This window comes from Telopea speciosissima, chromosome 3 (genome assembly GCF_018873765.1).
Source record: "Telopea speciosissima isolate NSW1024214 ecotype Mountain lineage chromosome 3, Tspe_v1, whole genome shotgun sequence".
NCBI classification, from domain to species: Eukaryota; Viridiplantae; Streptophyta; class Magnoliopsida; order Proteales; family Proteaceae; genus Telopea; species Telopea speciosissima.
The window spans coordinates 68,415,706-68,470,470 of NC_057918.1; the positions used below are offsets into that span (position 1 = coordinate 68,415,706).

General features: G+C 38.3%; 1 protein-coding gene across 2 annotated transcripts; it reads left to right on the top strand.

The window, feature by feature from the left end:
- Positions 1-8,052: 8,052 nt before the first annotated feature.
- Positions 8,053-39,710, top strand: LOC122656844. Of its 2 annotated transcripts, none has more exons than XM_043851509.1 (16): positions 8,053-8,198; positions 8,370-8,469; positions 14,607-14,675; positions 14,771-14,941; positions 15,071-15,144; positions 23,886-23,988; positions 24,525-24,567; positions 30,606-30,671; positions 36,170-36,399; positions 37,233-37,353; positions 37,436-37,539; positions 37,983-38,096; positions 38,183-38,353; positions 38,464-38,610; positions 38,697-38,842; positions 39,394-39,710. In XM_043851509.1, the coding sequence occupies exons 1-16, from the start codon at positions 8,135-8,137 to the stop codon at positions 39,543-39,545; spliced, it is 1,875 nt and encodes a 624-aa protein (XP_043707444.1). In that variant the 5' UTR covers positions 8,053-8,134; the 3' UTR covers positions 39,546-39,710. The 2 variants fall into 2 exon arrangements, with proteins under 2 accessions (XP_043707444.1, XP_043707445.1); XM_043851510.1 differs by having other exon boundaries at positions 30,609-30,671.
- The last annotated feature ends 15,055 nt before the right edge of the window (positions 39,711-54,765 follow it).

Genomic DNA, 54,765 nt, shown 5'->3' on the forward strand with positions numbered 1-54,765 from the left:
ACATTGGATGGCTAACGGTCAATTAGTTTAGCAGGGTTTTGAAACTAGAGGGGTGTACTGAACTCATTCACTCTTTGAAACCTTGGGTCAATTTGTATTTAACGTAAAGTATAAGGGGTGTACGCATTATTTACCCTAAATTAAGAGAAGGGGCAAGAGATCGTTGTCTAGTCCTGGTCCTGGTCCTGTAGCATCCGCACAACTGCACTAACGTGGGGGCCAATAAGAATGCACATGGAAGCATCAACATATATGCCATTTTTTATTTCATGGGGGGTAGGGTGGTACTTTTGCACACTCCTATGATTGATCGCAGGAGCTATGCGACCAAGTATCATTCTTTTTCCCTAAAGGGAATTTGTTCTTACAACTTAACTATCAATTTGATCAATATTTTCAATTGATGCAATCAAATAATTTCAATTTCATAACAACAAGCTATTTATTAACTTACGGGGAAAAAAAAAACATAACCACACACCTTACAAAATAAAAAATCCACCTAATCGATTTCCTGCACCTCCCCTCATTTTCTACCATGCGACCAGGCAGCAGCGTTCTTCTTCCCTTAACTTATTTTAAGAAATTAAAATGGATATCTAGAGAGAGAGAGAGAGAGAGAGAGACAGAGAGAGGGTCGAACCATGGAGAGCAGAAAAGGGTTAGGATTGGGGTTAGGGTTGGGTTAGAAAGGGCCTTCAACGCAAGGTGTGAGACTGCAGTAATAACGTGGATAAAATAGTAAAACACACGATTAACCAGGAGAAGAATAGTTTCCCTGCTGCCATGAGAAGGTAATATGGGAAGCAGTTTTTTGTACGGGAGTGTGCCCTACGCCAACACTCCCATGTGTCTATCTCTCTCCTCAATAAAACAAGGGGGCAGAGGTGTCTTTTCATATGGGGAGGAGACTAGGAGAGAGATAGACTCATGGGAGTGCTGGCATAGGCCACACTCCCGGACCCTATCTTTTTTATTATTTCAAAAGCATTTTTATTTAAGTTGTGATATATGTTTAGTTGTGTGGTGTTTATGAGTTGTTGAGTTGCATTTTATCTATTTGTTTTAAATTGTAAGAGAAAATTTCACAGACACCCCCTATAAGTTTGTCGTATATCATGGACATCCCAAAAACTATCAAAATATCAACCTTAACCTTAAGCACAGTTAGCAGTTAGCACTCAAAGTTGAAATGTCCATTTTAACCCTGGCAGTGAAAGGAAATGCCATGTAGAAAACAAGGAAACAGTCTCTGTTTTTACGGGTAGCAAGAAAGCTGCTATTTTCACTAGCATGAGATACTAGTGAGAGCATCTGTGACCCCCCTAATTGTTCTCCGACGGTTTGTTGGCCTTTTGGTTGGTCACCGAATGCAGTTTCATTTAAAAAAAAAAAAAACCGAGCGATGACATGGATGTTTGAAGAAGAAGATTTAGTTGGGAAATTGGCAGGTCCAGCTGGGAATTTTGAGGTCGACTGCGTCACGGATTAGCCGTCATTAACGGTGCTGTAAACTTTGAAACCCGTAGGGTAATAAGACAGTTACAGAGGAGTTAAGATAGTGGCATTAAACGTAATTATCTCACCCTTCAAGGGTTATGTTGTATAGCTTTATTCATTTATAAATACATCACTCGTGGAGTGCTCTCTCAGTTGAGAGAATTCATTTTCAGTTTTCTTGTTCTTCTCTGTTTCCTCTTATGGTATCAGAGTTGTGAAGAGCGGACCTCTCACAATCAACAATGGTGAACGTGAATTCTTCTTCTTCTTCTGCGTTTCCATGTCCAAGCAATCTCAATGTTGCAAACTTTGTGACGATCAGGCTTTCTTCAACAAACTACCTTCTCTGGGAGACACAGATCCTTTCGCTTTTTGAAAGTCAAGATCTGTTAGGGTTTGTTAATGGAGAATGTCCTACTCCTGCTCGCGAGATGGTGGACTCTGAAGGCAAATTGGTTGTGAATCCAGACTTTCAGTCATGGATTCGAACAGATCGACTTGTCAAGGCATGGATCACAGGGACTCTCTTCAAAGAAGTTCTAGGTCTGGCCGTTGCAATCAAGTCCTCTTCAGACCTGCGGAGCACTCTTGCTGCAGCATTTTCACAAGCATCTGAAGCTCGTGAATTCAAGTTGCTTTCAAAGCTACACTTTCTGAAGAAAACGGAGTCCACATCTCTGTCCTCGATCTTGATCGATTTCAAGAATGTGTGCGATCAGCTGAGCTCAATAGGGAAGCCTGTTCCAGATCAAAGAGCGGTGTTCCTGCTCCTTATAAACCTTGGATCAGCTTATGAAACTTTTGCAACTACAATGCTTAAGCCGCCTATGCTGAGCTATCAAGATCTGATTCCATTGTTACAGAGTCATGAACTGAGAAACCGTGGCAATCTCACTGATACTAACAGTCCACACCTTGCATTTCTTGGAGCTAAGACCTCCAAATCTGATGGTCAATCTCATTGAGGACAAGGGAGACGTGGCCAATTCACCTCTCGTGGTAGAGGTTTTATTCAAGGTTCTCAATCCTCTGTTGACAAGGAGAACAAAGATGTCTCTGCTTCTTCTCAGAGTTCTAAAGGTTCTACTCAGCCTTATCGTTCAGTCATCAATTGTCAGATTTGTCATAAACATGGACATGGTGCACTGAACTGTTATAGCAGATTTGATAACAGTTACCAGGCTGATGACCTACCTCAGGCACTTACTAGTTTACATCTGAAGAATTCTTAAGATTCGAAGTGGTTCCCTGATACAGGGGCCACTGCTCATGTCACGGATTCAGCAGGTAAGCTTCGTTCCCTTACTCCTTATAAAGGTTCAAGCACTGTTATGGTTGGTGATGGTAGCCATCTCCCTATTACACACACTGGTGATTGTTCTATTTCTGCTGGTAATGCATCCCTACCTTTAAAGAATGTCTTACTGGTGCCATCGATTAAGAAAAATCTCTTGTCAGTTTCTCAACTAACCAATGATTATCCTTGCACTTTTGAGTTTGATAAATCCGGTTTTGTGATTAAGGATCTTCACACTAAGAGGATACTGGCATCGGGGAGTAACACTGGTGGTCTCTATTCGCTAGATGGTCTTACTGGAGTTGATTCTTGTACTGCTCAGGATCCTCAGGTCCTCTTTTCTTCTAGGTTTCAGTCTACCACTGAAGACGTATGGCACCAGAGGCTTGGGCATCCTCAAAGCCGTATTCTGAAATATCTTGCTAATAAGAGATTAATCTCTGTTACACAGCCTACTAGGCACCTATGCACCAACTGTGAACTTAGTAAAAGTAGAAGACTTCCTTTTATTAGTTCTTTCACTCGTTGCAGTGCTCCTTTAGACCGTACTCATTGTGATTTGTGGGGCAAGGCTCCTATTGATAGTGTTCAGCACTTTAGATATTATGTCATCTTCATTGATGATTTTTTGAGATATTCTTGGTTGTATCCTCTCAAGAGAAAATCTGACTTTTTCTCTACATTTCTGAAATTTCAATCTTTGGTTGAATGTCAATATGCTACTAAAATAAAAAAATTTCAATGTGATGGTGGTGGTGAATTTTCTGATAAAGCTTTTCTGTCTCATATGGAACATTGTGGTATTGTAAATCACATTTCTTGTCTGAGGACACCAGCGCAAAATAGTGTGGCCCAAAGAAAACATAGACATGTTGTTGAGCTGGGCCTTGCTATGATGTATGCGGCCTCAGTTCCTTACAGGTTTTGGGTGGAAGCATTTGCCTCGGCTATTTTCTTGATCAATCAATTACCTTCATCAGTTCTTGCGATGGATACTCCTTTGCATGTGCTCTTTCAAAAGCATATTTTTGGTTCATTGTGTTACCCATATCTGAGGGACTATGCTTCTCATAAGTTTACCCCACGGTCTCTACTGTGTGTTTTTCTAGGCTAGGCTACAGCGACAAATATAAAGGTTATCGGTGCCTTCATCATCCCACTGGTAGGGTCTATATCTCAAGACACGTCGTCTTTGATGAATCTGTTCTACCCTTCCAGCATCTTGATTCTTCGGTACCACATTCTCTAGCTTCTGATGCTAGTAGTTTTGCACGATGGATTACACCTAGGGACACTCCTATGCCATTTACAGATGTAATGGGGCCTACTGGTCCTTGGTTTTCTGGGCCTTCTGACTCGGCTTCTCATTCTGTGGCTTCACAATCTAGTTTACAGCCCATTACTGTTGCTATACAGCCTAGTCCACACCCCGTTTCTGTTAAGCCCATTGCTGTCCAACCTATGACACCTCAGCCTACTATGCAGCCTAGTCCGCAGGCCACGATTGATCAGCCTGGGGTCCAGCCCGTGGCATTTCAACTTGTTGTACAGCCCAATACTCAGCCAACTGCTCCATCTTTTCCAACTGCTGGTTCTGAGCCCACTCATACAATGGTCACCCGGGGCAAAGCTGGTGTTCGAAAGCCGAATCCGAAATATGCACTTGCTATGTCTTCTGTTATTCCAACTAAGCCCACATATGTCAAGGCAGCTCTTAGCCATCCGGGTTGGAAGGCCGCTATGCTTGAAGTAATGGCAGCTTTGGCCTCTAACCGTACCTAGACCTTGGTTCCTAAAGACTCTTCTATGAATACAGTGGGTTGTAAATGGGTTTTCAAAACCAAACTCAAGGCTGATGGGTCTGCTCTCTACCCCGGTCTTCATGTCTCAACCGGCTGGTTTTGTTGACAAGTCACAACCCGGGTCTGTTTGTCGCTTGGACCGTGCCTTATATGGACTTCGTCAGGCCCCTCGCGCCTGGTTTGATTGGTTCAGTGCCTTTCTCCTTGAGTTTGGTTTTGTGTGTTGCACCTCGGACTCATCCATGTTTGTGTATCGCTCTACTGGTCGTGTCTTGGTTCTACTCCTTTATGTGGATGATATTGTTCTTACCGGAAATGATTCGAGGTTTTTGGACTCTTTTATCACCATGTTGGGCAACTGATTCTCTATGAAGGACTTGGGTCCTCTACACTATTTTCTTGGTATTGTAGTGACCTCTACTACACAGGGGCTGTTTCTTTCTCAAAAGAAATATGCCACGGATATCTTACACAGGGCCCACATGGTTGATATCAAGCCCACTGCTACGAATATGGTTCTACGGCCCGATTTATCATCTGACGTGCCATTTCATGATCCTTCTCTTTACCGTAGTCTTGTTGGGGCCTTGCAGTATCTCACCATGACTCGCCCTGATTGGTCTTTTGCTGTTAACTCAGTGTGTCAATATATGCATGCCCCTACAGAGGCTCATTTTGACATGGTGAAGCGCATACTACGTTATGTCTGTGGTACACTTGACCGTGGTCTTCGCATTGTCCGGCATAGCTCTCTTGATCTTTATGCCTATTCGGATGCCAATTGGGCTGGATGTCCTGTCACTCGTCGCTCTACCACAGGCTTTTGTACCTTTCTTGGCTCCAACTGCATTTCTTGGAGTGCCAAGAAACAACCTACTATTTCTCGGTCCAGTACTGAGGCTGAATATCGTGCTATGGCTTCTACCTCTGCCGAGCTTACATGGTTAGCTTTCCTTCTGCGTGATATTGGTATTCCCCAGCCACGGCCTGCCTTATTGTTTTGTGATAACTTGAGTACACTACACTTGACTGTCAATCCGGTCTTCCATGCTCGTACGAAACACATCGAAGTGGATTATCATTATGTTCGTGAGAGGGTGGCTCTCGGTTCATTTGTCACACGCTATGTCCCTTCTCATCGACAGCTTGCGGATGTGTTCATCAAGCCTCTTGCACGGCGTGAGCTGGGCCTTTGCTCTCGGCTCAGTTTGCGGGGGGATAATAAGACAGTTACAGAGGAGTTAGGATAGTGGCATTACATGTAATTATCTCACTGTTCAAGGGTTATGTTGTACAGCTTTATTCATTTATAAATACAACACTCGTGGGGTGCTCTCTCAGTTGAGAGAATTCACTTTCAGTTTTCTTGTTCTTCTTTGTTTCCTTTTATACGGGTTTTCAAACACTTACCGGAATTTTTTTTTTGTCAGAGGTCCGCCATGGATTTAGCTTGAAGTCCACAGCTATGATCATACTGCGTAGTGCACACAACATGTTTGAGACTCTGAGTGAATAGTGTACCAGAAAGAGTTGACAATGGTTCTATTATTTATCTGGGTAATGACACTCTTTGTGGGGAAAAAGTTGTGATTTTTAGGGAAACTGGTCGAGTGAGAAAAAATAGAGACGACGATGCAGAAAAAACTTGGTGTTAGGTAAAAGTGAATCATGGTACAGTTAACTAACACACACTCAAATATCGCCAAGAAAAAGGAAGGAGAGATTGAAGATTGGATGATAATAACTATTTAAGGAAAGCCCAACAAAGTTTTTCTTTTCTCTAATGAACAAAAGACCATGTTTTTCATTGACAAAGTCTTTTAGTCTTCCAAGGTTTTTTCAAAACCGTTGGTTTTACTTTACTCGTTTAAACTTCAAATAAAGTATGTCCTTCCCTTCTGTTCATCTTCACTTTTCCCAGTTCTTGAACATAACTACGTTTCTCCTCCGCCAACTTTGCCAAGTCAAAAGATCCAAACGCACATCAATCCTATCCCATGTCCCATCTCTTAGTCTCACCTCTCCAAATTAGCTATATATATATATATTAAGGTAGTTTAGCATTTCAATAACAATAGTTCTTCGTTGATAAGACATTAATTTTCTTTAATTCCATGAACTAAACAGGTTACTATTGACATTAATCTTCTTTAATTCCATGAACTAAACAGGTTACTGTTTTGTCGTTTTGGGGAAGAAGAGGGAATATTTCTTTCTATTTTCCTTAATTCTTCAAAGCATGGAAATCAAAGCAAATATGGCGCCAACAAATCAGTCCCCTTCCCTGTTGTTGCTTCTTCCAGCACCCTGTCCAGGCTGCACGTGCAGCGCCGGACACAGTGAGGCTTGAAAAGACCGCCTCACCTCTGCCCAAGTGCCTTGCCCGAGCAGGAGTGAGGCGGTCTTTTCACACCTCACCAAGTTCGGCGTGGGCAGGGTGCTGGACAGAATCCTTTTGGCCAACGAAGATGATGACGAGAATGGTTTGTATTTGAGGTTTTTACTATTATGGGTATTATGGGAAGTTCACCCTGTGGTTGGGGGTAATTTCATCATTATAAAAGACTTAATAGCGAGTTAACTGAACAAATCTAACAGAGTGGACTAAATCGAAATAAAGTCATAAAGTATAGGGTGTCAGTGATATTTTGATAGTTTTTGAGATATCTGTGATATATGATATACTTATAGGGGGTGTCTGAAATTTTCCCTAAGTTGTAAATAGGACTTAGTGACGAGATAGACATTCACCATTCTCTCTCTGTCTCTCCCGTCTCCTTTCTCTTCTTCTTCTTTCTTCCTCCTTGTGAGGACTGGTTATCGTTTTCTCTGACGCTAGAGGATACACCTGTGCACATGTCATATCATCCCCAACACAGGCGGATAAAGTGAGGGATCCAAGTTTAACAGCATGAGAAACAAGAACCATCCCTTCCACCCGTTGTTTACATATCGTAAGTGTTATCCTTTCTATGAGAAAAGGGGTTTAAACAGAATGTTTCAGGAGATGCCTGATTAAGAGACACAACATGTGAAGCAAAATGTTTACTTTTAAACTATTTGATAGAGTATGTTCTATAGATTTTCCAACTCAAAGGGGTTTCACCCCATCATATCATCTTCCCAGAAACAAATTCTAACCTGGGCTCCATTTGATATTTGACCCACTTGTTAACATTGGGTCTAGGGCTTTTCATGGACACCCAAAAAATCACTCTATCTGCTAGAGACCTCAATCCTAACCTGTAACCAATACTTGTATTTAGTAACTGCATATCATAAGAATTGTTGCTCTAACTGAAAATCTCCATCCCCTTTGGCAAGAAGATAAAAGGATATTTCCTATGCCTTAGAGGTGAAGAGATGTAAAAATTCAGTCGTTTTTATCCAGTATTTGGACAATTGGTTTGTCTACTGACATCAATATCTGAATGTTTGATTTTGTTAAATTTAGCATGATCTTACAGGTTGTTCTCTCTTTCTCTCTCTCTCACAGTCTGCGATTGTGGCTTTTGAGGTTCCTACATTTCTTAGAATGGGAGAAGTTCCGGATTTGTTCTCATTGTGTATGGAAGCAGCTACAAAAGAAATAATTCATGGTAAACTTTGACCATTTTTCTGGACTCAAAACCCATCCCCATTCCCTTATTTGCTACTCTGGATGCCTACACATGGAAAAAACTTTCATTTTTTCTTGTATAGATTATTAAATTTAAGATATGGTAAATATTTTAAATGTTAATGAACTCTCTCTGCATGATCTTATTCAGGAGATCATCTTCTGCAGAACATATCGGAACTTCCACAAGACTTGTTTGACTGCTTACTGATGCGCTTACCACCATTGGCATTGCATAAGTTGCAAGAGATGTCAGTAAATTTGCAGTCCTATTCAATTTTTTTTTATAGGTCCTACTCTATTCTATTCTAAGGGGGAGGGAAGGTGTGAACCAGGAGGCTTGAACCCAAGACCTCCTGGTTGCAATGGGTTTTTTACGCACCACAAGTTACCAAGTGCGGTAGGCACTTGTTCACATCCTATTCAAATTGACATTCCTCAAAAACCCATATTTTATTTGTTTACTTACATCTACTTCATACTTGCGCCATAATGTAGAGAAAATTTTTCCTGCTTATATGCTCTGCTTCCATGTTGCAAATTTGTGTGATATAAATATACTACACTGCTGTGAAGCTACAGAATGTAATTCTCTTTAAACGTATATACTTTTGGCAGATTGAATGCTTTCCCTTTCACATGAATATTATGGTTCATTATACTTGAATGGCAATTGAAGCTCTGGGAAAAAATTAAAAACAAATAATTCAAACAATTGCTGTTGTAAATTTAAAGTAGAAAAAAAAAAAAAAGAAAAGCAAAGAAATTATTTTCTTACTGAATGGACTTGTTACTCAAATACATGGTGCATTCTCTATGTTTCTGGTTCTGCCCCTTTTGATCTTAGCTGAGTCCTCCCCACCCCAATTTCAAGTTTGCACTTTATTTTCTGTCACAAATCTTGAGAAGAAAAGGAAAAACCAGAGAAGAAACGATAGAAGAAGAAGAGATGGGGAAGAAAAGAAGAGAACACGATGCACTGAGTTCCTCTCCCACAGTTTTTATAATAATAACCAATTACATCAAAATAGGAAACTCATTCCTTGTCAACCAAGAAACTAACCCTAACAAGGAAAAGAACATAAAATGGTGGAAAAACAAACTAAGAAACCAAGATAGGGACAATCCCCCTATTCATGATAAATTACCCAAACTACCCTTGTACCACCATGGCACAGGGGCCCATTCGCAACATTTTCTATCTTTGCTAGTTTTCTTTATTATATTTCACACCTCTTTTCTTCTCATGTTATCCAAGTTTTCTCAGTTCCAAATTTTCTCAGTCACCTGATTTCTTTGCTATTATGTTTTAAAAAATGCCCGAAGTTACTCTTTGAAGCTTGTGTTGAGGTCAAGCTCGAGGAGAAGGCATCAGGAACAGCATTAGGAGCTTAAATTTGTTGAGCCGTTACCTCATACCAGAATGCTTGCCTTATGTCTGGGGCCTGGGGTTCCTAGAAATATTAAGAAAGGTTAGATTCTTGCAAATTGATGAAATGTAGTTCTCAACCACAATCTGGCACAAGCTGGGCCCAAATGTTTTCTTTTGGGTACGTCCTTGGACATGTATACAGATTGATTCATTAGGTATTGTGTAGCAAACACATGTACATTCTGCAAGGAGATGGAAGAGATTGTGCATCACTTTCTTATTCATTGCAATTTCGTGGGCTTTCTTCTGCAGATTCATTAACCTTTTTAGACATTTGGGTTCTGCTGTTTCCTTGTAGACTTATAGTAAGAGGTTTGGAGTGCAAACTTAGAGCTAGAGATTGATCTAATAACTTATCCTCCCCCTTCAAATATGTTGGGACTGTAGGCTATGGAAAGGAAAGGAATGATGAGAGGTGTTTTGAGGGTAGATACAGCTCTTTGGACTTGGTGGAAAGATGGCAAAGAGCATTAGCAGCTCACTCAGTTTCTGTGCTTAAAGAATTTTAATGTAGTCCTAGATTGGTTAGGGGACCAACTAGGAGCCAGTAAATGAGGATCTGTTATGAACAGGTAAATTGGCTAGTTCAAAAATAGTTTTTTTTTTTTTGGTGAAATTCGGGGCTAGGGTTTGGATCGATTATTCCTAGTGTAGGGAATGAAATTCGATTCAGGTATGGTGTGTTTCTGATGGTTGGAATGGTCTGTGAAGAATTTGGGTAATGGGTTGATCTCTAGAAATAGGTGGGATGTTGTGGTTTGAATGGGGTAATGGGAAAACAGCTTGGTTCGATTATTCCAATTGGGTAGGAGAATACTCGATCCAATTATGTGAAGGTGTTGTGAGCTGAATAATTTGTTAAGAATTTTGGGAGATGGGATGGTTTCAAGAGATGGGTCGGAAAATTAGGGTTTTGGGGTGGTTTGGAGGATTTGGAGAAGAATGGGTATTGATGGGATGATTCTAACTTACCCTTGTTGCAAGGGCAGCTCAGTTGGTTAGAGGGTCTTGAATAATTCTTGAGTCTTGATTTTGAAAATTAAAGGAGATCTTCAAAGAACTTGAAGGAGAGCTTCAAAAGAACCACCCAGGCTTCACACCACAAGGTGTCAATCGGATCAAACACCGATCCCACCATCCTTGATCGAACAGAAGACAAAAATCTTCAATGTAGAAGAAGAGCAGCAAAAACTTTCATTAATATCAAAATTCGTGTTCAATGCTTGCCCACCTTAAAACCTTATATAAAAGACTCAAAAATAGATTCCTACTCTAAAAAGGGAAGCCCTAACCCAATCCTTAACCTATTAGGTAACTTAAACTGATTAGGAAACTGAAATAGACTCAAAATAGAGTCCTAATCCAGTCCCACTAAACACTTAAAAGAAAACTATCAAAATCACTTAAATTGAACCATTGGTTGAACCGGTTCAATTTATAAAGAAAAACACCAAAATAAAACTAAGTATGGAACTAAAACAACTAATCCCGTATGCAATTTAATTACCCATATTTTAGCCCCATAAAAGTGGCCTATTACATAGAAAACCCATGGGATTAAAGGGCCAACATGTATAGAACCCAACCCTAGACTTATTCCTGAGGAAAGGAGTCCAGTTTGGTGATTCTCTTGGTAGGCATTGGACTCTAGATTTTCTTTACTACAGTTTTTCTTCAGACTATAATTACTTATCCCTTGGGTCCCCATCCCCAAGAGAAGACATTGAAAGTGGTAAATCTTATGTGAGGAAATAAATTTATTATATTACTTAAATTTGTGCATCTAATCAGTCTGTCTGATTTACTAATTTCTCTAGAGTTTTCATTTACCTTTTCTTTTCTTTCCTGAAATAAATGGAACATGAGGCATAACCCACAAGAATCTGTAATTCCACAGGCTTTAATTCATTCTATCACCTTTTAGATTATCAACCACTGATGGAAGAGGATGTTCACATATTGCTCTTTTTTAGCAGCTGTGGGTTTTCTCCCTTCCCCTTTGGAGCTTCTGCTGAGGTAAAGTTTTGCAGCTCTTGTGCTTAAATGTAGATTTCCTTGGAAGTCTGTCGCCATTACTCAGGCTTAATGGAGAGAGAGGAATCGTGGGATTGTGACGATCTTTGAAGGGTCTAGATCTCATTCGGATGCTTTTATCAGGAATATTCTTTATCTGTTGATGATGTGGCCTTTGCTTTTCCAAGAATTCAAAGGTGTTATAGTGTCTCATCAAAGCCTCCAGTGTCGAGTTGTCACAAGTAGGTTTATTAGTCATACCTAGACAGCCAAGACAATATTTATTTCCTCGGGCAGATTGTATCTTTGGTCGGAAAAGGGATTGGATATGGCTCATCGTACTATGACTTTACCAGAAGATCAAGTCGAAATTCAAATGCTCACCGTAACTGGTCATAGGCTGCCTGCCAAGTGAGGGGTCAATATATGGATCTGGTTCCGGATGGTATGTATCTGGGTAGGTCCAAGGATTGTAGGTGCAGTGGGTAGAAGTAGGTGGGCAACTACTTTCGTTGCCTCTTTCGTGAATATCTATTCTTTCCATTTATGAACTGACAGGGGCTGGTGCTTTTTACCTGAATAACTTGAACCCCCTCTAAATGTGTACTCATATAAACCCCTGAGATCTTTTATAAGGGTTTGATGCTCCTCAATGAAGATCCCCAGAATAATAGCTTTCTTGTGGAACCCAATACAACAACAACAACAAACTCACCCTTTTCCCAACTTAATAGGGTCGGCTACATGGATCCAATCAAACAAAAAAGGTAAAAACTGAAAAATGAAAGTGAGGAATGGGAAATGAGATGAGAAGTGAAAACGAAAACCAGCAAGTCAGGAGAATCTCAGCTAAATAGGGTCTGCTACATGGATCCTTGCCCTCCAATATGTCCTATCCGAGGTCATACATGGCACGAGACCCAGACTATGCATGTCTTTTCTCACAACTTCTCCTATGGTCATTTTAGGCCTGCCCCTCGCTCTTTTAGCTCCTTCAATCGGAATCATATCACTCCTTACTGGGGCGTCCCTAGGCCTCCGATGAACATGACCAAACCACCTTAAACGACTCTCTCGGAGCTTGTCATTGATCGGTGCAACTCCCAAGTCAGCTCTAATACGGTCATTCTTTACTGTATCCATCCTTGTTTTTCCACACATCCATCTTAACATCCGCATCTCTGCCACACAAAGCTTCTCGATATGACACTTCTTAACTACCCAACATTCTGCTCCATACATCATAGCCGGTCGAACAACAGTAAACAGTTCTATAAAACTTCCTTTAAGCTTTAAAGGAATATGTCGATCACACAACACTCCGGACGCACCTCTCCACTTCATCCATCCCACTTTAATTCTCTGTGAGACATCATCTTTTATGCCACCTTTATTTATGATTGAACCCAAATATCTAAAATAGTTACTTTTCGGTATCTATCTTTCCTCGTTTCGCACCGTGCCGGTATCCATCATAGTGTGACTAAAATTACATATCAAATACTCCGTCTTTGATCTACCCAATAAGCATGTAAAATATTGCTAGCACGACCTTGGATCCATGCCAACTTGATCATGGCATTCTCATATCTCTAATGTCTCAAGTTTCCCATGAATGAAACCATTATCACTGTTGTTGGTGAACTTGATTTGAGGAAGTTGCTACTTATAGTAAATTCCAGGAAAGGATAATCCATGAGTAGTTGATAGTTAAGCTGGTTTATTCCTATTTCTTGCCCTCCTCATTCTTTGTTTCTTGTAAAATCTTGTTTTTTATTAGTCATAATAATAATAAGAGAGAAGAGAAGGGTGTCATGTAAATATGTAGACATAATACAATCATAAATAGGGAGAAAATGAAGAACAATAATTAAGGCATATGAACTTTAAATATAGTAGAGAAGAGAAGGGTGTCATGTAAATATGTGGACATAATTCAAGATGTGTATGATGGTGTGCAGAAATTAACGCCAAGTTTGAGTTATGGAGATCAATCCTTGGAATCAAAAGTTCTTAAGATAAGTAGACAAAGACGGAGTATATGATGTGTAACTTTAGCCTCACTAGGACGGTTAAGGAGGTGGTGAATATTGATGAGGGGAAATTCCTCAAAGTGATTATTTTAGATAACTGGGCTCTATCATAAATAAAGAAAGCGATATGCGATATAGAGGATGATGTTGCCCAGAGAATTAAAATAGGATGGATGAAGTGGAAAGGTGTGTCTGAAGTGTTGTGTGATAAGGGTATTCCTTTAAAGCTTAAAGGAAAATTTTATAGGACTGCCATGACCGGCTATGATGTATGATGCAGAATGTTGGACAGTTAAGAAGTGTAATATGAATAAACTAAGTGTAGCAGAGATGAGGATGCTGAGATGGATACACTAGGAAGGATAAAGTAAGTAATGACAATATTAGAGCCAAGTTGGGAGTAGCTCCGATACATGATAAGCTACGAGAAAGTCGTTTGAGGTGGCATGGCCATGATCAACAGAGGCCTTGGGATGCTCCAGTTTGGAGGAATGATTTGATTTAGATTGAAGGAACTAAAAGAGCCAGGGGCAGGCCTAAAATAACCCTAAGTGAAGTGGTGAGGAAAGACATGCATAGCTTAGGTCTTGTATCTTGTATGACTTCGAATAGAGCTGATTAGAGAGTAAAGATCCATGTAGCCGACCCCATTTAGTTGAGATAAGGCTATGTTGTTGTTTTTGAACTTTGAAGTTGTCATTGTCTGACCACAATATAGAATTTACTGCTCTTGTTAAAGGCTAAAGCTGCTCTATGAACTTTTTTTTTAAAAAAAAAATTAATAAAATAAGTGCTGCTCTGTTAATTTAAAAAAAAAAAAAAATAAGTGCTGCTCTATGAACTACTATGTGTATTACTGTAACTTAATATATTTATTAATGGAACTTAGTATATTTTTTTCTGTGATTAGGCCATTTAAACACTCCAGTGGCTATAACAATATAAATGGTATCAGTAGTGATGGGAGAAAACGTGGAAGGTATGTATTAATTGGATGCTTTCAGTTATGTGAGATCAGTGTCGTTGGCCCTTTGCATTCGGACACTACTCTTACTATGGCTGTCATGATTATAGATATGGTGACTTTGACGCAGCATGGAAAATGTTATTCAAATCACGGTGGCCTGAGGGCGTGAGGCAGATCCAACCTGTTGACTTGTTGAGAAAAGAAGGCATAGGAAACTTTGAACCAATGAACAGTACTGGCGATTGGCGACAGACGTACTGGGAAGCACATCTTCAAAAGTATGCCTATTTATTAAGCTGAGCATGTTAGATTGTTGCCTTTGATATTATTGATTTAGATTTTCCTTTTAAATTAGATTTGAATAATTTATTTAGAACATATGACATATCATCTAATTTGAAGAACAGTTGCCTAGAAAATGCAGCAGAGATTGCATTCCTCCCATCTTTTGATGGACCTATTGGTGAAATTACCATTCCAGGTAAAACTATACTTGTGTATCAAGCGTTTTCTTGTGTTATAATGTTATATAATGATCTTGTCTTGTTGCTGATTTTGATTATTCATCTTTCTTTCCGTGTATCGATTATGTTATTTCCTTGTTATTATTTCTTTAAGCATGATCAAGTTGGAACATGGAAGCTTGGCATAATAGTTATATGAATGTTTAAAAAAAAAAAGAGGAAACAGGCTGGCCTCATTTTGTTTGTCATGACCTTTCATGATGCCCTTGTCAAGCTTAATGTGTGCAAAGGTATGATGGTTTTAATATTGGTTGAGTAGGTCTGTCATAATTTTCATAATTTCTTTTAACAAGCCAATCCTTGACTGTAGGATTATGTTCTGTATGCCAAGTTTTGCGAACGATTTCTAGATTCCAGAATTAATTTGGTGTAGAATCCTTCATAAAAAACTTCTCTCTGCTTTGGTTTATCATTCTTCTTGATACCAATAGTAAGAAGTTGCAAGAGGGAGAAAACAGCCCTCTGCTTTAGTTTATCGTTCTTCTTGATACCAATAGAAAGAAGTTGCAAGAGGGAGAAAACAGATGCGGCGAAGAAATAAAAAAAGAAAGAGTAAATTACTCCCCTCTCCCCTCGATTATGCCCGAATGACAAGCCCCACCTAATGTAGTCCTAGAATAGAAATTAATCCCACTAGGAACCAAGTAGAACCAAGCTTAGGGTAAGCCTGCTGTTTAGGGCTGATTAGGGGCTGTTTTAGGGCAAAATTAGGGTTTACGATGGGAATTTGGGAATGGGGTTTATAGGGTTTTAATCTGCAGGTTTAGAGGGTCATTATGGTATAAAAATATCTGGATTTGAACAAGTTTTAATTTCCTGCAGAAATTAGGGTTAGGTTTCGGGTTTCGTAAATAAGGTAAACAACTAAAATTATGGTCTAAAGTAGGATTTAGGGGCAGGGGTTAAGGTCGACTGTTAGAGGGGCTAGGGGAAGATTCGGTTGCAATATGGAAGGTTTCTGATGGCTGAATGTGTCCCAGCAGAAAATTAGGGTTTTTAGGGTTCAATGGAGAAGAGGGATCTTAGGGTTTGGCTGGACAGAATGGGCAGCAGCTAGGGTCAGTGGAGATGGTGATGAGGGAAAGTTATGGTCCAAATCTGATCAGATTCCAATGGAGGAGCAGATCTGAATCAGAGTTTAGAGTCTTCTAGGGTTTATGAAAATAGGACAGAAGAGAAAAGGAATTGATTGGGGAAGGGAAGAAAGGATAAACAGAAAATAATAAATTCAAACTCACTCTCGAATCCTCTAACAGCAGTTTGAATGGTTGAAGGATGAAGCCACCTTCGAAGAAAGATCCTCCCAGCCGTCACGGCGTAAGGAGTCAACCGGATTCCACTAGTCCCTTTCCACCTTGATAGAACCACAAGGATGCACACTCAACGAGCAAAACTCAACAGAGCAGGGTAGCAGCTATGGCAGCAAACAAAAAGCTTTTCATTAATCAAATTCGTGTTCAAGGCTTTGCCCCTTACAACCTTATATAAAAGACTCAAAAATAGACTTTTACTCTAAAAGGAAAGCCCTAACCCAATTCCTAACCTATTAGGTAACTTAAACTGACTAGGAAACTAAAATAGACTCAAAATAGAGTCCTAATGACTTAAAAACAACTTAAACTACTTAAAATAAAGAAGATTCCCTACTAGCCAATAGGATATAAGAACCTCTTAGCCAATAGGATCACTTCACTTAAATTAGACCAATTGAACCAATTGGATGCAACCAATTTAAACCGGTTCAATCTAAAAATAGGAAAATAAACTAAGTATTGGGCTAATCCCGTATGCAACCTATATGCCCCTAGTTTAGGCTCATTAAAGTGGCCTAATACATAAAAACCCTTGGGAACAAAGGCCCAACATGTATATAACCCAACCCTAGGCCTATTTCTAAAGAAATAAGCCCTATTTGGTGATCATTCTGCATCACCACCCCTGCATATTGAGTAATAGCTCTCCCCTCCCCTGAAATCAAAAGATTCTATCAACCGTACGCATTCAGTGAAAAATCGCTGTTAAGTGTTAGAAATAGACTATATTACCCTCTGAGAATAATACCCGCATCTCTAGCCTCATCTTGCCCAAATCGTTTCCCAAAACCTGCAGGTTTTTTCAAACCCAAAACAGCTTACGTCCAAAATTACAGAAAAAAGAAGTTAAAGAGGATTCGGAGGACATCATTTCAACCATAAGTTCCCAAAGATTTCTTCTGTAAGCTCAGAACAGAGGGAGAAAAATGACAAGAAAAAAAGCAATATTTAAGATTCAGCAGAGATGAAGGAACCAGAAGGAGAAATGACAAAAAAGATGCAATTTTTTGAGATTCAAGAGGAGAGAATCATGGTTTTTACCTCTATCAACAGAGGAATCTGAGCAGATTCATCAGAATCCCAAGTCAAAACATGCAAGAGGTTGACTGAATCCAAATTCCTCTTCACCGAATTGGGTTTGAAACCTGTTAAGAGATATGTAACACGATAGGGGGAGTCCCCCTATCGTGGTTTCCTTTATTAGTTTATGTCTTTAATTGTTAGTTTCCTAGTCTTAGTAAGTTTCTTGTTTTAGGCTTTAGGCTTAATTTGGTAAGAGTTATATTCCTTTTGTAATTCTGTTTTGGTTTAATATAAATATATGTTGGCTGGTACGGTAGAATACAGATTCTATCGCACAACCCTTTTCTCCCATTGTTCTCTCTTCTTCTCCATCTCATTCTCTCTTCTCTCTTCTCTTTTCTAGGCACTGGTTACAGGTTCTGGGATTCTTTACATGGTATCAGAGCAATAACCAGTTGCCGGTTTGAGAGTCGTTTTTAGATTCATTTGGTTTCAATGAAGATTCTTGTATGATGAAGCATGTGCCTATCGATTTGCTGCTGCTGTTGCTATTGAGAGTGATCAAGTATTTCTACTGTTCCTGAACAAGGGTTTCGTATATTGAGACGATTGAAAATATACTACTATCGTTTGTAGACTGAAGGTTGTTCTGCTGCTAGGTTCTGCTAAGTGTTTCTTCGATCTGATTCGATAGCAACACCACTAATCTTGTTGCTAAGTGTTTCAATATGTGCTATGGTTGAATTGATTTGCTAATTTTGAATCGATTTTGCTGCCATACTTTTGCTGCTTCGTGCTTGGATGGAGAATTTGTGGGTTACCGTCTAGGGGTTTTTGGAATCGAGCTTGCATCTGGAAAGGTATTGGTTCTCGATAGCGAGGCTGTCGGTTGTGGTTGAAGATAGTTATTTCCCTGCTTGCGTCTCTTGAAGGATAAAGATGTGGTTGCTTCTAAATCCCTTTTCGATTTGCTTCTGGTCTTGCTGGAATTGCGATTAAGATTGGTTGTTGTGTGCTTCAATTGGTTGTTGTTTGCTTGGATTCTTGGTTCGATTTGACCTACCAGAGCCTTTTGAAGTGATATTGGTATGATCAATTCCCAGGTTCCGCCTCTGGTTCAAGCTGAAGATGGGAGACCACTGCTATTCTTCGATTTTCAGGTTTTCTATTACGAATGGGTTTCTTTCTTTGAGTTTGTTTTCTTGCCATTTGTTTGCTTTGGTGGTTGCGTGACTGTCAAGGAGAAGAAGACAGTCACGTTACCTTCTTGTCTCCTGTCCATATCTTTTTTTTAAGTTAGTTTTCCTCTTTTGCCCCTCACTTCTTTACTTATCTCCTTATGTCCATATTTTACCATGCCTTCCAAGTATGTCCCCCATCTATAAATACTAATTCCTTCATTTGACGCTCCACTATTTGGTTAATTACAGCTATGAGATTCCTTTTTTTTTCAACTTTGAGTTATTGACCATTTTGCCATTCCCCTATTTATCTACTCAAGAGCCACTTGAAAATTCTGGTTAATTACCAGATTGCCACTACTTCCTTGTATTTGTGTTTTACCTATCTTGGGTGGATCAATAGTTGGATTTTAAGCTTGGGATTATATTGGGATTGATAGATTAATTACAAATTTGCCATTATCTTGCTTGGGTGGACCCCAGATTGCATTGGTTTGAGATTTTAGTTATTATCGTGAGGGGTGTTTCTTTTATTGGCGATTATATGTAGCTGCTCTTGATTGAAGATTAATTTATTGGGATCTTATTTGCTGGTGGTCTTGCTTATAAGATTTGTTGAGATGTTATTGATCGTTCTCTGTTCACGTGTAATGCTACACGTAAGGGGGAGATTGAAGATGTTTACTATCTGTGAAGGTGTCTACTGCAAGCAATTTTATCTGAGACTTTTTTTGTAGTTCGGGACTCAAGAGTGAGTCTGATTGTTGTTGGAGTGCCTTCCTCGAGATGGACTTTTGTGTAGCCTTGGAGCTGCATTTTTGTGGACTTTTGTGTAGCCACTGGAGCTGCACTTTTACAGGCTTTTGTGTAGTCATCAGAGCTGCACTTTTATGGGATTTTGTGTCACCATTGGAGTTGCACTTTTGTTTGTCTTTGTTGGAGCAGGTCACTACTTGCATTTTATTGCCTTCATTGGGAAGGACGTTTGGTGTAGCTGTTGAGTGCTGCATTTTGTTGACTTCCTTGGGAAGAGCTTTTGGTGTTGGCGTGTTGCTGTTGTTGATTGGATTTGTTTGGACTGCTATTGTTGATGGATTTATTGATTGGAGTGCTGCTTTGAGCTCGCTGGCATCTATGGCTACATGTGTTCAAGCCTGGTGCTGCCTTTCATTTTTTATCTTGTTGGTCCAAGCTGGAGCTTTCTTCTGATATGTGTATACTCCAGCTTGAGGGGGAGTGTTAAGAGATATGTAACATGATAGGGGGAGTCCCCCTATCGTGGTTTCCTTTATTAGTTTATGTCTTTAATTGTTAGTTTCCTAGTCTAAGTAAGTTTCTTGTTTTAGGCTTTAGGCTTAATTAGGTAAGAGTTATATTCCTTTTGTAATTCTGTTTTGGTTTAATATAAATATATGTTGGCTGGTACGGTAGAATACAGATTCTATCGCACAACCCTTTTCTCCCATTGTTCTCTCTTCTTCTCCATCTCGTTCTCTCTTCTCTCTTCTCTTTTCTAGGCACTGGTTACAGGTTCTGGGATTCTTTACAAAACCCTAAGAAGCGAAGAAATTACAAAAAATAGGAGGAGGAATGAGCAGTGATTGTGGTTCTGAGAAGGGTTCATTACCCCTTCATCTCTTCCTCCAACATAGATTGTAGTTCTGAGAAAGGTTCAATGAGGATATGGGAAAAATCCTGAATCGCCGATCCCAAAACCTCTGAGTTTCCCAATCTCTTATGCTCTCACTGTTTCGTTCTCTTTCTTCTTCAAACGAAGAAGAAACCTGCTGTCCGAAAACCTTTCTTGCTTTTGAAAACCAGAGAAACTGATCTCAAACCCCTTTGTATCAGTCTCTCTTTCTTTCTCTCCCTCCCTCTCTGTGTTTTTTGGAAGAAAACTGAACGAAGAAGATGGAAGAAGAATCGAGAAATGGGGAAGAAGATGGTGCTGTGACTGCTGTCCCCTGGCTCAGGTATAATATTGGAATATCACATACATAAGGGCATTTTGGGGTTTAATTGAATATATTAAGGGTGATGTCATCACTTAACAGCGTTTTTTCATGGAATGGGTACGGATGATATAATCTTTTGATTTCATGGGAGGGAAGAGCTATTACTCAATATGCAGGGGTGGGGCTTGTCATTTGGGCATAATCGTGGGGAGGGGGGAGTAATTTACTCAAAAAGAAAAGAAAGACCAAAGGGAAAACTTGGAAACCTAAAAGCCAAAATGTATTTCAATACTTCTCAATAATGGATATATTTTTGTGGAGACATCAAAACTCTAAACTAGTACAGTCAGTTTGACTGTGAACTGCTCAAAATCCAGAACAGGTGAGTGAACTCTCTCTTGCTGATAATTAGATATGAAGTAGAGATTGCTTTGCAAAGTTGTAAATAAGTAAAGACCTTTTACATTGCCAATAGAACATGGTGGTTATTATCAGGAGTCCTCCAGACAGTTTTCTTTTTCCCTCCATCAAAACTTCATTTACTTTAGGATCCCATCCCCAATCTCATGTCTCCAAGTCGAACAGTTTCACCAAGCTGAAAGTATCACAGATGTCAGTTTAATAGATATTTTTCTTTTTCTGTATCTAATGGAGAGGAGATTGAGAAGTTGGTTTGTCAGAAACTTGTTTCCTCTCTTTGATGTGAACGAAGCCAGGAAACAGAGGTTGCACTAGTATGGTTTGTTTGCACATTTTTCCATCGAGAGGAAACAAGATTGCTGCTGTAGGTTCCTCAATGAGCAGATGAGAAGTTTGTATAGTTTGTATCAAGAAATTGGGTTACCATAATCTTGTTTCCTCAATGAGCTTTTCTTTGTGTATTTTCCTGATCACATAGAGAATGTGGTATTTGTAAATTCACATGCCATTGGCTCTGGCAATTAATACTAGGTGGAGGTGCTTTCCCTCTTGATGACGTGTGCTTTGCTAGAGGGTGACTCTTGCAATGTGATGTGGAAACATCCTAGAGAAGAATTCCTCTGGTTTGATTGTTCATTATAAACCATTGGATCAGTTTTTGTGTTCAGAAGCAGTGTGTGACAGGTAATTGGTTATTTTCGTCATTTTTCTTAGGTTCTAATTTCGGATGGTCAAAACTTTTTTTATTTTGGGTGATGTTGGAGTCATTTGAAAGTTAATTGAGTTACACATCCACCAAGACCAAGATCATGCAATTTTGAGTTGTATCGGGAGAATAATGATCACTTCATTGATTGGGTGTCAATCTTTGGTGGGATTTCTGTTTTACAAAGTCTAATTGGATTAGGAGTTTTACTTAAAGAGTATATTCTCTTAAATAAGTCTTCTATTTGTTTAGGAAAGGGGTTAAGCATTCATTGGAGGTGCTAACTTGTAATTAGAGCCATATCAGGAATTTTAGTTGGAACCAAAAGTCAAATTCATGTAGGTGCATAGGGGTCTGTTGTTACGTATAAAGAGGCTTGTAAGTTGTAATCAGCATAGTTTGACTGGAATGTTTTAGTTTTTGTTTATGGTTCCAACTGTTTGATGGTCAAACCCTTGTTTTGTTCATGGTGAACAAGCTTCTTATCTCTTTCTCTTTCTTCTTCCATTGGCTATACTGTTCTGTTATAGTCCTGGACTCCTAGTGGGGCCAATTTCCCAGAGGTTTTGTAAATTTTCCTGCATCACAGTACCATATGTTGAAGAAAAAAATAACAAGAAGGTTCATTTGTAAAAATTGCCAAATTTGGGTTTAATGCTTTGATGAATGTGTCTCGTTTTCTTGGGCATCAAAGCAATTAACGTTTAGCAATGTAGTTAAGACATTAAATTCTAGTCAACCTCTTAGTCATTTCATACATCTTCTTATTAAGATATTAGTCTAGCATTCTTGATTGCTGGTGAACCTTTTGCTATGCTTTTGAGTTAGTAAACTAAGATCCTTTTCTGTTTATATGTTGTTGCCTTCATTATGTGGCATTTTGTCTGTCATTTTTTTTTTCTTTAATGCATTTGTGTACGGAGAGAGAAAATAAAAGACCTAAGAGGATTAAAGATAATGAATTTAGAAATGCTTTATTATATCATTTTATCATTTGTTATAATTTTCTATACCTTTGCTGAAATATTATTTGTGGAGAAGGGTTCTCTGAACATGAGGCGTAAGATAAGGCTACTAACATGGGATTTTTTTATTCATTTTTTGGAGGTGTGAGAAAATATAATAAAAATTTCAAATGTGTAGGCGTTTCCTACGCCTCATGTTCAAAGAGACTTTTCCCATTATTTGTATAGGGCGTACCCAGTGCACAAGGCTCCCGCCACTGCAGGGTCTGGGGAGGGACATAATGTATGCAGCCTTACCCCCGCTTCGCAGAGAGGCTGTTTTCCGACTCAAACCCGCAGCCACTAGGTCCCAATGGAGCAACTTTACCGTTGGACCGCCTGCCCTCATAATATTATTTGTATGTATGTCTTTATTTAAGGGTGCATCTTGTTTTAACTAAAGTGGTGAACTGAAAAGTTGTGACTTTGTTTCTTTGTTCCTTGTCTTATTCCCAAATGTTTTTTAATTTGGGTGTAAAAAAGGGTTTTCAAATTAATTTGAAAGTGACTTATCGTTATGTCATCCTCAAGAGCTGCCATTGTCTTGCATGTTTTTTGTGTACACATGTGAAATGGCAGAATTTTACCTTCATTGAGCAAAGAAGTGTGTTATACTAAAAAGGCAAAAAAGTAAGGTTACAGCTTCTTTTTCACCAACTTTGCTTACAACAAGATTTTTCCTTTATGTAATGATATTGCTATCTTTTGTTGCCTGGGAAATGCCTATCCGTGAACTGGTGACAACTGGCCTGGAAGAGGCAGATAACTTGCCTAGCAGCCTCAACAATACTGATGAGGGGATGGATAAATTAGCAAATCAAAATTTCAAATGGAACTTAAATGTATCCCAGTGACCTTTCCTTTATAATTATCTGCTTTGTTTTTTCCCTTTTGTGCATTAACCTTCTCTCTTGCCCCACTAGTTTTGTCCCCCTCTATATCATTCTTTTTGCTCTATGTAAATTCTCACTATTTATCCAAAAACAATGTTCTTTGTCTAACTCATACATCTTTAGTTCTATATTTTTCTTCATATGGTTTTTAGTTGTGCTAGGTTAACGGAAACTTTTTGGTAATCTTTTTGACTTTGGTGCAGAAACTGTTTTGAAGTGTATTGGTTATGAGGCTTGTAATGATTATACAGCTTCTGCCCAGTCAAAATTATCTTACCATTGCCAACAATTTGGGCATTTTGCCAGGTACCATATTATTAGAAGTTTTTGGTGATGAGTTTTGCTTGGTTATGCTTGCTTGAGCCTTTTGGTCATATATAGTTCTGTATTGGTGGGCGTCGCTTCTGTTTGTGTCCATGTCAATGAATCAAAATTCATAAAAAGAAATTAGTTTTCTATATAACGTTAATTTATAGCAACCTAGTGTTCCATTTGAAAATACGAAACGAATGAAATGCGATTTAGATGACGAAGCATGTTAATTAAATTGAACTGATTTACTTTTATGATTTTATTTGATACTTAATTTAGAGTAGTGTAACTCTGCTGGGCCTGGGTTGGGAAATTGATAAATTTTGAATCAAATCGAGTCTGAGCCTGGTCCTATTTGGTTCAAAGTCGAGCTGAAATTGCACCCCATAATTCCTGATGTGGAAGTGTGGGATTTAAAGTGTCGGTTTATTATATATACCATTTATCATGCTAGTACATTTTCAATTCTTGCCACATTATTGAATTGTTTTGAGCTGCAGTATTACAATATTCTTCTTTACTCTGTGCAGAAGCCTGAGACTTCAAAATGTGCTATGCATTGCAGAAACATGCGTAAGTATTAATTCTTTCATTAGGTCAATGAGTAGGTTCCTAAGGAAAATGGTTGGAAAGTATATTTCTTAGATAGACAACAAAGAAGTTATTATAGGGGGAGTAGGGTAACTTGGGGACCCTGATTATGTTGATGAAAGACAAGTTGAAGGAGAAGCTTCAAAGTAAAGAAATTCTGCCTTACTGCTTTGGTAGATTCAGTTGATAATAGTCAATTACATTCCAGACCAAGTGGACTTAATCTAGGGTTGTCAACCAGATGGATTCAAGCCGGATCACCCGATCTGATCCAATATTCCACTGGATTGCTCACTAACTGATCCAAATCCAAATCCAGTAAGGACTCAAATATCCAATCCTATCCAATTACATGATTTGTTACTGTTTTCTCTTTCTTTTTTAAAGGGTCTACAATATTATATATAATTTTGACAAAATTAAACGATGTCTCAAAACTAGATTAAGCCCTTTTCCCCTTAAAAAATTCATTTATAATCCTATTTAAAACCCTACATAATCTTTATATATGCAAAATCCTTATTGAATTTTATCATTATCGGATCTGATATGATCTATTTACTTATTGGATATTTTGATCACTTTGCAACAGTTCATATTGGATCAGATCAAGCCCTTTTCGGATTGGATTTGGATCCAAATGAAATCCTATCTGAATCCGATCCATGGACAGCATGGTTTTAGATATTGTTATCAGATTGTCTGTATCTGCAGATTCGTATCGGTATCGTCCGTGACCGATACCGATACGTATCATTGGGATCAGCCAAATATGTGTGTTTTTTTTATGGCCCATTTGGATCGATACCATCCGATATGTATTGGTCGTGACCGATACCATGAACTAAAACCATGATTGACAGCCCTACTTAATGCAGAATGTATTAAAGACTGGAGCTAAACTTATTAAACCCTAAGTCCCATTAAACCTGTTAAAGTATATCGAGCTGTGAGAATCCAACCTTAGTGACAATGGAGCTAAACTTATCAAACCATTTCGTGGGGATTGTTTCAACCCATAAATTGCCTTACGAAGCTTGCAAACTTTGGGTAGAATTCTCCCCCTGAGCAACATACCCTGGAGGTTGCTCCATGTAAACCTCCTCCTGAAGATCACCATAGAGAAAGGCATTTTTGATATCCATCTGATATAAGGGCCAGTCAAAATTAACCACCAGAGAAATAAGAATACGAATCGTATTCAGTTGGGCAACATGCGAGAAAGTCTCGAAGTAATCAACACCATATGTCTGAGTATAGCCGTTAGCAACCAATCGGGCCTTAAGCCGCTCAACAGAACCATCAGGATTATATTTGAGAGTATAAACCCATCGACACTTGACAAGATCCTTGCCAGGAGGTACTTAAACCAGAGTCCAAGTCTTTCGAGATAACAACACATCCATTGCTGTCCATTGCTGCCTTCTAGCTAGGGTGAGGTAACGCCTCACGATGGGTCTGAGGAACAAAGTTAGTAGATAAAGCAGAAGTAAGAGGGTGATAGCAGGATGGAAGATGAGAAATTGAGACATTTTTCAATGGGATAAACAATTAAAGACTGGTGGGATTTCTGAGTACATGTGTGGGTACCTTTACGAACAGCAACTCGTAAGTCGATGGAGACATCAACATCAAAATCAGATGGAGGGGCTGGAGGAATGACATCGGCAATAGTGGATGGCAGCTCTGGAGAACAGGAATCAGAAGGTGATGGATCAGGTCCAACGAGGGCCGGCTCAGCAGTAGTAGGGGATGGTAAGACAGGTGGTCTACGGCGGCGACGATGATAGACGTGAACAGGCGGAGATGATGGGATGGGTATGGGTATAGGTAAAGGTGGACCTAAAAAGTTGTCAGGGGTCACAGTAGATTGCATATGAGCAGAAAAATAAAGTCTATTTTCAAAGAATGTGATGTCAGCACTGACATATTGTTTATTTGAAACCGGATCAAAACATTTGTATCCTTTTTGGGTTCTAGAGTAACCTAGAAAAATACATTATACCGAGGAGATAATTTATCAACCACAGGGTGAAGAATGTGAACAAAACACACGTAGCCAAACACACGTGGTGAGGAAGGAAACAAAGAACTATCAGGATAAAGAAGAGACACAAGAATTTTATTGTTTAAAACAAATGATGGCATACGATTAATAAGGTAACAAGCAGTGAGGGCAGCATCACAACAAAACCGTTTGGGACATTCGTGTGCACCATAATGGACGGGCTACTTCCAGAAAGTGCCTATTTTTACATTCGGCCACTCCCTTTGGTTGTGGAGTGTACGAGCAACTAGTTTGGTGGATAATACCATGAGTAAGATAGAAATCAGAAATATCAGATTGGGTGTATTCAAGAGCATTATCAGAACGAAAAATTTTAATGGACATATCAAACTGGTTTTATTTCCTGATAAAAATTTCTGAACACAGTAATAAATTGAGTCCGGTCCTTCAACAGGTAAACCCAAGTGGAATGAGAGTAATCGTCCACAAAACTGACAAAATAAGAAATTCCTAATCTATTACAAACACGACTCGGACCCCAAATGTCAGAATGCACTAAAGAAAACAAAGAACTTTTAGGTTTAGTACGTCCAGGAAAGGAGGCGTGGTGATGTTTGCCCAGGTCACAGGCTTCACATTCAAGATGAGATGTAGACTTGCCACTAGGAACCATTAACTGAAGTTTTGGTAGAGAAGGGTGACCAAGGCGTAAATGCCATTGCATGGGAGAGGGTATGGTAGTAGAAGTAGCTGCAGTAGGTCTTGTGCCATCCAAGTAATACAGACCATCGCACTTAAGCCCGCCACCAATCGTCTTCCTTGTCTGAAGGTCCTGAAAAACACAATAAGAAGGATAGAATGTTACAGAACAATTAAGGGATTTAGTAAGTTGACTAATAGATAAATGACTTAGAGGTAATTTAGGAACATGAAGAACATGAGAGAGGGTCATGGAGGATGTAGGAGAAACATCTCCATGACCAGTTACCTGAGTTGATGACCCATCAACAAGGATAACATTAGAAGAAGTTTGATTCATTGAAGAAAACAGGTGTGACTTACTAGTCATATGATAGGAGGCACCAGAATCAATAAGCCAGAAGGTAGAAGAAGGGTAAAAGACTGAGTTACCTTTAGACACTATGGTGGCGCCGTGGCGGTAAAGGTGGAGGCAGAATTAGCTTCAAGTTGTTGGAGGCGTTTAACCAGCTGGTTGTAATCGTCACGGGACACAGTAGATGAGGTATCCGATGTAGAACACTGAGTAATATCAGAGGTAGGTTTCTCAGTAGAAGTGTCAGTCATGGCGGCATTGGCGAGTTCATTTGCTTATTCTGGTTTACCATGTTTGGCCCTATAGGTATCCACAATATGATTTGGTTTCCCACAATAAGAGCATTGGCGGGAAGACTTGTCAAAAGACTGATAATTGGTACCTCTTCCACTAGTTCCCTAGCCACGGCCCCTGGTTTGGCCATGACCACGACTAGCAACAAAAGCTGAATTGGCTTTGAGATGAGGATCGGACTTGGATGGATTAGCCAAACGATTGATGCGAGAGAAAACTTCATTGAGAGAAGGAACCTTCTCCCCTGTGAGTAGTTGTTAGAGATTCAATCGAGCTGTGAGCATCTCGATTAGAATATTCTTAATTCTAATCGAGATTCCTAGCTTTGGTGTCCTTGTAATTAGATTAGGTTCCTAAGTCTTAGTCCTAGTTACATTATGTTTTTATTTTCCATCTCTTATGATTCCTAGTTGTTATAGGAATTATTGGTTGTAAGTTTAACCTATAAATAAAGCTATGGGACAGGGGGCTGATCAATTCGATCATCAGTTTTCTCTCCTGTCCCTCTTCTCCATTCTCGATCTCCATCTCCTCTCTTCACTCTTTCGGTTCTGGTGTTCTAGGGCTCTGCCCTGTTACAAAACCCTAACCCTAATTTGACCAAAAACCCTATTTTTGGCATACCTGATTACTGTTCATAGCAGATCCTGGTTGTTTGGCTCCTAGTTTGACTTTTCAAGTTTGGGACTACATTAAGAATAGAAGAAGAGAGAAGAAATCGCAGGGAAGAGGAGAGAGGGAAGAAGATATGAGGGAGAAGGAGATATGGTCACACGACCTTGTTCGTACCAATCTGGTAACAAAACATTCATTCATTCAAATCTATTATTCCAATCGTTGGTTACACATCTATTTATAATACCTAAAAAATAAAGACTCCTAATTATTTCCTGAAACTTAGACCAATAAAAATAGGAACTCAATAAAATTCAAATTGGAAATTTCCCTAATAGCTACCCAAAATAAAAGATTACATATATTTCCCAAACAAAATAAATCCTAAATATCCTATTGAACCAGAACAAGGTTGGGACCTGGTTTATCTTGGTTTGGGTTCTCAAATGGATTCGGGTCGATCCATGCGAGTGCACCTGCATCATTTTTTTTTTTTTTTCTAGATGAAAACAGAAGGGAAAACCTTAATAAGCTAAGAAGAATACATAGTGTTTAGCTTGCGCATAGGACGCAAGGTTTAGTGCAACAGCTAAACAGAAATTGTCTTTGAACGTAGAAAAGGTGATATCAAGGGACCTGTTACTCATATGCATTAAGTCCTTAATAGAGTACCAAGGCCATGGATAGTTAGTAGGAGATGGAAGAACATCAGTGATCATTTGGTTAGAGCACCATATTTCCTTGATCTTCAACCCCATACGGGCTGCATGATCTAGACCAGTTTTGATACTGTACAATTCTGGTTCCAAGACCGTAGAGGACGTAATATACCCTGCAGCTAATAACAAAAACCTTCCATCCATCAAAAAAATATACGACCAGCCTGCCAGTCTTACTCCTGGGATCTGGATTCCTGCACACATTAAAATAGGATATTTAAGCGAAGGAATTGGATTCCAATAAACCATTGTGCATAGAGCCTCAGGATCCTTAAATACAATATTGGGAGAACAAGGAAGGGGATGTAAATTTAAATCTGCTATCCATCGCGAAACCTGGTTTAGAACCCATGTGGCATTTGGTTTCTCAGAGCCAAACACAACCTTGTTTCTAGCAGTCCATATAAAATAGCAAGTAATTATAAAAACCTTAAAAAACCAAATGGTTGAGGCCTTATCTAACTGACGTGAAGATAAAAAATCAAAGCAAAATCCTCTCAGGGAATCATGGGCCAGAAATTCAGTACGCAATCCTAGAGGTCCTACCACCCAAATATGTTTGACCCAATCGCATGAAAGGAATAGATGCCAGTAGGATTCAGTACAATTTCCACAAAAGGCACAAGAGGGATCGACCTGGAGCCATTTGGAAATGGATGCCTTGACCAGGAGTCCTGCATGTATCATATGCCAGAAGAAAATTTTAAATTTTGGGTGAATCTTAAGTTTCCAAAAGAAATTCCACCAAGAGGAAAAACAAAAAGTAGGGGTAACAGGGGAGGAGAGGAGAGTAGAGAGTTAGCAGCAAGTTTAGTACTGAATTTGCCATCTTTGGCCAGAATACACCACCATCTGTCATCAATATTAGTGAAATTCAAATTAAAATTCAGGGGGGACAGGTGTGCAGGTAGTAAGGCAGTAATAGAATTGGAAATACGACCTTCCTCCAATCTAATCTGGGCTATGGTAGTCCCCTTGTCCTTGACAGATAGATTAGAAGTAACATATTGAGGAAGTTTTTCTTTTTAAACAATCCCTTAAAATTTTGTCAAAATGAGCAACAAGTTTTTAGGGGCTTTCCTTTTGGAAAAATGAATGGAGAGAGTAATGTGACATGGAAGCAGTTAATACTCCTGGTGTCATAGCCATGTTATGCTTTTTAGGTTTGCAGTCTTAGTTTCTTACAACATATTTGAATAATGTATTTCACTGAGAAAGGTAAAGTTTTAATTATCGAATGTACAATTTTTTTTCTCCAGAGATGCTTTATGTGGCATTATATTTGTATATACCACACGATCTTATGCATCTCTGACTATTCTACAATTAGCAGGAGTTATTAAGGGGAAGCAAGCTGCAAAGCATGGTTTTGCGGGGGATTAAATCTGAAGAACACGTAAGCTTACATCTTCCTCCTTGTACTTTGTCATGTTTAGGTAACTGGAAACTTGAAATTCTATCATATACGAAAGTGCAAGGATTAAATTATTAATATTGATGTAGTCTTAGTCAGCCAAAGTTAAGAGGCATATTGTGAATATTTATACAAATGACCAGAAAGAAAAAAAGGTTTTTTCTTCCCCTTATGGAAATTTATTAATAGAGAAGAGAAAGAGAAACAGGAAAAATAAAAATTGCACCCAACACCAGCGCATTGCCGACAAAGAAGTTCGCACCCCCCCCCAATCCTTCCCCCCCAAAAAAAAATCCGAGACATCTTGATGCAGTTAATGTAGGATGCAGGGATTTATGTCTTTGAGTAATTTTATAATTTTTTTCATTTGAATAAGTTGTTGGTGATTGGGAGATTGAGTCCAAGCTAGAGTCAAATTCTGTTTTAGTTTTGGATAAGGATTAGGTTTGTATTAAGTCTTTACGTACATGATGTAACAAAGGATTGAGAAGATTGGAATGAAAATTTTGAGTTGATACTGTTGGCTGCCAAGAGCTGTGGTGCGCAAACCTCTCTCGTTTCAGGTATGACTCCTCTTTTTACAGTTCAGTTCTTTGTTTCTTTCCTCCTCCTTTCATCCTTCTTTTATCCTATTGCTGTTACTACTACCGTTACCCTGTTTCTAGATAGCAATTGCAGCCCTAGATATTGTGTTCGAACTCCCTCAATACCGACCCAATCAACCTTGGTTTTGGTAGTTAACTCACCATCTTTAGGCGATCCAAACACCAGGTGCATGTCCCCCAAATCCTCCTCTGCAGTGATAGCGAAACTAGCAACCAGACCTGGTTCCAATTGTTCCACCAAGTTCCGATTTCAGGAAATTTATTCAACAACAACAACAAACTCAGCCTTATCCCAACTTAATGGGGTTGGCTACATGGATCCAAACAAAAAAAAGTAGGGAAGACTGAGGTCTAAACAAAAAAAGGAAATGAAGAGATGGGAAAAGAGGGATGGGGGATGAGATGAGAAATGAAAAATGGTAAATGACACATGGAAGATTGAAAGTAAAAGAAAAATGAAAGCTGAAAGGTGAAAAATGAAAGTAAGAGGAAAGAGGCACAGCCCAGCACGTCAAGAGAATCTCAGCTAAATGGGGTCCGCTACATTGCTGCCTAATTGATGGTTGGAATCTATAGATCCGTAAGTTAGGGACTTCATTCCAAATCTCACCGGGAATGAGCTTGATTTGGGTGAGTTCTCATCTGAATCAGAAGCTATTCTACTTCCCTCACCATTTATAATGTATCCAATGTGTCTTACACTCTTACCATATAGTAGAAGGTTGTTAATGGTATTGTGGTATGTTATCACACCAACAATATCGCGTACATTATACTTCCAATACCTTTGGCACTAAATAAATGTATACCTGCGTAACCTGCCAGAAATGTAAAGTCTCCAATTGACTTGTCAGACCATACTGTAAGATACATATCCATAAATTCTTCAAGTCCCTGAACAACTTGGAGTTGGGCCTTCTTTTCACACTATTATGGATATGAAAATAATGGGAAAATTGGCATTCAATTGTCAATTGCTTCTATCGGAAATAGGATTTTTCTGAATTGATAGGAGAAGTGACTTCCTTTTTTCTTGAGTTTTCTTCAACTAGTTGACAATATATCATCCATGTTTGACATAAAATGATGTAGTTCAAAGAAAAAGAAGGCCAGCAGCAAACCAGGCCATCAAACTGGACCAAGAATGGATTAATAGGCTTAGTTGGAGTGCCCACTGGGTTTCCATAGACTTTATATCTTTGGGTTTACTATTATAATGGGCCAATTCTATAAGGCCAAATAGTGGGGATTTAAGTCATATATGAGATTAAGTAGTTGGTTTATATTGCTGGTGATTAGAATATCACATTATTTGGTATTAGAGGCATGGATAGATGGCAAACAGAGTCGGCAGTTGCTGAATTCTACTTCCTTTTGAAGGATGATCACGCAGATCTGATTCAGTGTCACTACCAATGTGAAAACCGCAACAAATTTAAACTTTGGAACTTGTGTGATTTCAGGTTCCAATTTTGTGGCCATGGTTGCTTCGATGCTATGGGCTGCATCTGTCGAGGATATGGATCAATCCCTCGACACACCTATGGAGGATTCTAGGGAGTCTTCCCAACTTGCCCTTCTGGAGTCAGAGGACCTCGATGGAACCCCGCACTTGAGCTACCTGTGTCTGATCTGCTACCTGGACAGCATGCAGAACCTCTCCATCAATTAAACCCATTATAAGTATGATTACTTGTACTTTATAATGTATTGTATGACCAATTAGAGTTTATAGGGGTAGTTTGGTAATTTACCTCTATGGGACCCACATCCCCAGTGGGGAATCCTATTTCCAGTAATTACCCGTACTTAGATTACCCCTGATGTCATATGACATCATTTTATAATTAGAATAACCTAATTAATAACTAATTTTAACTAAAATCGGATTTAAGAATTAATTTCTAAAAACAGATTTTTACTTTTTAAAACAAACAATACTTAACTAAACCACTATATATATATAACAACCCATTTATACTATTCACAAATCATAAGAACAAGAAGGGCAAAACCGATCCAGCCTTAGGAGAGCCTAGGGGAGAAATAGAAGAGGAGGAGAAAAGAGAAGAAGAAGAGGAAATTGGGAGCTCTCATCTTAGGGCTTTGATTCTATACCTGATCTTGGAGCTTTTAAGCCTTCTTTGGAGTCCTTGCTGCCCAAGATTAAGCTGCCATTACCTCTTCTTGTTGCTGCATTCAGGTAGGTCATAAAAACCTGTTGTATCCATCTTCTTCTCATTGTTTCTCCAATTCTAATAGACATTAGGAGGAAATCTGCCATTAAACCTTAGCTTATATAGGTTTAATTGACCAATGACCCATCTCTAACCTCTTAATTTGGACCTAACAATGGTTCAGACCTGAAATTAGACTACCAATTTCATGTTGTTCATCAAATTGCAGCTGAAACCATTAAGTTTATTAAACCCTAGATTGGAAATTGGGGTTAATTTCTTAAAACCCCCAAATTAATTATAATTTTTATAATTAAACAATTATGTGTTGACCCACCTTAGAATAGTGTTAAACTTGAAATTGGTGGCCTGCATGTGAAGATCCATGCACCAGGGCCAAAAACCTCAATTCTGGCCAGGCAGTCGGATGGAGTTGCAAGCCTAGGGGCGGTCGTCCGGCTCTCTGAGAGTCTGCATCCGGCTGCCTATTTTGGTGCATTTGTGACCTGGACCCTTAGGGCTTGACATTGGACCAAACACAAAACCTAATTTTTGCGATTTGTCTGATATACAGGGCTGTATACCCTGTTTTTTGTCTGTCTTGCTTGGACCTCTGGAGGGTTATTGACTTAGGCTAGTCTGCAATATCAGGTAAGGGAATTTGACTTAATTTATGTGTGTTTGTTGTCTTAATTACTACTTGTTCAGTATGCCATGCCATGCATCATTATTACTGTTCAGATCATGTAGTTTTCTAGCTTTAATTCTTTGCACTAGACTGCATGTGAATTAGGTTGCATTGGCATACTGCATTGCATTGATATTACTTGATACTGTACAATTGATGTTAATGATGCACTGTTACTTTACAATTGATCTATACATACATGTGCCATCATGACTAGACTGCATTGGGTTAGGATGCTTCATCACCCAGTACTACGTCCCTTACCAACAGGGGAAGAGGTGTTGGATAACCCGTGGTAGGTCCGAAGGGATGATTCCGGAATGCCATTCACTGTCCCATGTTAGCATATGTACTCTGCTGTAGGAACAAACAGTAGGGTTAGTCACTGGGGGTCCGTTAACATCAGATGTATGATGCCTAAGCTGCTGGGTCTCCACCGTAGTAGAATGCTTTCGCTCGGGTGACCAACGTCTGGTTATGTGTTTCCGGGACCGAGGCTAGTATTCTATTACAGTAGTACTTATACCTCATGCTACTTAGTATCCATGTTAGGAGCATGCTTACTTAGGACATTCATCATGGACTGTTGTGATATGTTTGCATGCATTTCCTTACTGGGCTCAGTGGAGCTCAGCCCTGTGTACACCTTATTTTTTGTTCAGATGATACTACTCTTTCTGGTGCTTCTGCGGGAGTCTCATCTACACAGGACTCTCCTTTGGCTCATGGAGTTGACACTCCTCTGGCGGTAGAGCACGACGCTTCGTGCTCGTGCGATGACTGCGCGTTCTCCTGATTGACTGCTAGATCAGGCTTCTTCCCCTCTTTTTTGTTATACACTTTTGTATAGTTATGTAAATAAGTCTTTTGTTTAACTCTTGTGCTTATAGATCAAACATTGTAACACAGTTCTTCTATAAATATATATATATATAATATCACAGTTCAGCTTTAGTCTTCTTTTATTGCTGCCTTATTTATGTATTTAATTGCTTCCGCTGTATTTAATTCTATATTTGTGGATATGATTGCGAATAGAGTACAACACTTGCGATCCTGGTGGGTTGGTTGGATGTGAGAGACATCCAGTCACACTTGGCCCTTATAAACCGGGCCGGGGTGTGACAACCAAACTCGCAGACGAGTTTTTTTCAAGACGAGGAGGATTGATGTAGTTCGAAAGAACAAGAAGTTCAGCAGCAAACTAGGCCATCAAACTAGATCAAGAATTGATTAATAGGCTTAATTTGAGTGTGGGTTGTATGGGCCATGGACTTTATATTTTTAGGTTTACTATTGTAATGGGCCAATTCTATAAGCCTACATATGAGGAATTTTAGTCATATATGGGATTAAGTAGTTAGTTTCTATTTCTAATGATTAGAATATCACATTACAAAAAACCCGACATTGTTGTTTGTTGAGTGGAACTTACGCAATCAGCTCTCTCCCCAAGTCCCAACCCAAAAAAAATATACTTAGGCTTCATCTAGTTGAAACTTGGAAGTATAGGAAAGGGGAAAAAATTAGAACAAAAATACATGGCAAAATTTTTAATAATTACCAATAATGATTGTGTTATTAACTCAAAAAAATATATATAGTATAGTAAAATATTTTATCTCACTTTTGAACCAAATTGCTTGGATCTAAAGAGGAAAATAGGACAAGGGCCAGAACTTTATTTCAATAGTTTAATTACAGTATTTGGGAAGATTTTAAGTTAGTTACACAATTTTGATTATAAACTTCTCAATTTTTTTTCATTTAGTTTCAATTACCTGGACAGAGTTTTAGATAAATATAATTTATTCAACAAAATTACATCTTTGAATTCACAAAATGAGGACCACTGAATAATCCTATGAAGATCGGTGTTTATTTCCTTTCCCCTGAATATTCTCTAAATGGTAGGTCAACAAATGCCTTAAACTGCATCCCTAGAATAAAATAATTCGTTTCAATGCTGTTTTTATCAGTCATCACTTAATTTAGTACACCATCTCACAGGTGAATGGAGCATGCAAGCTTTTAAACCAGAACAAAGAGACATTGTCATTCCTTGAATTTGTTCATTGCAAGCTCTCTTCAATTGCTTTGGGTGCAATTTGTGCTTCAGTATACAGAAAGGATATTGAGACACATGGGATTCAGTACTTCTCAATTATAGCATCAAGCATTCTTGAAAACAGCTCAGTTTCCATTCCTTCTGGATTTTCATCTTTTCTCTCATCGGGAAGGTACACATACAAAATTCCATGTTGGATTTATTGTTGCAATTCCTCTCAGTTGGTGATAATAATCTTTATTAATCAACTAAAAATTTTCCGATACAAATCAATTTTCAAAATAAGTAATCGCTTCCTGTGTGGATTCACTTTACTAGGTGAGTTCTCTTTTATATAATGTAGTTAGATTGGAGAAGCAGTGAACAATTTCTGTTTAATCGGGATTGGAACTTACTTTGTTTGATTTCTAAATTGTTCTTCTTTGTCATTTTATTACAAATAACTAGTTTCATATGGTATTGTGGACAAAGAAAAGTGGAGCTCTTTTTTATTATACAACGTTAGATCACCATGGTCATTGTTTTAAAAAAATCAGATTGGAAGTAGTGGAATTGGTTGATTCAACTCGGAATCGACCGACTTAGATTCTGATTAACCCCGATTTACAATACCCAAGTTAGACCGAGTCTGGCCAATTCCGGCTGATTCTAATTGTAATTGATGGAGACTGATCTTGTTCCAGATTCCAAGTTTTCAATCCTTGACCATGGTATATCTTGAAACTCTACAACTCAGAAATCGTGAGATGTCCATTGCATAAATAAAACTGCAAAATCTGTCCATTTATATTATGAACCAAAATATTTATACCTGTTAACTTCCCATCAGAATGAGTTGTTTATTTTGCTTAATCTTATTTGATGTATATAGTGTGCTCACTTTCTGAGTTTCCCTTCCAATAAAAATCTTGGGAATAATGTTCCAGTTTCAGTTTAACAAAGGTATTCATATCACTCCGATATAATCATCTCTTGCTGGTAAAGTTTGTTTCTTCTTGGTTTCAGGACTTTACGTTTGGTAAACTTTTCTGACAATCGCCTGGGGCCAAATTTTGCAAAAATGGTTTTTGATACCCTCCTTGATGCTTCATCAAATCTGTCTGTCCTTGATCTATCAGACAATAATGTGAGTATTGTGTCTCCATTTGATGAGTATGCTACTTTTTGGAGATCAAAACAAGAGGAAGAATCACTATTGATCATTGCAGATTGCAGGCTGGCTATCCAAGACTAACTGGAGATTCTCAACTTGCTCCTTAGCGTCCTTAGGAATAGGGAAATCCTTCCAGTCGTTACGTGTTCTGAATCTTAGGTATCCCACTATTGACTTCTTTGCTTTTGCTCTTGCTGTTGCATATGTCTTTATGGCATCGGAATTAGTTGTTGAAGTATATCGAGCCTGGACTCGATATACTTCAACATTAGTGTTTTGCCTTGGCTCGGTTCAATTTATAATAAACAGAACCTTCTTGGAGAGATGTATCTGTTTTGGCTTGCTTTCTGCATTTTTGTTTGGTTTTATCTCCCCCAACATTATTTATCAGTTGTGGATGCCAAATTTCATTATGTTCCTCTGCCTTGACTGACATAGCCTAGTGATCTTTGGTGTTCACTCAAACTTCACTGATTGTTCTCACTTTGGAGAATTAGGATACTGTTTTTGTTTATTAAGTTAATGTTCCTGCTTGGTTGTGGCTTTTGCTTATGTTTCTGACCTGTGATTTGTAAAGAAAAAGATGTCGTTGTTGTCATCAGGGGAAACAATTTGCGTAGGGATGATGCAGATTGCCTAAAAGATGCACTGATCCATATGCCTAACTTGGAAAGTTTGGATATAAGTGACAATCCTCTTGAGGATCTTGGGATTAGGTTGGTCAGATTTCCATGTGTTTTCTGCACGTATTCTACTGAATTATGTACAGGAGGTTTTACATGCTATAATTTAACTATTCTAGGAGTCTTATCCACTATTTTGTTGAGGCTACTGAAAGAGAGACACCCTTAGTTGATTTGGAGATGGAGAATTGCGACCTCTCCAGCGATGGAGTGGCTGAAGTTCTAACAAGCCTTGCAACCTTGAAGAATCTATTTAACACTCTTTCTGTTGCAAATAACGACCTGGGCAGGTTTGTTTTTTCTAGTGTTATTATCGAAATTATGAGCTATTAATTCACTTCTCCTCTGATAGAAAAGGAAAATGTCATTTCATCTTTTCATTTCTTTTACTATGGTGCAGTCAAGTAGTACCAGCCCTGGTTAAGTTTCTGGGCACATCCTATGTAAGAGTGCTCAATATTGAAGATATTGGACTGGGTCCTTCTGGCTTCCTAGAGCTACAAGAAAATTTTCCAGAGGAAGTAAAACTTGTTCACCTCAACATAAGGTTGGCCTCTCAAACAAATTATACTGCATCTATGAAACGAAGTATATTAAAGTGTGAATATAACATCTGACTGGCTATTTTAATAGCAAGAATCGTGGTGGAATCGAAACTGCCAATTTCATCTCAAAACTCATCTTACGGGCTCCAGAACTCATTGCAGTCAATGCAGGGTATAATTTTATGCCCGTTGAATCATTAGCAGTTATGTACTCTGCCTTGAAAGTTTCAAAAGGTAATGTATACTCAGTGCCTTGTTAACTTTTATAGTTGTGCACCTCTTCCTTCTGTCAAATCATAAGGCATGCCACTTCCATATGGTCGGTTGTACTATATGGAGAAAATTACCAGGTGAGATTTATAATATCATAATTAAAGATACACTTTTTTAAAGAACTAATCTCCCGGCTCTGAAATGCACCCTCACATCCAATGAGTGCCCATTTAACTTAAAATGATAATCTAAGTGCTACTTGTCCTTGTGCTTTTACTTATAATTGGGTGCAACTTGTCTATATGGAGTTTGTTTTTCTATTGGAAATTTTTTTTTAACTTCATGCAACATATAGCAAATGCTCCATAACAGTAACAGTGCTTGCAAAAGCAGATCAACTGGACAGTCTGTGGACAGCTTTGAATTTTCTCTGTTTCATTTCTTGAGAAACTATTGTTGAAGTGCTAGATCATCAATTTAATGTTAATCTGGAGAGGCCCATTGTGATTCTGGCAGCATTGCCTCAAACACAAGCAATACTTGGTCTTTGACTTTATCATACTTTTTTTCAGGTAAACTAGAGCGTCTGGACTTGACGGGAAATACTCGGTGCCATGAGCCAGCTTACATTTCTCTGCTTGAAGAGTTCCAAGTTCATGGAAGGCCTATTGTGATTTTACCATCATTGCATGCTTCTGTGGCACCTTATGATGATGATCCATGAGGACATGGCCGTCCAATATTTATTTGAGTTTTCCATCCTAAGGGAGTGTTACCTCAAAAGGTTCTGGTGGGCTTGTGGCACCAAGAATCCAGCTAGCAGACTACAACCATAGTGGTGCTCTCAGCCACCTGGAGGTTTAATTGAATCTATATTGAAGAACCCAGCCAAAAACACATACAATCAGATGTTTGTCTTCAGACCAACCATAGCCACATAAAACAATGCCAGCAGCAAAAGAAACAATAGAAAATGCCAAGTATGGAAGGAGCAAACAAAACGGATTTGTCTCTAAGTGACATTTCACAGTCAGGGAGCCTACTGGAACATGGTGTTTAAGTGGACACAAGGAATAATGCCCTGCTTCTTTAAATGAATATATCACTATGGCACCCTTTCAAGACTATTAGAAGATTACTGTTAATTAACTGTTTAATTTTTACAATATATATGGTTGTTACTTCATGCTTATATTCTTTATATTTTCTCCATACATTCCAGTAAGAAAGAGATCAGTAGAGCAGATGGGCATGTAATCTATTAGTTTTACATAATTACATAAAGACACAAAGTGGTTGTCTATTCTCATTTCACTTCTTCACCAGTATAGAAGTTGGAATCTCAGGAACCAATCGTGATACTCCCCCTCCCCTCCCTGCATTAACCCCCCTCCGGGCGGTTGGAACACTTTCAGCTACTCCTTTGGCAGACTCAATTATATGGCTCCATTCTCCCAATGGCCTATTCAGTTCCTACTCAACTAGGGACTTTATCAGAGCCCACGTCCCTTTAGTTCTCTGGTGCAAGACTTTGATTCAAGGTCCAGTATCCCCCTCTTGCACCTTATGCTGGAATAGTTTGGAAGATGTTGACCACCTCTTCTCTTGCCCTTTTGCCTCCTTGTTTAGAAAAATGTCTTGGGTAGCTGTTGGTCTCGCAATAGAAGAATCCTCCCCTTTTCAAGATTGGCTTTTGGTGGATATGATTTTGTTTGAGAAATCAATCTGGAAACTTGGCTGTGGTTTCACCATATATTTATGTTAGTTCTAATCTCCATTTGCTCCGCCCCATTGTAATGTTGTTGACTCCCCAAGGAATATGCTAATTGTTGTATACTAGGGTTTGCCATTATCCTTGCTACAGCCTCCCCCCCCCCCCTCTCCTTCTTGGGGGTTGGGTGCAGCTTTTTCTTATTCTTTTTCTCTTCTACATTCTATGTTTTCCCTTTTGGGGCTTTGATAATGAATTATTTATTCACAAAAATAAAATTAATCTCACTGGACTTTTGGAAGTTGAGGAAATTTAGTAGATGCAAAATTCTAAATTGTCTTATCTTCTCTTCAAGAGGGATATAAACCAATAAACCTTTGGGTTCCAAGATGAATTAGCGCTTAATATGTTTGTCAAAATACCTTCTAGATGCTTGCTTGGTCCTTGTTTTATTAAAGTAGGACCTTTTTCACCGAAAAATAAAGTAGTACCTTACTGGAAAAGAGTTGCAAACTCTTTTTTTTTTTTTTTGGGCAGACTTGAGGCCATACCTGACAAGGGCATAAGAAGCTATTTAGTTTCAGCCCAGTAAAGCCCATCTCAATTTCATGGCACTTGAAAGCTCCATAATCCCTTCCAATGAAAAAAAAAAATAAAAAAGCTGACAAAGGTTGGTCTATTGATGGAAGCCACTCCAGTGTGTAGTGTGTATTAGACTCTTGGACAAACATAGCTCATCTCTAGGGAGTCCAGCATGCTCAGGGTGTTGCCAGTCGTCGGGTTGTATCGCACACATTCTTAGACACGCGTCAAGATGTGTGCCGCACACATCTCAAAGGTAGCAAGGACACTAGAAAAGTGTGTTGGGGCAAGTGTTGCACTCATAGGTATAGAAGGTATTTTCTTCATGAGTATGCATGTTCATTTATACAGTAACTCTGACAATGCCTTCATGACTTGCCAAAGGACACTCACTGACTGGTAAAGTGCACACTCACACTCATGGGTCAATGTCTGTCTGGTTGAGAGTTGGCAATGTCATCCCTTGTCCTGGTCCATTTAAGGGGACATGAACAACCCACCTAGAAGACTTTTACCATTAAAGGTAGAGCCATTTCATTAATGGTTCAAAAGGGAAAAATCTTTGTAAGTAATTGCCAGGGTACTTCCATTAATGATACAAAAGGGAAATCTGACTACCCATTAATTGGATCCTAATTGGGGGAATGCTTTAGCCAGAAATCAGCATATGATCAGATGCTCAAACCAAGAGAAAAGTTGTCTTAAAGCTCCGAGTATATATATTTAGGAAAAAATGTCGCAGCTCTCAAACACTGCCATAATAAAACGTTGATGGCAGTGCTCCATCAATCTTAGTCATTGATTTTTTGACATAAAATTTGAGCCGTTTAATTTTTTAAAAGACAAACAAAATGGAGACCTTCTCTTTACCCACCACATAGCCGGTAATTAGATTCATCTTCTTTTTCACACATGATCCCCTAAATCCCTTACCTTTCCTCTTCTTTACCAATCTGAAAACCCTAATGGTATTTCACTGCGGCCTTCAAAAGTGAAATAGAACCCTAATACTGAAGATAGAATGAGAGGTTTTGCCTTCTAAACATGAAATGGACACCTAACCATTTGGGCAACTCTTTCCAGCCAACCCATCACATACTCAAATGCCCAAGGAGTCATTTGTTCTTCTTTCAATAATTCTATAGAAACCCCATTTCCAAACACTTGTTTTTCAATCAAATTAAGCCGTCAGTGAAAAGTATGTATTATAAATGGATATCAATTGGAGAAGAAGGGGAAGGAATCCAGCCATCATTTCTACCAATTGAAAGAAACCATATAATCAAAGAATTTTCTCAGGTTTCTTTTTTGTAAAGAAACCATAAAATCACAGAACTTTGAACTTAAAGCTGAAAAGTTCCAAATAAAGAATCGGTGAAGTAGAGAAGGAATAAGTAATAAAAGGAGAACCATTGAGCAAGATCCTTATAAACCAAGCCTGAGAGAGTGGATTGGGCCGCCGCCGATGGTTTTCCTTTGAATAGCGATGGGTATTTGCTGCCTCTCTCTCTATCTTCAATATTAAGTTAGGATTCCACCTTTGGAAGGTTGGAGTCAAATGCCATTACGGTTTTAGATCAGTGAGAAGAGGAAGAGGTTGTCTACAGGAGAAGATGAAAGCGGTTCAGATTTAAGGGATTGTTTTTGCAGGAGAAGACTGCTCAGATTTGGGGGATCGTGGTTCAGATTTAAGGGATTGTTTTTGCAGGAGAAGACTGCTCAGATTTGGGGGATCGTGTTTGCAAGAGATGAATAATTCACCGGCTATGTGGGTAAAGAGCAGGTAATGTGCTCTAGAAAAATGAACGTTCCAGATTAGATGATGGTAGTTCAACGGTTCAGATTGATGGAGCACTGCTACCATTACTTTATAATGGCAGCGCTCAAGCACTGCTACCGCTCGCCCATATATTTAACAAAAAAAAACTCCCAATATAAAATATAGAAATCTGATTTCAAAATCATATCATTTGCTATTATTTGCCAAATGGAACCTCTTAGGTTGTTTTTGGGGATTCGGCTCCTGTCCTGCAGTGGCGGGAGCTGGAGTGTCCAGCCCATGGAAACCACCTAAAAACAGGGGGTGGGGTGGTCATTTCATATGTGGGGCCCAGGTGGGATCCACCTGTGAAATGACCACCCCACCCCTGTTTTTCCAATCGTTTAGCTGGGCTGGACGCTCCAGCTCCCGCCACTGCAGGACAGGATGTTTTTCCAGTTTTTGGTTGTCAGAGAGCAATGAAATGGTTCCATTTTTTCTGTTTGCCATGTCATCTAAGTGTACATATGATCTTTACCAAAGCTAAACATGAAAATGTTTACATTTCATAAAAGGTCCATTTGAAGCATCACATTTTTTATTTTTTTTTTTGCTAAACAAAGCTTATTTAATAATAAGAATGTGTAGTATAGTACACATGGATTCTAAATTACAAGCTTCATGAAAATATGAAATGGAAGTAGGCCAAACAATTCCACACATTAAGAACTGGGCCTCCTAACGAGTCAGCCACATTGTTTTCCTCCCTTGAAATAAAAATGAAAATGATAAATTACACGTCACCCCCTGGTTTTCAAACGAAAATCAGATCACCCCCTGATTTTTGTAAAAACTCAAATCGCCCCCTCTATAATAACAGTGTTAGTCTGCTATTAGTTATTGGTGTGAAAGGACTATTTTACCCTTGTACTAAAACATTAGAATTAAATTTACAATATTACCCTTCCTTCATCTTCAACATTGATCAAGGGTAGTTTAGGGATTTAAATTTATTTAACTGACTGACATCATCACTTAACAGCTTAAAACTAACGGTAGGGACTAATTTGTCATATTGGGATCTAAATCAGGGGGTGATTTGAGTATTTTAAAAAATCAGGGAGTGATCTGAGTTTCGTTTGAAAATCAGGGGGTGAAGTGTAATTTACCCAAATGAAAATGATTTCAAAACTAAATGTCAAATGAGTTGTAACGGCCATATCCGTTAGGGCATTACTCGTAGAGAGTCTTTTTAACGTTGGAACCATTGGCCAACTGTACCATTACGGTTAGTGCTGCTTGATTGTTGAAAATTTGAAGAAGCTCATTGCCACTAAGAAATTGCTTGACACCTGTAACGAAGTATAACCACTCCTTACTTATGCAAGCAAATGCTAATGCTTAAAGGGAATTCTTGTGTCTCAAGTTACATTTAAAAGTTCTATATGGGTACTTGGAAAATCTCATCCTATTTAATTTGTTTACCATTTGATTTACATTGGTTGTAAGCTCAAAAAAAAAAAAGCCTAATCAGCAAACTTCAAAACCCAATTTGGCTGCACTGAAGTCCTCTAATATGCTGTTGTAGCCATCAAGTATCTCAAAGACTTTGATTACCAAAAGAAATTGTTTCAAGTCCTTTCTTGCATTGTAAATTAAGCTTCCCAAGCTGGAGATGGATCAGATAAAAACAAAACTAAGGGGAATTAGGTCTCAACAGCCAAAGCATGATTTGGGTCATTCACACCAACATAACAAGGACATATTACCAAGTAATTTGTAGTCATATGGGGATAATCCTCATTGATCTCCCCATGGATCATATGATCAGATCAGTCCTGATTGGTATAAAAGGACAATCGAACATGATTAAACGACGAAAAAGGAGATTATCATAACATAATTGAATGATATTGATAGGCCCAAAAAAAAAAAAAAAAACCCTAAGCATTGTCATTATGCTTAGGGATGTCCAAGTCTACCCAACAACCCTAATCAGCCAAGCTGGAAAGGTCAACAATATCATGAACACAGGGGGTATCCTGAACAACTAAATTGGTCTCTATCAGACCTAAAATGTAAAGAAACAAGAAAAAGTGGGCAACTTCTATCATTCCTTTTGATTAAGCTTTTGGGTCCAAAAGGGTTGGTGTCATGGCTTATTCATTAAGTTAGTTTCTTGGCTTTCTTTACCAAGTGGAAGTATCAATCAAGCTTTTTCAAAAGCATTCCATCACTTTCCAATACAATACAATAAGGCAAGTACTCATTAATAGATAATAAATTAAAACTTTCATCCACTGTAAGACCATGAACTTCACTGTTAGAAAACTACATATTTATCTCTGCTTAATAAAGTGTTAGTAGATTAATTATGTTTTTGTTGCAACATCAAAATTTGACTTTCATTATTTTTTGGTTTTTATCCTCATAAGAACTGGTCGAATGGGCCAGCCCAGTTATTATGTTAGGGTATGATTAAATCAAGCAGGTCAGAACCCAACCCAATGTGATTGACACCAACCTAGATTGGGTTTAATTTGATAACAAAGTTATGAATAGCATAATAGATATTGTTGAGGGGGGGTCAATGTTCACGTACGTGAGCGTATGTGAACAACTCACAGCCATTCAAATGGAACATTCCCACATAATAGATTTCATTTGAACGATTGTGAGTTGCTCACGTACGTGAACATTCCCTGCACTCGATATTGTTATGTAATTTAAGGCAAAAGTTTCCCTGGTCAGCAGACTAGGTTAGGGTGTCTTTAGTTGGGACACCTGTTCTGACATGTAGACCCAACCATATAATAGTTAGTAGCTAGTCTAGGTAGACTATATGTCAAATTTTAAACTCAAATTCCATCATCCCCCCCCCCCCAATGCATTAGCATGCATTCACTTATTTGTCCACGTACACGTACTGGTAGTCCGATCACTACATAGGTATTCAATGGCAAACCCAATCATTTAAAACCTAGGAGATGGTCTGGATAGGCCCGATGTCAAATTTTAGACCTAAATTTAATCATTTCCCCCATTTATTAGCATTCATTCCCTTATGTGTCCATGCACATTTACTGGTATTCTAATCACTATCGGATCTCTTTTGTTTTAAGTGTTTTGTTTTCCCACATGTCGAACTCCGTTTGAACTAAAACTTTATATGTGAACAAAGATCTATCTACAAAATTTCAGCCCAATCCATTATACCACTTGTCAGAAGTAGACACTCGACCAATGCTTGGTTATGTTGACCACTAGAACAGAAAAGGTGAGTTATGAAACTTTGGTCATGACCTTCTTACCAAATATAGCAAATTAGCGAAAAAAGGCTTAAATGGGATGGCAGGATTCATGCTAAACCCTAAATCAACTCACAGTTTAATAATAATAACAAAGCTGCAAAACACCTAAGAAAAGAAAATTGTTAGTATGTGGCAAAAACATAATCTCTTATCTTTATTTTCCAGCAAGAATAATAATCAGATAATGTCTTAAGATCAGGACAGAAGAGTTCCAATCACAAAATACACTAACATAAAAATTGGCTCCTAATGTATCCTGTGGCTACTATACTAATAATAATGCTGGTACAACTAATCAGAACCACCAGGCAACGTGAATCTCACTCTATCATGAACAATCAGGACCTCCCATGAGGCCCTCATGGGCCATCCCCTCCGCCTTCTTCTCCTTCAACGTTCGCCAATCAGAGAGGACAGCCGATTGAGTCGGACCCTGAATTTAAAGATGGAAAACCCAGATGGACTTAATTAGGAGCATGGCAACCCTTCGGGCACGAGATAGCAATGAAAGGAGATTGATCGGTCAGGGTCGAGAATAAGTGATGATCAAATGGTTCTTACTCAGAGAACCTTTGACCGTAGCTTGGGGGCTTTATTGAATCTCCTTGGTTCTAGTATGAATATGAGGTTTTAATCGATTCGTAGGATCTTAACAAGAGAATTCCTATCAATAATAAATACTAATATTATAAATAAAATAAAACATAATAGTAAATTCGCATTACACACAAATAAAATAGGACAAGAGAAAATTCAAGAGACTTGTAACGATCAACATAAACATGAATGCGACTTGATATTTTGGCATTATCATAACAAACACAAATTATTAGTCCTACCAAAAAAATAAATAAATAACTTATTAGTTCCTTTGTTTGATTACATTTGGAATAAGACATGATACCCTAACAATTACTATAATAACTGTGGCAAAAACACCGAATTTGATTAAAGGTAATGTATATCTTTATTAGGATAAGGTAAAGTACAACTTGGATGGAGCCTTCTTACTCTAATCTGTGGATATGAGAATGAATCTGTCAGACATCTGGCATGACAGTCTTATCAAACGTCCTGGGGGGTGTTGCTACCATGAAACCATGGTTTTAAGTATTGGTATCGTATCGGATGATATGTACCGATTTTACTAGTCACTGATATTATTATGTCGATATTGTATCGGTATTATGGTACAAATAAGGGGTAAAATGGTCTCGACAATTCATTTTTTAAACAAATCAAGGAGTAATTTTGTTTGATACAGTCGATTCAGATCAATCCAGGCCAATAACATAAAATAAGGGTTAGGGGAAAAGGAAAAAAAAAAAAAAAAAAAACCAAAAAGAAAAATTAATGATTTTTTTGAACATTTGATTGGATGGTCGGTCACCAAGCAACATGTCTAACAGTGGCATCAGGTTATCCATTTGATAGAGCTATCTGGATACATCTTTATCTTAATATGAGAACATGTAGCTTTATAAACATTATTCATTTTCCAATTTTTTTTTTTTGTGGATGAATTATTCATTTTCCAATGAAGTTATGGTTTGGGAGTACCTAATTAGATTGAGAAGCCTTTGTGTTGTTCTGTGTACTTCTATAAATCCTTGTTGGGGGAGGGAGGCAGCAATTATTAGCTAATGCCTCCTTACTTTTTTATGGTTTTTTTTTTTCTCTTTCTGATGAATCCCTTTTAGGATCTGGATCCTCTACTTCCGCCCTGCCCCTACTGCCATACGCTCTACACACAGTAAGACAGAAAAGACCGTCTTATCCCCGATTGAACAAGGTGCTCGGGTAGGGGTAAGGCAGTTTTTCATACCTTGTTGTGTGGGCCGCACACAGCAATACGGGCATGGCGGAAGTAGAGGACCTCGAACGCTCCCTTTTATGAACTTCAATAGGGAGAGTTCTATGTCGGTTCCTTCGTATATATATATTTGGGGGGGAGGAGATTGTGGGGATCCTAAACTAGACGAGGAACAAGAAATCTCGAACTCGAAACCATTAGGGGGGAGGGGTTAGGCTTTACTGTTGTAGGCTTAAACCAGCTGTGCTAGCAATTGTCCTCATTTCTAGTTTTATCTTATGATCATTTAGTAAATCAAGATATTGACAATGCCCTCTCTCTTTCTCTCTCTCTCTCTTTGTTGTGGGGATCCTAAATTAGACAAGGAACAAGAGATCTCGAACTCGAAACCTGGGGGGGCTAGGCTCTATTGCACTAGTCTTAAACCAGCTGCGCTAGCAATTGTCCTCATTTCTGGTTTTATCTTATGATCATTTGGTCAATCAAGATATTAACAAGGCCATTAATCTCTCTCTCTCTCTCCTAACTAGTCCATTAGTCTGTTGAAAACCAGAGATGATTTTATTCCAAATCAGTGATATACGAAGACCCACTACCTATTTTTTCACTAGTGGGTTTAAGCTAGGCAATCAAGGAGCATGATGGACAGTTGACAATGCTTAGATCATATTTAGTTAAATTTGGTGGCCTATCTCAATTACTAGACGTACCAAGAATAACATGAGTAATGCAATTCCCTTTGTTTCATCAAGGGTTGACTTTTCAAATATAATTTTCTTAAACATAATTTACTTTTTTTAAGAAATAGAGAAAAAAGAAATAACATTAAGCCAAAGCATCAAACAAAACATCTAACGTCAGATCATTTCTAGATTGGGAGTGTAAAGCACCAAAAGATAACCTATGAGCTAGATACAATCATGGTTTGAGATATCGGATTGGATCGGCATCAACCGAGATCAATCCTGATATCGATTCAATCCAGCTGTACGGACAGGGGTACAAATGTAAAAAAAATAGTTTTTTTTTTATAAGAAAACAGGGACAAAAGTGCCATATTTGCCCGAGTTTGGGCAATCCTGATCCGTATTGATCGATCTGATCTCAATCCGATCCGATCCAGCCGATACCAAGATTACTAACCATGGATACAATACATAAGAACACTTCCCAAGGCCACGATTCTATATTCCTAGCATCAAACCATCTGTTGAAAGCGCCAACATCGGTTTACATGTCTAGTTCTGTATGTCAAATGCTGTTTTTGTTTCTTTTCTGTTCTAGGATCACTTCCATAACATTTTTACCAAACGTTAATCTTCAGCCAAAGAACATTCTCATTGAATGGAATTGAAAAAGATCACTCTCTCAGAACAAAATTGCAACCAAACATAGTTTAATAAACCCACACTCATATCGACTAACAAATGTTTTAATTGTAGATCTCTGATCATGGAGTAACAATCTAATAATTGGGGACAATACATCAAGAAAAAAAAATTTGTTCAAGCAATATTGCAACCTATTTGCGATTGTGCCTACAAGAAGCCTGCTACTAACTATGACAACCTTTGAGGTTTCATTTGGTTGCGAGGGAACCAGGGAAAGGACAGAAAGTAAAGTGAAATGTTCATACTTAAAATTATCATGCTTGAAAAATGAATTTTTGTAATCATTACCTCGTGTAACTATATCACTAATTCCAAATCATTTCATATTTGGTTATTTAAATTCATTTTATTTTGCATACAATTCACTTTATTTTAAAAAGTAAAATAAAAATTGTCCTCATTTCTAGTTTTATCTTATGATCATTTGGTCAATCAAGATATTAACAAGGCCATTAATCTCTTTCTCTCTCTCCTAGCTATTCCATTAGTCTGTTAAAAACCAGGGATGATTTTATTCCAAATCAATAGTATAAGAAGACCCACTACCTATTTTTCCACTGGTGGGTCTAAGCTAGGCAATCAAGGAGCATGATGGACGGTTGACAATGCTTAGATCATATTTAGTTAAATTTGGTAGCCTATCTCAATTACTAGACTTACCAAGAATAACATGTGTAATGCAATTCCCTTTGTTTCATCAGGGGTTGACTTTTCAAATATAATTTTCTTAAACATACTTTACTGTTTTTATGAAATAAAGAAAAAAGAAATATCATTAAGCCAAAGCATCTAATAAAACATTCAGCTTCAGATCTCCCCTAGATTGGGAGTGTAAAGCACCAAAAGCTAACCTATGAGCTAGATACAATCATGGTTTGAGATATCGGATCGGATCAGCTATTTTGGTCGGATCGATACCGATCTCGATATTGATCCGATCCAGCTGTACGGATAGGGGTACAAATGTAAAAAATTAGTTTTTTTTATAAGAAAATAGGGACAAAAGTGTCATATTTGCCCAAGTTTGAGCGATTCTGATCTGTATCGACCGATCCAATCCGATCCGATCCGATCCAATCGATACCAAGATCACTAACCATGGATACAATACATAAGAACACTTCCCAAGGCCACGGTTCTATATTCCTAGCATCAAACCATCTGTTGAAAGCGCCAATATCAGTTCATATGTCTAGTTCTGTATGTCAAATGCTGTTTTTGTTTCTTTTCTGTTCTAGGATCACTTCTAGAACATTTTTACCAAATGCTAATCTTTAGCCAAAGAACATTCTCATAGAACGGAATCGAAAAAGATCACTCTCTCATAACAAAATTGCAACCAAACATAATTTAATAAACCCACACTCATATCGACTAACAAATGTTTTAATTGTAGATCTCTGATCATGGAATAACAATCTAATAATTGGGGCTTGGGGGCAATACATCAAGAAAAAAAAATTTGTTCAAACAATGTTGCAACCTATTTGTGATTGTGCCTATAAGAAGACTTCTGCTAAACTATCGACAATCTTTGAGGCTTCATTTGGTTGCAAGGGAACTTGGGAAGGAAAGAAAAGGAAAATGAAATTTTTATATTTAAAATTACCATGCTTAAAAAAAGATCTTTTGTAATCATTATCCCATGTAATTATATCACTAATTCTAAATTATTTCATATTTTGTAATCATTACCCATGTGATAAAATCCCAGTTTAATATTGCAAAAGTTTGTTTTTAGGTTTGGGGATTTTTCAGTTCCCTTCCCTTTGGTTTCTCTGGCAACCAAACGTGGCCTACGAAAAACAAAAAAAGCCCCCAATCCCCAAAGAACTGGAAGTGTAAATGACAACAATGCCTTCCCTAAACTCTCTTGGACAGAATTGGATCAGCCTTGAGTGACTTCAATCTGAATCAACTGAATCCATCCATCCGACGTTGATTACTCAAACCCTGATCTACTACGCATGGTTCTAAGTATCAGTATCGGTATCGTATTGCCCATATCGGGTAATACATATCAGTTTTGTTAGTTATCGATACCGATATCGTGTCAATACTGTATCGATAGCACGATACGGATAAAGGGTAAAATGGGCCAAAAACTCATTTTTAAAGAAATCAAGGGATAATTTTATTCGATACAATTGATCCAGGCCGATACTATATCAATATCGTATCAATTTTCTATATTGTCGATATCCGTTCCAATACCGTGCACTAAAACGATGACTACACTACCCCACTTTGAAGCCTCTCCTAAACAAAACTTTGAGAACCAAAGTGAAATGTCCCATCTAAACAAAAATAAGTCTCTATCACACACTCTCTCTCGGTTGCTTACAATTCACGGGAAGACTTCACTTTCTAACATCAAATTAATCAGAGTAAAATACAATTTCCATTTTAATTTGGTAGACCCACTACACCCCTTAAATTGTAATGATTCCCATCAGATAACGGTCCAATAATAAATTAATCCTTCTATTTTATTTGAGGACCACCGTTGTGTCGTTGCATATGTATTAGTAAGAAAATTTATGCACATCTAATAGAAATAAGATAATGGTGGTCTACTATCATGGATTGCTTGGTTGCATGGATGCGTTACCTTGTTTATCATTTTTACGCCGTTGATTTTAGATACGCAGAGTTGTTACTTGAATTGACAGGAAGGAAAGTTGAGGTGATCATTTTTCGAGTTACCTAATCAATTTAGACTTGATCAATTTTGGACGGATTTCATGATAATTTGACTCAAAATCGATGGAGATTTTCAAGTTTTAAAACTTTATTGTCTATGCCCACGAGCCAATGATCCTGTGGCAGTGTTGTCATTGCTCATTAGAGGATAATGAACCCCAAATGGATAAGATACATTGCATCATTGCATGCACAAATTGATGAATGTAATTCTTTTTAAGGTTTTTTTTTTGGTAGAAATTCTTTTGAAGGTTTTTGAAACTTTATTTTAAACATATTTTTTTGATAAGTCCTACTCTATTTTATTCTATTCTCAAAGGAGGTAATCCACAAATCTAATGAAGCTTTTCTGGTTTACACGACTTCAGGCAGATAAAGCAGCTATAAAAGCTATGCCTGTCAATCAAGTAGGTGATTTTGGATCAGCTCCTGGGATTTCAAGTCATTTTACTCTCTTTCAAAAAGCGCCCAAACTTGCCCTTAAAACAAGCACTTGGACGAAGTAAAGCTGATCGTAGAGCATCGTTGCGTTAACGCGCGCACTATAGTTTTTCAGTTGGACGCGCTAGCGCACTCCAGCTTGAATGCCTACGTCTGCTTGTTTGAGCTTTTATGGAGTTTGAATCATCCCTTCCTACGAATCTTCATATTCAGATTCAATGACTTCCACACCTATTTCTTGGAGTGCACCACCAACTGGTTATGTGAAAGTTAATTGTGATGCTAGTCTAATGCCTACCACAAACAAAGGAGGGATTGGTAGTATCTTTCGAAATTCATCGGGTAATTCTCTATTTGGTATGTCTAGTCAGGTGAATTTCCTTGAACCTATTGAAGGGGAGACCTTAGCTATTCGGGCGGCTCTACCTAAAGCTAATTCTGAAGATTATGAGAAGCTATTGGTAGAATCATATAATAAAGATGTAATCTCCTATATTCAAAAAGAGATTACATCTTATCCTCTGACGATTAGATCTATCTTGGAAGATATTTTGTATCTCTCTTTCTTTTCTCTTTTTATTTTTATTTTAATGATTGTAAATTTAACTTTGTTCCAAGGGAAATTAACAGCATGGTTGACACCTTGATTAGGAGGGCTATGTCGGTAACGTGTGCGACAATTTAATCCAATTTCGATCCATTGATTTTGGAGAAGTGTCATACTCCATCCATGTGTGATGCACATTAGCTCCCTACCCTCTCGCTGAGGGATGGGGGGGGTTGGGGGTTCTTGCACAAAAAATATTTCATGGTCAAAATAATCTAGGGTTTCCAGACCCAAGATATTGCCATAAAAGAGTGGAATAAAATTATCTTATGCTCTCATGCACATTATTAACTCAACACATAATCAATAGAAGACATGAGACTTCAGAGGAACTTAATTGTTCTCTAATTTTACCCACAAAAAAAATTGTCGTTCTGATGAAGTTGGTTGTAAAATGAATACAACTGTAGAAATTCAAAAAAAGAAATAAGAATACAAGATATATATTATCTTGCAATTATTGTTAGGTCAAAGTTTTTCTCCACCCATCCTAGGATTCACAAACACCTCCTAGGGTTTTTGTACATTCTAAAATATCCTCTCGATTCCCATTCCCGTCTTCTCACGCCCCTCGGTGAATGGAAATTCGATCCTTATTTTTTTTTATGAAAAAAAAGAAGAAATCTATATTAGGATTTAAGAATATTTATAAAATTGGTCTTTGAGGGAGTGGCCAGTGTCTTTCCCCTTAATGGCATTAAGAGCTGGATATCGTAAAAGATCGCACAGAGAGTTTTCAGTACATAAAGTAAAAGAGACTTTTGAGAAGTTAGTCGTTAAGTCTGCCAATTCTAGGTAACTAACCATGTTCCAACGGATTCTAATATTGTCAGTTGGGTGAAGGTAATAGATCAGATTTGTATTGTTGCACCAAACTTCTTGATGATTGATGTTTGCTTTCTTTGCTGCCTTCCATACCTCCAGTAGCCCTTAGAGCTCAGCTTCCACTATGTCCAAATATGGTAGAGTACTTGCAGATGTTAGAACAATCTGGCCATCTATCAAAATGCAAAATGTCCAATCGGTTATTCTTAATTGCAGGTCAGAAAATGCTTGTACAAATTAAAACAAGTCAATGCATAATTATGTCATATCCTAACTGTTTCTGATAGAATGTCCCCATCATGGCATATACTCAGATACATATAGTGAAGCTTTCAGATTTATAACTGACAATGAAACAATTAGGCCATCTATGCATTTATAACTATTGCATGCTTAAGGGTATAACCATAACAGTGCTATTAAAGGTTTCTCTTTCTCAAAGGTCTTGTTCATTCCTATTGTAGATAGTGATTAATAGAGAAAATGCTATGGAGATAATCTAAACAAAGTTGAAGTTAAGAAGAAATTTGGTCTCAGTTTGATATGGTTCAAATAGAAGCTGCTGGTTTAATTACTAGTTTGGAAAGAACTTATGTTGGTGATGGCTATGTCCCTTTATCAAATCCCACTGGCTTGCTTAGTTACCTCTTTTGATTGTGAAATATGAAAGTAAAGCAAAGGGTTGCATAATGAATGTAATTAGCGCTCCTACCACAATAGGAGGTAGATATGCCATTTCATAGAAGGGAGAGGAGAGTTAGACATAGGGAGGTGCTAGCATATGTTATGTAGTTTAAAAAT

Bases quoted from the DNA above. Each gene is read 5' to 3' on its own strand.
- LOC122656844 (XM_043851509.1), top strand. From the start codon at position 8,135: ATGGGAGAAGTTCCGGATTTGTTCTCATTGTGTATGGAAGCAGCTACA. The intron at 14,942-15,070 runs GTATGCCTATTT...TTTGAAGAACAG, and splicing joins TGGGAAGCACATCTTCAAAA to TTGCCTAGAAAATGCAGCAG. The intron at 23,989-24,524 runs GTACCATATTAT...TACTCTGTGCAG, and splicing joins CAATTTGGGCATTTTGCCAG to AAGCCTGAGACTTCAAAATG.